The sequence below is a fragment of the Coenobita brevimanus genome, chromosome 46 (genome assembly GCF_032717465.1).
Source record: "Coenobita brevimanus isolate Jiangsu-jjx chromosome 46, ASM3271746v2, whole genome shotgun sequence".
Classification (NCBI taxonomy): Eukaryota; Metazoa; Arthropoda; class Malacostraca; order Decapoda; family Coenobitidae; genus Coenobita; species Coenobita brevimanus.
The window spans coordinates 471,749-543,837 of NC_136999.1; the positions used below are offsets into that span (position 1 = coordinate 471,749).

At 41.3% G+C, this 72,089-nt stretch overlaps 1 protein-coding gene across 1 annotated transcript; it reads left to right on the forward strand.

Annotated features, from left to right (window-relative positions):
• Positions 1-344: 344 nt before the first annotated feature.
• Hipk (Homeodomain interacting protein kinase) lies at positions 345-36,082 on the forward strand. Its single transcript, XM_080271395.1, has 20 exons — positions 345-560; positions 5,550-5,781; positions 6,078-6,196; positions 9,920-10,114; positions 10,583-10,756; positions 11,241-11,459; positions 12,111-12,389; positions 13,208-13,327; positions 15,409-15,696; positions 16,380-16,532; positions 17,700-17,921; positions 18,196-18,438; positions 20,016-20,338; positions 22,310-22,476; positions 23,619-23,792; positions 24,961-25,072; positions 26,674-26,826; positions 27,952-28,151; positions 33,129-33,570; positions 35,837-36,082. Exons 1-20 carry the CDS (start codon positions 345-347, stop codon positions 36,030-36,032), a joined length of 4,227 nt encoding a protein of 1,408 aa, XP_080127521.1. The 3' UTR covers positions 36,033-36,082.
• The last annotated feature ends 36,007 nt before the right edge of the window (positions 36,083-72,089 follow it).

Here is a 72,089-nt window from a genome sequence, read left to right on the forward strand (position 1 = left end):
CCAGTACCGTAATATTAACTGTGTGTTGGTGTTTTAAAAATTCAAGTGTTGGTGTATGTGAGTTATAATGGTAATTTGTACTTTGGAATATCTTTTCTTGTATGTGGCATTGCGCTCTAACCAGTATGGAACTAATGGTAAAATTAGTGTAGAGTATCATTGTATGTGGCATTGTGATCTAATCTGTAACCTTGATGTGTGTTGTTAAATTACAGGTATATTGGAGTTACAAGATTGACCTTGATGTTAAAATAATGTGGTTTAGAGTCTTTAGACTGTCATTGCTTGTGTGTGGCATTGTGATCTAACCAGTAACCATGGTGGGTGTTGGTGTGTTGCAGGGAATGCATGACATGTTCATCTCTCCGGCGGGAGGTGAGCCCAGTGCAGTCTTGCATGCCCCTGCCACTTCTGGACAGTGTCTGCAGAGGAAGCGAAAGTTGGATCAGACTGGCAGTGGTTACAGCAACAGCAACAACACTGCCTCCAATTACACTGTGACTGCCTCAGCTTTGCCAGCCCAGTCCCACACTCTACCTGCCAAACCTCTCTCTCATCAGGTAATGCATGGATTTACTGTACTGATATATGAGGTGTTTGGTGGCAGAAGGTGACCCAGTCATTGGACACAGTGGTTAGGTTGCCCTTCTGCCAAAGAAGTCCTCATGTAGTAGTATATATGTATTTTTTAATGTTAAGGGAGAGAATCCAATATCCACTCACTTGACATAGCTAGGGCTGCCTTCAGGTGAGACATGACTTGAGTGACAAGCCAAATGATTTCCTGTCCTCCAGGACACCATTTAATATCTTGGATGGTAGCCTTATAACCAGATGACTCAAGGTGGTCTTAAAGGGGTTAAGATGCTTCAGCTGAAATGGGTTCGTTAGAGTTTACAGCCAAGAGGTGCTGTTTATCAGTCACATAATGCCACACGGGGTGAGAAAGGCAGGTTACCCTTGCCTTAACCCTTTAACCGCAGGCTTGATTTGCTTTTTCTTGCAGCACCCGCGGGCATATTCGTGCTCCGACAGACTCTCTAAAAATATTTTCCAAAAATCAGTTATTAGTCCTAGAATATTAAAATCACATATGCTTATGGCACATACCTTCAGCTTTCTCCTGGGGTGTTTGTTGAGCCTTTGTTGAGTACCGTAGGACTTGTGGAGACCTCTGAAGCTGGGTAACGAAGTCTCCACTTTACACTTCCCGGCAACCCGTAATATGATTACTACAGCCTGATATTATCACTAGAAACACTATTCTATGATTCTCAAATAGTTTAGAATCCATATTCAAAAAAAAAAAAAAAAACTGTGAAAGCAATGAAAATTACGAGGGCGTATGACCTTCCCACTTGCGCTAATTTGCCGCTGGTGTTGTCATTTATTATTCATAAAGACACTCACAGTTTATATTTCTATTACTATATAACACTTATATATATCTACAGTCGTTATCCATAAGTTTCCTTCAGTAATAGTAGTTTATTGTCACTGTAGGCATTCAATTTCTTTCAGTAAAATACGTAGCATTCACTTTCTCGTCCTGTATACTAACATTGAGAGTGAATGTCACTTTCACCTTCACTCTCATAACTCATAGTATTCATACATGCTAGAGTGAAACTTTCACTTTCATTACTCCTAGTATATATATACTGGTATTCTTATAATACTACTCATTTACATTTCTATTTACATTCTCTATTTTATTTACTTTATTTACATTTCTATTTTATTTACACTGTGTTATGCACTGTCACTTGAAGTAACTTATAAAACTATTTTCCACTGTTTACTTATATTTACTGTACATTCATTGCATTCACTTGCTGTTTATACATTATTTACAATTCCACTTGCATTGTTTTACTCAACAGAAAGATCGTAGTCACTCTCTTTCAATTGTCAGCCCTTTACCTCTTTCCACACGTGGTTTAGTAGGGGGTAAAGGTCACAGGGCCCTTTGCATGGGGGTAAAAAGCGGCGGAAGTTAGCAGGAGCAAACAGATGTACCTTCACCTTGGAAGATGACAGTGAACTGATAGGGGTGGGCTGGGGTGGCCTACCTAGGGAAATGCATTACTGCCAATGTCAGCCTCTTGACAGCTGCTAATATATAGCAGTGAAATGATTGGCAGGAAATCTAGACATTACATTATAAATTAGGTGGTTCCAGGTGAATGTAAATATCACTCAGCCCGTCCTGTTGTCAGTTACATTCAATACTTTCGAGGCTAATTATCAATATTCCTTCCTGTTCGAGTCACATTCTCACCCTCTCTCTCTCCTTCCCGTTCCTTTTTTTCCAGCTGTCATTCTTTTCTCTACCCTTTGTCACTACCAGCAGCCGCAAGATACAGAAATGTTTGAGGTCTCGTTCTTGTAATGTATTCCTTATTGTGTGTGTGTGTGTGTGTGTGTGTGTGTGTGTGTTTTGAGTGAGCCTGGCAGCCGGTGGCTATTATTTCAGTATGCGAAATTAAACAAACATTTGTGTTTGTGTGTGTGTGTGTGAAAGAGAGAGAGAGTACACATACTGGTAGTGTTTTCTTTATTCTGTGGGGTGACCATCTGTCTACGTATTGTAGTTTAACTGTAACTTTGAAGGGGGGGGGGATGGCCAAGGATAGAGGCCATGCATACCCCCCCCCCTCGCCTATACTGAGGGATGTCAGGGATCGTCTTTCAACACAAAATGTGTATAGTGCATACAATCTTGCCTTGCTGTGCGATGGGGTTACGTCATGAAACACCATTGCATAACAAAGTATTGTATAAAGAGGTCTTTATAACATGGGTTCATCGGGGCTAGGGTGGGGGGGCCTGTGATTGCCTTATCATAAAAAAAAAATAAATAAATAAAAGACACTATTTAGTCTCAAGTTTCAATATTTCACACATACAAATATTACACATCGCACTTCGCTAAGTGCTTGCACTGTTATTTGGCACTAGGAATGGTGTTTCAGTGGCCTTACACGCACAAAATGGAACAAAATGCAAATGATCACAGTGAATATAAACACATGGTGACCATCTTGGCACAGTCAGGTGACTGGGATGAATTGTTCTAGTGAATTCGCTATAATTTTGGCATTTTTATTCCGAAAATTAGCCATACTTTTTGTTCTTTGTTGTAGTGATTTATTGCGTAGCCTAATGAACTGTCGTATAACGAGACCTGACTATTTGGGACATGCAGATTGAGGGTTTATTGTATATCTAAGCTGTCCAGTTAAAAAGTCTACCCTAAGCTGAGTAAAAGTGTCAGGAGATGGCAAAAACTAGTGAAAAAAAGCTCCCAGTCTCAGAGGTTATCCTAGCCCAAAATTGCCATCCCCCTGCCTTGGATGCTGAGCTTTAACATTAGCCTAGATTAACATTTTAATTTAATGCTAAAGACTAAAAGGTTTTAATGGAATGGATGTGGAACTGTAGTTTTGTGTTGTCCTGCCCTTATCTTTAGGAAGTAAGCTGCAAAGCGATGAAAATCTCCAAGTGAAGGTGAGCAAACTAGAGTTCTGTAATGGATTTCTGGGTAGTGGTGGATTGGCTGTATGATTCCTGTAATCAAATAAATTGTATATTGGCAGCTCAGTTGCATAGATAGTCTTGATGTATTGCTTGGTAGGGGTGGCTGATCTTTATACCTGTATATCGGTCGATTGCTTTCTTGTGGCTCGGCTGTACAAACAGACCTTTACTTAGATAAATTGTTTTGTAGGAATGGCTCAGCTGTATAAAGACTGTAGTCAGTCTTTCAGTAAATCAAGAAATGGCTTGTGCAGTTTATAGCGGGTAGTGTTCACTGTACAACAAATAGACAAATCATTGTGTGTTAAATGGGTGTTATATTCAGAGTGGTATGGTGGATAATGATGGTGAGACTTAGGGTGTTAGTTATTGATTGTGTATTACTGGGTATGTGCTGTAGACTGTAGTCGTGGCGCACAACTCTGAGGTTGTCATTATCGTACCCTGGCAACTTACCATTCATAAGTGCGTCCGATTTCATATCATTATACACGAATCATTGTTGTGCACGAATATATTATATGCATATGTTATTATATACGAATCATGCATCTCATATACACAAAATCAGACACACTTTTGATTGGTAAATTGCCAGGGCGTGATAACAACAAACACAGAGTCACGCTCCGTGACTGTAGTACAGGGTATGGTGGTGGCATGACTCTGTTGGTACAGGTAGCTTCATCTATTATGAACCTGTGTCTGGAGGTTGTGCTAGTGAAGTGGAGCCAGGATTCCAGCTGTGGTGAGGCACTGTCATCTGCAAGGGAAAATCAGTTCACTGCATGGAACGGCCCTGCAGGGACTGTTGGTTTCCAGCGGTTGATGTGTCTGCTTGGCTGGACAGGCTGGGATTGATGAACAGCAACAACAGAGTACATTACAGTAAACTCCCAATTATCCATTGTAAACCACCCAAGCCCTGCACCGAGTAACTTGAACGCTGGATATTGTACATCGGGTTCAATATTCAGCTTTGAGCTGGATATTGGGATCCTGTCTGTCTCGACCCTCTATCCTGAAAACTTTACCACGGGTAAAAGATGGAAACTAAGCATATAAAAATGGTAATGATACAGTAGCTACAGTAATACAGTATTGTACATGATGTACTATTGTATGTACTCACTAAGTGTTGGCATTGATGGGGAGAAACAGCAGTGGGAGGTTTGCACTCATAAATAGTACAGCATACAATACAGCACAGGGCTGGTTTAACAAACACAGTAGAGCACTTGGACATGAGCACTGACAGCTATTAGCTTTGCAATACAATACAGTACAGTAGCTCAGACATAGGATGCTACAGAGGTAGTCAGAGCACCAGGGTTTTGTGACCACACGGTCAGAAGAGCGGAGAGCACACAGGCACGTCTTGACTAAATGATATCCACGTGCAAGAATGAGAATGTGGTGGTATTCGTGGCACGTCAGAAAAGCCATGCCTACAGTGGATTCTGGTTGGCTGGTGTGCACGAGCCGATTGAGCTGCTTAAACACTGGATATTGCGCTGGACTCCTCGTTATGCCCCCATTTTGATGCCGGATGTTGCATAATTCAGTTGGATTTTGCATTAAGAGAGCCAAGATAACTGCACTGGATATTGCGTTAGACCAGATATTGCGCCGGTGGGTATTTGAGAGTTTACTGTATAATGATGATAGAATGTTGATTGTTATGTATTTATGCTGGTACTGTACATTGTATAGTGATGGCATGACACTGTTATGTGAGTTTTATGAAATGAGTGTGATCTGTTACAGGTTACAATGAATGAGTGCTATGTGTTGCTGGCTGGTGCAGCAGACAGCCTTTGCATGACTGGGTTATATATGAAATAGTGTTATGTGTTGCAGTGTATGTGTAATGAATTCGGCTGTACATTTTTCAGGCTAGTACGGTTTACAGCGATGACTTGACTGAGTGTTGTGTATCAGATGGATGTTGTGTGTTGTGTTGTGAGTGTTACTGGTATGTGTTACTAACTGTATGCTACCTGTTACAGGGTGGTACAGTGTACAGCGATGGCGTGACTCTGAGCCAGACCAAGCAAGCTCCACCACCACAACCACCACCACCACAGCACTCCCAGGATCAGCTAGCACAGCCACAGCAGCAGCATGGGCAGCATCAACAGACTCACAAGATTAGCAGTAATAGCACAGCATCATCATCATCATCTTCATCAGCCCACCACCATCACCACCACCATCACCATCATCACCACTCAGCCAGAGGTAAGTGCAAGAGAGAGAGAGAGAGGGAGGGAGAGGGAAGAAAGAGTGTGTGTGTGTGTGTGTGTGTGTGGTTACAGTAGTAATGAGATTTCACATGTATTGAACTCTAGGTTTATGTAAGAGTGAAAGAAGAGGTCAGGATTTTGATAGTGGTATTAAAACAAGCCTCACAGATCTTTGCTTATTGAATTTGTATAAAGGTTGAGATTGTTCCAAAACAGTGTTATTATGATGATGATGATGATGAGGAGTGGGAGCAAGAGGAGGAAGATGCTGATGATGATATACTCTGATAGCCGGTGGGTCTGGCCTCAGCTACCAACACCAACAGCATCAACATCACCAGCCCATGCAACAGCAGCAGCGTGCATCTACTATCAAACTCCTAGATCCATATCAAAAGTGCTCCACAAAGGTATGCAGTCAAATTATTTACAGTACACCAGTAGTAACATTTGTGTGCTTGTAGATCCATATAAAAAATGGTGCCTGGTGGTTTAGTGGGTAAGTACAATGCTCCAATCGGATTGAGCCAGTGAAGGTTTTTATCCAAGGAGTGATAGGAGTTTATTGCTCACGTAATACCACTCTGGGATGAGTGAGGCTGGTCACTCTCATCTTAAATGTCAGGACCAACTTGCCTAGCCCCAGGCTCCTATGCTTCTCATGGGGGAAGGTAGGATTGGATGATCATTGATGAAATGATGATATAAAAATTGATTCGCAAAGGTACGCAGTCAAGTTATTTACAACGCATCAGTAGTAACTCTCGTGTTAGTAATCTGTATTTATTGGTACATAACTGTTACATCTGTATCAAAAGTGCTCCACAAAAGGTACCTCACCAAGTTATTTACAGTACATTAGTAGTAACACTCAGGAACACTGCTAGATCCACATTTTTAGATAAGGTATCAACAGCAGTTCTCTACAGTTTACCAGTGGTACCAGGAGTAACCATGACAGAGTTTAGCTAATGAAAGTCTAAGTTAACCCTCTCGCTACTGGATGAAGCAGGCTGCGTCCAACCGCGGGCAAGTACCCGGGATGTGGGCCGGCTCGACCTTGGCCGAGTGCTGGGAGAACCCCCCGTTTCCGCACTCACGGTCCTTCTTAAACATTTTATCCTCATACCCTTAGTTTTGCTTCTATCTCCGTGATTTTTTTTTTCCTCGTAATCTCGAATAGCTGTACTGTACTTGCTTATGGTGTTGATAAAAATGTTTGGTGAATGTAAATTATGTTCTAATTTATGATGTTTTTTCTTTCTTTCATGTTTTCTCATAGAAATATATGTTTTATTGAAGTTGTTACTGAGAAAGAGTTTTAGGAAATTTCATTAGCTACATTATGGTACAGTAAACCCTCATTATACGATGGGGTTCCGTTCCTGAAAACCCCATCGTAAAGCAATCCATCGTATAGCAATCCCATTATAACATGGAGTCAATGGGGATACGTTCCCAGACGTGCCTGAACTCTCACATACACACACCTTAGCACTCACATACGTGAAATATCCTTATGTTTAAACATTTAAAGTAACACATTAATAGTGAATAAAGAGAAAAAAGCATGAAAACTACAGTATACAGTAGATCTTACCTTTACTGAAGCAAGCAACGGTTGTTTATGTGGTTCCTAGACAATTCGCCATGAAGTCGACAATTCGCCGTCATAATATGGACGTTCCCCGTCAGGACAATTCCCCGTCATTCTATAAATATACTTATTACTGATTAACTGATACTTTAATAACTAATTCTCAGGGGGATCTATCAAAGTCTATTTTCATTCAATAGCATTGGCTTTGGATATCATTTGTAAGTTGCACTTTTAGACAATATTTAACTTGTTTCTACCTTACGGTAGTTGACTTTGAATTATGTTCTAGCATCACCCACAGCTGTTTTCATTAATTTCCATTGGTACTACAACATCCTGGGTATATTTTAAAACGACTTTGAAGAGGTACAAGTACAGTACTAAAAAACTAGTGTACTTTCTAAATAAACTGATATGAAAATAAACGATGGGGAATCATCCTGACGACGAAAAGTCCCGATGGCGAATTGTCTTGTTATTGTTGTGATGGCGAATTGACTTGATGACGAAATATCCCAAAACATTTATATCGACGTAACATGAAGACTATTTGTATAATTCCAAAGTATGTCGATCATTCACTTAAAGTAATTAGGCATTTATATAAATGCCAATGTCTTGTATGTAGCCTTATGCTAAGATGAAGGATCGATCATAAATCAGCTTATTCACGTTTCAATATATTATTATTTTTCATTTAATGCCCTTGATTTGATGCCATATTTTACATTTACTATATAAACAATAAACCACCATCACTTTTATAACTTACATAATTAAAAAACTAGTGTACTTGCTAAATAAACTGGTACGTAAATAAATGATGGGGAATCGTCCTGACGGCGAATTGTCCCGACTCGGCCTCACAGTCACAGGGACTCACAGCCCTCACTCATCAATGTCAGAACTGCCTGGCTGGGCAGGGCTAGCTAATGAGGCTGAACCTGTGGACAAGTGTGTGTGGTCTAATGCCGACAGTGTGAGGACGTTTTTGTTGCGTTTGCACATTCGCTGTTCACTGAGCCGCGGATGATCCATCGTTGTTGCAAATCGTTCCCATTGTATAGTGGGCATAGAGTACTACAATTTTGACATTGTATAAGCGAAATATCGTACAAAGAGGCATCGTATAATGAATGTTTACTGTATATAAACATTTGCTGTAGGACAGTTCGGGTCGTTTTTACGTTCCGCAAAAAGAAATTATCTTACAGTCGTGGTGCAGTGCGGGAGTGATGTTTCGCACAGCGAAACTTGTTGCTAAATTATTTTTTCCCCATTTATTTATGCCTCTATATGCCTGATTTTTTATTCATGTAATCTTGAATAGTTGTACTTGCTTATGGTGTTGATAAAAACGTTTGGTGAATATAAATTATGTGCAAATTTGTTATGCTTTTTCTTTTCATCAAGGGGCGATTTTGTTTGTCGCAGCTTGCGTTGTCCAGTAACGAGCAGGTGAGATTAGGTTTGACGCAGCCTGCGTCGTCCAGTAACGAGCAGGTGACTTTTGCACCGCTACGATAATTATTAAAAAGGTTAAGCTCATTCACATTTAATGTTATAGTATTGATGTCTTTTCAGACTGTTAACACTGTTTTAGTGCTTGTCCTTGAACAATAACAGCCATAGCCAAGTAGATTACTGTATTAAAATCAGTGCTAGCCAGCTTAGCTGTAGAGCCACATCTTCTCAAGCCACCATCAGGTCAGTGTGAAATTTATATATAAATATGAAACTCATAATTTCATTAGTATGTTCCCTCCATTCCTTCCTTCCTCTTCTGTCTTTCTCTACTTCATTCTTTCCATATCCTTCTTCCTGCGGGTGACTTTAGACTCCCTCTTTTGTCTTTCTGTCCTTCATTCTTTCCTCTTCCTTCTGCCTGTAGGTGACTCAACACTCAGTGACAAGCTGAATGGTTTCCTGTACACCAGGAAACCATTTACTATGCTGGTTGGTAACCTTATAACCAAATTATGGCATCTGGTGGTTTAGTGGGTAATTACGGCGCTCCAATTGGATTGAGCCAGTGAAGGTTTATATCCCAAGGGCGATTGGAGTTATTGCTCATGTAATACCACTGAGGGATGTGTGAGGCTGGTTACTCTCATCTTAAATGACAGGACGAACTTGCCTAGCCCCGGGCTTCTACGCTCCTCATGGGGCAACGTAGGATTGGATGATGGATGGATGGATGGATCATTACTGTAGCCATTTAGAGGTTACTGGTGGGAGAACATGTGAATCAACAGATAAATTGGCTGGCATGGAGTACAGTATAGTTATCTTGTTAACCACTCGAGGTGATGTCCATTTTTTTATTCTTCCTGCTGCCCAAAAATTTCACTAAACTTAGTTAAAACATCTTGTATTAATGGCATTTATTGAGGCTGTATTTAATCCCTCCAGTTCAATGAGTATAATTTATGTATAAACTCATTAGGAGATTGCAAGAAAATAATGAGAAAGACATTCCTGGGCTCTGTAACATTTTCTTGACCTGTGTAAAAATCGAGTTGCTGTGTTTCAGCGTAAGTGCTTTGACCACAATGGTCACAGTGGAGGCAGCTCAGGTGTAGAAAACGGAAAGGTGGGGGCCCCAGGTGGAGCCCCAGCCCCAGCAGCCAAGACGGTGGCCCACGGCAAGGTGGCCCTGGGTGGCGGCCAAAACAATGCCACCAAGGGCAATGGGGGGAACTCATCTGCTGCAGACGGCGATTATCAGGTGGGTGTAGAACATAACACAACAGTATGACATGACGTAACACAAACTGAGTGTACCTAGGTGGTGTTCAGATGACTTTGCTGCAGATGGTAATTAACAAGCGGGTTATGACGTAGTATGTAAGGACCTGACACTACACAGGCAAGGTGGCTCTGGGTGGCAGCCAAATCAGTGCCAGCAAGGGCAGTGGTAGGAAGCCTTCTACTGTAGATGGGGATTATTGACTATGTCCTTTTTGGCATTATTGCAGTTTAGGAGGCATTTTATTATACTTGATCTTTATTCTTGTTGGGTATTATTGCTGTTTAGAAGGCTGGGCATTATACACATTGGTCTTGTCTTTCATGGTTTTTTGTTACAGTTTAGGAGGTATGCCATGAACTTTATTCTTTTTCTTCCTGCATCTCAGGATGAGGAAGGTGGGTAGGATGATGGTGATGATGATCTTTTCTTATTTTTCCCCTACAGCTTGTGCAGCATGAAGTCCTGTACTCACTCACGGCCCAGTATGAGGTGCTGGAGTTCCTGGGCCGTGGCACATTTGGCCAGGTGGTCAAGTGCTGGAAGAAGGGCACCAACGACATTGTGGCCATCAAGATCCTTAAAAACCACCCATCCTATGCCAGGCAGGGGCAGATTGAGGTAATGCATGTGTCCCGTTTTTGTCTCATGTCTACAGTCCACTCCAAATTACAGCTACAGTTAGCCACAGTTCTTGTGCACATCAACGCATTCTTTGTCACCCTTAACATCAAGATCCCTAAAAACCTACCATCCCATGCCAGGGAGAGACAGTGGTAACTTAATCGCATTTCTCTTCCTTCCAGTCCATTCCAAATTACATACTCCCATACTTTACTCTGTGCCCTTAATATCTTTAATAAACACACCATCTACACCAAACAGGGACAGATTGAGGTAACACATATGGTTATTGCACTATACTGTCATACACAGTCCAAGTAATGTTTTTCTTGGTGTAGGTTGGCATCTTTACATGACTGAACCAAAAGAGTGTCGACAGTTGTAACTTTGTCTGAGCATTTGAGTGTTACATAGATAAATAGACTGACAGATATGTAATGGATAGACTGGTAATAATATAATGATGTTTTTCTTCGTTTAGGTTGGCATCCTCACGCGGCTCAGTCAGGAGAGTGCTGATGACTATAACTTTGTTCGAGCATTTGAATGTTTCCAACACAAGAACCACACCTGCCTGGTCTTTGAGATGCTTGAACAGAATCTCTACGACTTCCTCAAGCAGAACAAATTCTCTCCACTGCCCCTCAAATTTATTAGACCTATCCTTCAGCAGGTCCTGACAGCCCTTCTTAAACTAAAAGTAAGTTCATTTGAGGAGAATAAAGGAGACATTGACTGCAGTCTTCATTTTATTCTGACAGAAATCCTTTGGTGGTGGAGAGGGACACCTTCATGTGGTACCACTGCTATAACCATGCAGCTCGACTGTCTAGTTATACGAAAGTCCCTCAACAGAAAGACATTTTAACCCTGCAGTCCACTAGGTTCACACTTCATTTGATAGTGGAGCTGCAACAACATGAACAACGAAGATCCCTAATTGCTTTCAGTGAAGTTGATGGCGGGTAGTAATCACATTTGAGGGTTGGTTTGACTAACCAAGGAGGATCATTCATACTGCAAAGGAAGTAGAAAGAAGGGTAGTGAGGGAAACTGGCTGGTACTAGACCTTGATATGAAACAGAAATTTGAGTTTGGCAGCTGGGGGGAGGCTTTGGAAGAAGGAGTTTTAGTGTTAACATTATCATAAAGGTGTGAGACTTTGGTGTGGCATGAAAATGGAAAGTCAGGAGTAAGAACAGTGGAAGTGGAGTTATTGAGGAATGCATGTGGAGAGTGGACAGGTTAAGAAACAAAGTTATTTTCATGTCATTGTATCTTCGTTCATTGTATCTCTGCCTTTTGCCTTGTTCTGTACCATTTAATTTACATGTCTGTCTTCCTGTGACAGCAACTTGGTCTCATCCATGCTGACCTGAAGCCTGAGAACATAATGTTGGTGGACCCCGTAAGACAACCATATCGTGTGAAGGTGATAGACTTTGGCAGTGCCTCTCATGTCTCCAAGGCTGTTTGCAATACCTACCTACAGTCACGCTACTACCGAGCCCCTGAGATTGTCCTAGGGCTTCCGTTTTCTGAAGCTATCGACATGTGGTCCCTGGGGTGCGTCATTGCTGAGCTCTTCCTGGGCTGGCCTTTGTATCCAGGGTCTTCAGAGTATGACCAGGTGAATATTTATAATATCTGGTTGTCTAATGAGTTAAGTTCCTCCAGTTTGGTTTATATCTGAGCAGTGTTTGGGGTTTACTGCTTTTCCTGGGATAGCCAGTGTATTTTTTGTCTTAAAGAGTATAATCAGGTGTATGTTTTAGAAAGGATCTGAACCATTTTATGGAATAATCGTCATTGTACTTTCCTTTGGTGGCTAATATTCCTAAGCTGAGAGGAACTTGATTTGTTTCTCTGGCTGACTTTCTTTGATGATGCATCAAGGTGGAAAGTGATGTATGCCCTAAGTATGAAGTAAATATGGACTACAGTAGGTAAGCTTTTATCCATTACTGTACTAACAAGGGATCCTAGAAGAATGTATGCTTAGCAGTGCTGCCAGCACTATCAGAATGGTTTACAACATCCAAGGGAGTTTTTTTTTTTTTTTTTTTTTTTTTTTTTTTTTTTTTTTTCCCACATAAAGCAACATGGAGAGTGTCTGGTCACTTGCCTTAAATGTTGGAACTGAATATCTTAGACATGGATTCCTTTGCTTTTGATGAGGCATAAAGAGAATTGGATGATGACATCAAGGGATTGATGATGATGGTGAAGGATTAGTTGATGATGATGAGAGATTGAATGATGATGATCACCATAGATTTTATGATGATAGTGAGGGATTGAATATAATGGTGATAATGATGAAGGACTGAATAGTGTTGACAGTGATGAAAAATTGAATAATGATGACAGTGATGAAAGATTGGATGGTGACGACGATGATGGCAATGATGAAGGAATGGAATGTAATGCAAGTATTTTCTTGGCCAGATCCGGTACATCAGCCAGACGCAGGGGATCCCAGCAGAACACATGCTCAACAATGCCACCAAGACCACCAAATTTTTCTACAGAGATAATGAGTCCACCTACCCTTTCTGGAGGCTCAAGGTGAGAATCTGTATCCAAGACCACCAAATTTATGTACAGAGATATTGAGTCCACCTACCCTTTGTGGAGGCTAAACCCTTTCACATCGGGTGGCATATGTACGTGCTACTAAAAAACGTCTGTAGCCATCGGGTGGCATGTATACATGTTATGGACTTGTTGTGGTTATGGACTTGTTGACAGAGTCCCTATAGAGGTGGTGGGCAATGAGAAAGCTTGGCTTGGAAGAGTGGCTGGTTAGGGTGGTTATGGCTATGTATGTGGGTGCTCGCACCCAGGTAAGAGTAAATGGAGATTTGAGTGATGAGTTTTCCATGAACGTTGGTGTGCATCAGGGGTCAGTTTTGAGTCCCATGTTGTTTATGATGGTACTTGAAGCCCTCTCACGTGACTTTAGAAACGGACTCCCGTGGGAGATGTTGTATGCTGATGATTTGGTGTTGATTGCAGAGAACGAAAGGGTGGCGGAGGAAAAGTTTAGGAAGTGGAGAGATGGTATGGGGCACAAGGGCTTAAGGGTAAATGCAGATAAAACAAAAGTGATGATATCTAGGGTTGGTGGCGGTACTGTCAAAGACGAGGGAGAGTGGCCATGTGCAGTTTGCCACAAGGGCGTGGGAAGTAATTCTATCTTGTGCAGTGTTTGTGATGAATGGGTGCACAAGAGATGTAGTGATATCAGAGGTAGACTGCGAGATAATGCTGATTTTATGTGTACGGTGTGTTGGGGAGAGCAGGTGGAGATTGTCAGGTGTGAAAGGATTGACCTTACTGGTGAATCTCTTGAGTGTGTGGAAGAGTTTTGTTATTTGGGAGGCATGTTGTGTGCTGGAGGTGGGGCTGGAGCTAGCTCTGTGGCTAGGGTGAGAAGTGGTTGGAAGAAGTTCAGAAGGCTCTTGCCTCTTCTGACATTGAGAGGGCTCTCCCTACGTGCTAAGGGGTCTTTGTATGCAGCATGTGTTAGGAGTGTAATGCTGTATGGTAGTGAGGCCTGGGCAGCAAAGGAGGAGGATATTCGCCGGCTCAGATGTACAGAAATGACAATGATGAGGTGGATGTGTAGTGCGTCCCTGCGTTCAAGGTCCGGGGGGGCTGGGTTTACAATGGAAGAGTTGAGAGGTAGGATGGGACTGGAGTGTATTGGTGTTGTGATGAGGAGAGGTAGATTGAGATGGTTTGGACATGGGGAGAGGATGGGGGATGATAATTGGGTGAGGAAGATGAGAAGTGTTAATGTTGGGGGTGGGGTTATGAGGGGTAGACCTAGAAAGACATGGGATGAGGTCATTAAGTGTGACCTCAGGGTTAAGGGACCGAACAAGGAGGTTGCAGTGGATCGTGCAGCGTGGAAAGCCGCCATTAGGTGACCAAGGCCGATGCATGCAAGCATGTTGGAGCCTTTAAAAATGAAACGATGAAACGTGTTACCTGTATTATGTGATTTTATGTTTAAAGATCATAGATCACATTAGCATCTGTGGCACTTTTCACCTGATGGCAAGTCAACATGTTATGATCCTGAGCCATTCCTCGTCTGAGTCCAATATCATGGATGTTTCCATGCAGGACCTCATCCCATCTTCTCAGTCTGCCTCAAGCATTGTTCACTTAACATTTGCAGGTGAACCCTTTCCCATCTTATCATACCCAGACCATCTTAACTAAGTTGGGCACGCAGCTTCGCTAACTTTGGGGACCCTTCATGTGTTGCTGTCCTTTCTATCTCTGGCATTCTTCACTCAACATCCATAGTTAACCGTTCTCAGCGTCACCCTCCCCCATTTCAACGTGTCTGCACCAGCATAACTTAGCGGGATACGCAACTTCAGCAACTTTGTGTTGCTGTCCTTATGTTCAGCCAGTAGAATTAGATATCATAGTCTTTTCTAACAAGCAGCCTTGAAAGAACTATTAGGTGTATTGCTGTTTGCTATGTACTATGTTATGTGATATGATATTATTTCAAACCTCAAGGAACATGAGGGAGAAACCAGGATCAAGAACAGAAAAGTTGCACCAGTATACTGTTTTTCAATTACCTGGATGGTCTGTTGTGCTGATGCTATTTGATGTTATTTCAGACTCCTGAGGAACATGAGGGAGAGACTGGGATCAAGAGCAAGGAGGCCCGCAAGTACATTTTCAACTGCCTGGATGACATGGGCCAGGTTAACGTGCCTGAGCTTGAGGGGGGTGAACTGCTGGCGGAGAAAGCCGACCGCCGGGAGTTCATTGACCTGCTGAAGCGAATGTTGACCATGGACCAGGAGAGGCGCATCAGCCCGGGAGAGGCCCTTCAACATTCTTTTGTCACCCTAACGCACCTCCTAGACTATCCTCACTGCTCTAATGTCAAGGCTTCCATGCAGGTGTGTGTGTGTGTGTGTGTGTGTGTGTGTGTGTGTGTGTGTGTGTGTGTATAGGGGGGGTGCAGGCATGTGTGTGTGTGTGTGTAGGGGGATGCAGGCATATGTGTGTGTGTGTGTGTGTGTATGTTTGTGTGTGTAGGGGGGGTTGCAGGCACGTGTGTGTGTGTGTGTTTGTGTATTTACCTAATTGTGATATACAGGAATTGAGCTACACTTGTGAGGTCCCATCTCCGTTTTTTAATAATTCAAATTTAGTGTGTGTGTGTGTGTAGGGGGGGATGCAGGCATGCATGCATGTGTGTGTGTGTGTTTGTAGGGGGGTACAGGCATGCATGTGTGTTGGGGGGAGGTGCATTTGTGTGTGTGTGTGTGTGTGTGTGTGTGTGTGTGTGTGTGTGTGTGTGTGTGTGTGTGTGTGTGTGCTTGCATTCGTGCACGCAGGCATGCATGATGCATGTATGGGGGAAGGTGTGCATATGTTTGTGTGTATGTGTGTGTGTGTGTGTGAGGGGGCTTGCATGCATGTGTTTGCGTGTGTGGGCAGGCATGTATGTGTGTGTGTGTTGGGGGGGAGGTGTGTGTGAATGTGTTCGTGTGTGGGGGGAGGTGTTTGCGTGTGTGTGTGTGTGTGTGGTAGCTAGTAATTTTGAATGTATTAATGTTTATCATTGTTCTTGTGACAGATGATGGAAGTGTGCAGACGACCTGCTCCGCCCTACGCCACAGCAGCTGCCGTGTCACAAACCCAGGCGCTGCCGCCGTCACTCATGCCAAATTATGTCCACTCAACCAATGGATCAGTCACCCTCACCTTCAATAACCAGATCACTAACCAGGTACAGTCACCAACAAAAGTTCACAGTTGGGGACAAAAGTTCACCAATGGAGACAGTAGCTGACAAGTAGGAGCCAGAGTTAATCGTAGACAGAGGTTCACATTTGGGGCAGAAGTTTACCATCATGAACAGTGGTTTGCTGTTGGAGACAAAAATTCATAGTTGATCCAGAGTTCACCCTGTGTCCCACTGCATTTATTTCACACTTCGGGTTTGTCTGTTACTATCCTCCCTGATGCATCCTATCAAAGAAAATTATGTAATCCGCTGCATCAGCTTCACACTTGGGTATGTCCATCACTTCCTCCTATCACCCTTACCTTCAGCAGCCAGGTACATTTGGGAGCAAAAACCTTTGTTCACCTGCATGTACCTCACACTTTAGGCTTGTCTGTCTTTTTGAGTCCAGGCATATCATATCAAAGAGAATCATGTGTAGGCAGAGCAGCATACTAAACCTCTGACAGCTTTGGAAGTCAGAAGTGGAAGAGGTGAATATTGAGCAAACATTTATCCTCAAATGGACACTCATTTACTGTCCGTATTCATCTTTCTTTAACATTGCTTGCTTGTTCATAGTTCACACTATCAAATTTTTTTTTTTGGCCCCAGGCTTAAATGGATATGAGCCTGTTCAGTGGCAGGATAAATTTGTCCTCCTACAGTCCACCATCTTCCTCTTGGGGGATAGGGAAGGAGTTTAGGAACATTTGTAGAACTGGACAGCTAAGCCCACCCAGTTATACTGGTGCCATCCCATCAAGGCATCCCTCTCTTGCGCTGCACCATTATTACCATTTAATTTTATTTTCTGCCAGGGCATTTAAGTGTATGGAAAGCCTAATTTATATTTCATTTCGAATAGAATTACAACCTTACACACTTGCCCATTGTGTGACTGTTTCATATTAGGTATATAATTATAGGTATTGGAATTAGAGAGAGGGTTTGTGGGCTTGTGTGGCAGTGTGAGTAGCGGCTTAATCCTATTGTGATTAGAAATGGACAGTAGGCATGTTACGGGTATATAATAGCGGTCTAGCAGAGTGGTATGTTAAGGTGTGTATTGATAGTCATTGCATTACAGCACGGTCTGTACCAGGGCCGTTACAGTGAGTGTGGATGTAATTGATGTAGTGGTGTGTGCTGACTATAGTTGCATTTCAGTATGGCCTGTACCAGGGCAGTCGCAGCGGGCGTGGGTACAGTGGCAGCAGTAGGGGTGAGGCAGCAGCAGCAGCAGCAGCAGCAGCTAGCTTCCAGCCCCAGCTGGTGTCATCCATCCTATGCCCACCGCCATACCAGGGCCTGGCATCACCTGGCAAACATGTTACCGTAGTTACTCAGCAGCCTCAGTTACAGCTTCAGCCATCACTGCTGCCTCAGCAGGTAAGGTTATTACTTGTGTGTGTGTGCATGCATGGATGCCTGTGTGTATGTTTCAGTGTATGCATACAAATATGCATTTCTTTGTGCATGCAGGTTTGTTTGTGTACATGTGCATATTGGGTTAATAATAATGTTGTGTTGTGAGAGTATTGTGTTGTGTGGTGGTAACCTGGAAGAGGAAACTCTTTTAGGTGCCCAGAGAGAGAGAGAGTAAGAGGGATGGAATTTTGTGTTGTGTTACTGAAGATAGATGATTAATGTTGTGCTATATCAGGTAGGCGGTGGTGGTCAGTATGTGCCGGTATCCATGGTGGAGCAGCCTGGCCGAGGGATGCTGTTAACCACGGGTGCTGCTGTGGGAGGGGGCTGGGGGAGGGGCGGCCAGATGGCGCTTGTCCCCAGTGGATGGCAGCAGCTGCCACAGCCACCAACCTCTTTGCAGCAGCCAGCCAGCCTCTTACCTGATGCTACTGATGCATGGCGACGCACCTTCCTTGTCGACTCAACAGTGGTACAAGTACGCTGTTGTTTCTTAATTCTAACAACCAATACTCCTACCAGTACTTCTTCTTCCTCTTCTTCTATATCTTCCTGCTTTTTTTTTTGGGGGGGGAGGTTGTAATGGAGTACCAGAAGAAAATGATAATGGGAAGCGACTGAAGGATATGCATCAGGAAAGGAGGTTGTGCATTTGTAACTTGTATATCAAATACAAATATGCACATAAACATACATGGTAAAGAGGGAATGGGGATTGTATTGAAAGGAGCCCGAGTGATTACGTGCTCGTACAGAGGTCGATGCTGGGAATGGTTGCTGATACGAGCACCGTGAGAGGATGATGTGGAGGTCTGTCAGACCATATGATTGTTTTATGCAAGATCAAGTTGAGAGGAGTGAGATGGAACTGGAGAGAGAGGAGCAGTCAGGGAGAAAGACTGAAAGTCGAGAAGCTGAGGATCAAAGAAGTGGCTGATGAATACAGGACCAAAGTAGGGGAGGAGTTAGGATAAGTGAAGTGGAATGAAATGGATCTGGACAGCCTGTGGAATGCATTTAGGGATTGCAGAGTTAGGAATGCTAAGTGGTTTGTGGTGTGGCAAGAGTAACAACACAAAAAAAGGTACGGCATGGTGGGATGAAGAGGCTAAGAGAGCAGTTGAGGAAAAGAGGAAGTGGCTAGAGTGGTTACAGGACAGGGGTTCAGTTGAAACAAGAACTGAATATTTTGAGAGCAAGAAGCACGTAAAGAGACTAGTGAAGGGGAAAAAGGAGGTAAATCATAATCTAGGAAGAAAAGTGAATACAAATTACTCTGAAAATTGAAAGTTATTCTGGTAAGAGGTGTGGAAATGTAGAAGTGGAAGCAGAAAGAAATGTGAAACTGTGAAGGATGTAAGTGGTAGATTATTAATCTATGGGGATGAAGTAAGGCCCAACTGGAAAGAATATTTCGAAAGCCTGATGAATGGGAATAGAGAGAGCAGAGCCACTGTAAACATGATATATTTATATATACATATACCTTCTTTCTTTCCTCTTCCTTCTGCCTGTGGGTGACTCTACAGTGTGTGACAAGCTAATTGTTTTCTTGTACACCAGGAAACCATTTACTATGCTGGGTGGTAACCATATAGGGTAACCAAATTTTGGCGCCTGGTGGTTTAGTGGGTAATTTTTTTGCTCAAATCGGATTGAGCCAGTGTATTTTATATCCAAGGGGTGGTTGGGGTTGATTGCTCATGTAATGCTACTCATGGATGAGTGAGGCTGGTCACTCTCATCTTAAATGTCAGGACCAACTGCCTAGCCCCGAGCTCCTACGCTCCTCATGAGGCAATGTAGGATTGGATGATGGATGGATGGATATATATATATATATATATATATATATATACACAGTATATATAGATATAGATATTTAGGTATATATAGATATAGATATTTAGGTATATATAGATAGATAGATATATATAGATATATACCATACTTACATATTGACCTTGCCTCATTCCATTCTTAGGTAGAAAGTAAGACATTTAGAGTACATTATCTGTACAATGAATGTTCTTTAAAACACTACTTTGTGTACAGAGTGATGCACCTCCCACCATGTTCCCTGTGGACCTTCACCCGGATCTGTATGAGGCATACCCGTCTGGCACGTGGGCAGGCAGCAAGCGGTCCAGTAAGGCATCCCTGATGGGCCACTCCTCTGCCCACCCCGGCCACACCCTCCACGTCAGTGCCCGGCCCACCCAGCCACCAGCTCATGACAAGAAGGACCTCAGTCAGCAGTTGTCACCAGTCAAGAAGAGGGTGAAGGAAGGAACCCCACCTGGTGCCTCGTCATCTCACTGGGCTAATACCAGTGCTGCACCACAGATAACACATAACACCTACCATACCAGTCACAAGTAAGTTATTATAGATACCATGCTGCTTATAAGTTATCACACTTTGTACCGTTCATTATAAACTATGTCATTTACCATAACAGTCACAAGTATGTTAACACGTACTGTATCAGTCACAGCGAGTTAACACGTACCTTACCAGTCATAAATAAGTTAACACACACAGGCACTACCTGAGGTATCATCTCACTGGGCCAGTATCAGCACTGTGCCACAGATAACCCATGACATTTACCATACTTGTCTTAAGTAAGATATCACACACAAGCATACATCATGGCAGGCACTCACCTGACACATATATCATGTATACTGGAAAGCGATAATCATTGTTCATCTCAGCAGAGAAAGCCACAGGCAGCTAATAAGGCCAAACAGAAAAGGGGTGGATTGAGTCTGAGTGCATCGTGAGGTATTGCCCACATCCATCTATCTAGCTGTCCTTTGATAGCCACGTCCTAATCCCAAAAGGGATGGCCACAAATGAATTACATCCGTGTCACCCTGTCCCTCACCATCAGGCTGCCCACCCTTCAACCTACACTTTCCCCTCTCATATGTAAAGTACTGTATTTTAATATCAGTATAGTAAACCAAGCATGTTGCCCAGGCCCCCTTGGCTGCCAAGCACTCCCTGGCCAGGCCATGTTTTGTCTGCTGGGAGGATGCCAGTTATTGCATTCATCTGCACATTATTTTACAGGAAAGGGTTGTCCATACATAATGCTTCTCTTTCACTCCACTGGATGATTTCTCATGTGTTGTGGGGATGACTCAGTCAGCATAATTAGTATCTACCCTGCATCATTTATTCATCTCCTACTGCTATTGCTGCACCCATATCCACCTCAGCAGACTGAGCCATCCCTGCAGTAGTTTAGGTACACCCAGGTAAGTTTAATGGAGCAGTATTTATGGACCACCTTGTATATAATGATACAGTATAAGCAAAAACGTCAGTAGGTAGCATTGTGTACATTACAGATTAACAAGCTGAAAATCCCTGATATTCATACCATAATTGTGCTCCATACTAATAATGAATCCCAGGTGATTAGTGCCCCAGTGATTATACTCTTTGTACTTTAACTTGGCCTAAAAATTGCCATATCATCTTGAATGCAGAGTTGTATCAGCAGGTTAACAGAAGGACGCAATGTTAGTTGCAGATAATTGGTATGGGATGGATGTACTGTACAGTAGAGCTGTTATATTGTCCTCTACCATTAAGCGATGAGAAATAAGCTGTAACGTACAAGAACGGTGGCATAGTTAAGGTGAAAAGAGAATAGTAAAGCCTGAACAAGAAACTACAAATTATGACTGTGTCACCTTTCAGAAATATGGAGAGTTGATTTTGTACAGGTATGATGCCTGTGATGCTGTGGGCAAGGCACTCAAGCCATATGTGACTCATGAGGATTTACATCTGAGGGATGGCTGGAATTTATTGTTCACAAAATTGCACCCTATAGAACAGTTTATCAGTCCCACCATAAATGTTGGGACTAAGTAACGTAGCTTCAGGTGCTTACACTGTATATGGGGCAATAAAGGTTTTTATGATAAAAGTAATGGTGGTAGTAATAGTTGTAGCCACAGGTTCATATGAATGTGAACCCAGCAGACTGAAGGCTGAAGGTGCCTTTCTCTCTCAGCCCACCATCTTCAGTTCGGAGATGGAGAGGGGGCTGGGGAATATTTTTTTACTGTGAAGCTCTGCCACTCATGTATATCAATGTCACCACTTTAAGGTGTCCATCTTGAACACCAGATGGTGGATAAAAATTATTGAGGCATTCCTTATTTGTTTGTGTGTGTGTGTTTTAATGCTTTGTTATCTGTTAATTAGGGTATCATTGTAGGTGTTACAGGATGCTTCATTGCACCTGTTCCCTAGCAACTGATGCTGTGTAGGTTAGTGTGTAGTAGTGGTTTCAATAATTGTAATGGGTCTGCTATACACAACAGCGGGAGTCACCACCATTCTGGTCACCACTCGGGCCACGGCCACCACCCAACCCATCACTCGGCCCACCACTCAGCCACCCACTCCTCGGCCCACCACAGTGTCTCTCACCCCGGCCACTCCTCCGCCCATCCTGCCCACCCCAGCGCCGCTCACCCAACCCATACAGGTCAATACCTTAACAGCCTGTTACATTTTTACACTGAACTGGACTACCTTACATGGTCAGACAGGCATTTTTTATTTAATGCAGGGTGTCCTGTGAGATTTAAAAAAACTAAGTTATTCTAGGACTATTTTCTGTAAAGAGTGCTCTCATTATGGGTCCAGTTCTGAACCATTATAGAGGGAGACCTTTCTTTCCTGTAGGGTTATCATTTATTGAAGCTGTGTAATGGCTGATTAATTAGATCCATGTTGAAGTCTTTATATATACAGTAGACCCTTTTCATCCGTGGATTTAAGTTTCCGCGGATCAAACTTATTTTAATATGTACTATACACTGTAACTTAATTTGAAATTGGCGCGCAACTCGCACTTCTTTTGTAGCTACAGTTAGCTTACCCACTCCCACAAGCATTCCCACCATTCCGCCAGTCTTATTGTAAACACCAGTCAGTTCGTTACTTATGTCGTCGTCGCCCTTCTCGTGTTTACAACTCTGCCGTACTTCAGTGTGTAAGTGAAAAATGGCTCCCAAGAAACAAGTGAAGGATAAAAGCAATCCTTTTAAGCCCAAGAGAGAGCGTAAGGTGTTATCTTGCGTCCTGTCAGACGGGTCAGACTAGACTCACAGCTCGCCTATATTGCCGCCACACATCTCATCACCTCACCACATTGGCACTGTAGGAACTGCACTACAGTCATTGTCGTCGTCATACAACAATCATCGTCACCTATACAGCAGTCGTCATTGTACGAAGGTTATGAAGAGAACACACTGTATTTTGGTGAGAGTTAATAAGTATTTGTAATATTTTAAAGAATGTTTTCATTTTTTCAAGGATGTGCTTAGCTCATGTGGAAATAATATGCCATTTTGTGATGATGACATGAGTATCTGTGGAATTTGCCATCCGTGGGGGTCTCTGGAACTTAATCCTCGCGGATAACTAGGGTCTACTATATATACAGTATAAAGGTAGCCACAGAATCACCCTGAAGTTTCTCAGAAATCTCATGGGACACCCAGTATAGCCCTGTTTATAACTGATAGTTTTGATGCTAGGAGCTGTATGTTGATTGAGGCTTTGTTAAATGATATTGACAATTATGGTGTGTTACTGAGAGTCTGTTGTCTGTGTATACAGTGGGTCACGGTGGGCAGGCAGTGCAGCAGAGCCACAGCAGCAGTCAGCAACACTCAAGCAGCAGTTACAGCAGCAGCAGCATGGCTGGCAAGCAGCAGACTATCACTATCCGCGACACTCCATCACCAGCCGTGTCAGTTATTACCATCAGCGACAGTGATGATGAGGCTGGAGGTAGGTGACATATATTGAGGATATTAATGTTGGTGCAATGGTTAGAATGATTCAGTTGGCATCTTATGTAGGCAGCAAATCATCACCAGCCATACTCTCATCGACAGCGATGATGATGAAGATGATGGCTGGAGGTAGGTGGTAGTTATAATAATGGTGGTGTAACAGTACAATCAAGCCGTATAGCCAATAGACCATCATCATTCAAGACGCTCCATCGGCAGCCGTGTGAGTTATTACTATCGGCAACAGTGACGATGAGTCTGGAGGTAGGTGGTGCAGAGCTGCCTCATGAAGGTGTTTCTATCTAGCACCTGATGTTTAAACCTGGTGTCATAGAGATTAAAACTTTTATGTGATACATACTAAACAGTATTGCTGTTGATTTACAATATGGCAGTTATTTTTTTATGTTGCAGTTGGTTTACAATATTGCCGTCTCAATGTCAGGAGAGACAGCAGAAGTTCAGAGAGCTGTTGCCTTTCCTAACATTGAGAGGGTTCTTCCTCCATGGTAAGGCATCATTGTATGTGGCATGTGTTAGGAGTGTAATGCTGTTTAGAAGCAAGACCTGGGCAGTAAAGGAAGAGGTTGTTTGTAGGCTTAAACATACACAAATGACAATGATCAAATGGATGTGTAGTGCATCCTTGAATGCTAGGCCTGGAGAGGGCTAGGATTGTGATTGAAGAGTTGAGAGGAAGAATGGGGCAGGACTATATTGGTGTTATGAAGAGGAGGGATAGATTGAGATGGTATGGGCATGTTGAGAAGATGGGAGACGACATTTGGGTGCCGAAGATAAGAAACTGAATGCTGAGGGTGGGGTTGCAAGAGACAGACCAAAAAAAGATCTGGGATGTTGTCATAGGTTGTGACTTCAGGGTTAAGGGACTGAATAGGGAGGCTGTTGGAGATTGAGCAGCTTGGAAAGCCACCATTAGGTGACCAAGGCCAATGCATGCAAGCACTTTGGAGCCTTTTTAAACGATACTATACGATGTGAACTGATACTGTAGTAAGTTTACAGTATGGCTGATAGTTTACAGTATTGCAGTTACTTATAGTTTACAATACTGCAGTTAGTTTACAGTAGCAGTTAATTTAAGGTATTGTAGTTAGTTTACAGTGTTGCAATTAATTTATGATGTTGCAATTACTTTCCAGGCAAATGCTGCAAAGACCGCCACTGCTCAACTTGTGTAAACAACAACCAGAACAAAATTGTGGCCAGCTCTCACCAGCAACCTCAAACATCAAATGATGACAAATACGCCAGGTGGGTCACTCCCCTCTGTCATCATCATCATTTTCATCATATTTAGCATGTATTACACTAGTATTTTAACTGTTGGGGTTAATGTTTCGTCTGTGTTGATTTTTTTTTTTTTTTTTTTTTTTTAAACCCGCCCCATCCCAACCGGTTTTCCATTATTGACCCCCCCCCAATCTTGACCAATTTTGGAAAAAAAATTTTTTGGCTCAAACTTCTTTTGGTGAGAAACCGAAAATTCGTAGAGAAATCGCTCACCTGAGGTTTAAAATACACTCAAACCTCGATGTAACCCCTATGGTACACAATTCTCCAGCCTTGACTGCCCGCCAGGATGCAAAAACAGGCCTATTTTTTTTTACCCTCTCAAAGGGTAAAAAAAAAGAAAAAAATAGTTACCCTTGAAAACAATCTAAAACATGAAAATTTTGATAACTACATATTTTTCTTATTGGAACAGGTCATTTCAAAGTGTTCTGTCACACCAGCCATGAAAACAGGTGTACGTAGGTGTGTGGAGATTACTAGGCTGTGGGGAGTAGGTACAGGGGTTGGAATAATAACCAACTTTTCACCTGAAAAGAAAGCACTTCATTGTGTTTTGTAACATCTTGGCGGCCTGATACCTCTCGGGGGTCTGTAGGGGTGGGAGGGTAGTGAGGGACAAGATGGGAGGGATGGGTTGGGGTTCAGGGGGAGCACAAGGCTAGCACGGTGGGAGGAGGGGTGAGAGTGGGTGGGAAGGGACACAGGTGGTGGTGGGAGGAGAGATGCAGGTGCGTGGAGGAGTGGGAGGGTGATGGGGGACAAGGAGGGAGTGGGGTAGAGGGTTTCATGGAGGTGGCCCAGAGGGGGGGTGTCCCCCCACTGCCCGGGTTGGTCCGATCCTCCCTCTTGCCACCTCGGGTGAGTTCTCATTGGCCTGATGCCATGTACATCATAATCGGGGTGGAGGAAGTGCTCCGCGGTTTTTTACAGGCCCTGCTCAATTTATATGATTAGGCATTTTGGCATAAAACTCAAATCGCATCAATTCATGTGATTAGGACTTTAGGGGTTAATCCCAAAGGGAGTGCCCTCAAACAACATCCCCATGCCACCTGTCTTTCACCATTAGGCCGCTCTCTCTTCAGCTCACACCCCCTCTCATACCCATCCCCACCCCATCCTTCCATGTCATCCTCGGTTGCTCCCTCTTCACCCCCTCCATTTCACTCACTCTCATTCTCAGTATTTACAGTGTCATTTTGTGCTTCAGTCTGTCTCATACTCACTCACTGGTGGGTGAATGAAGTGCAGTAATACTAATTTGAGGTTATGTTGATGGATTGTCACTGTTATGGAAGTGGTGTATGAAGTGTGTTATGAATAATGTGAAGTAATGTCCTCTTACCTTAACTTGGCCCAAGTTTTTGTTCTGTTGCAGCTTATTTCATGTGGTCAGTGGAAGATTACATCTCTACACCCTTTCCACTGCTCATCTTCAAGAGTAGCATCATGTTTTAGTGTTGTTCTTGTTGGATCTCAGTAATCATGTTGGAGCGATGGCAGTTTTATACCAGGTTAGAATAAAAATACTCATATACTGATGCAACTTTGTGCTTCAGTCTGTCCCACAGTTACTCGTCGGTGGGTGCTTCTCAGAGTCAGAAGAAGCGTCTGCTGGCCAAGGCTCAGAGTGAGTGTGTGTTGCACATTGCTAAACCCGAAGCGCGAGACTACTCCACACAGCAGTCTAGGGATCAGAACTACAACAACAGGTTAGTAACCATCTTTGTCTGTCTATCTTGCCTGTTTATCTGTCTATTGCCAGACACCTTAATCCCATAAGGGCTGGTCACAAAACAAATCTTCTTCATATTGTCCTCTCCTTTGTTGTCTGACTGTCCTCATTCCAGCTCACACCCCACTCTCTGTCTCTGTCTACCTAGCCATCTATTGGCAGACACCATAATCCCATAAGGGGTGGCCACATAGTGAACCACCACTATGTCACCTTGTCCTCTGCTATCAGGCTACCTTCTCTCCAACTTGCAGCCCACTCATATACTCGTTCAGTACCTGTAGTAATACTTCTGTGCCAGGTGTAGTAGTAGCTCTAGATCTAAGGTCAGCACACACCACCAGCTCTTACATCTTCCATGGGCAGCCTCTAAACCAGGTCACTAGTAGTATCTCTTGAAGTACCTCAGACCTTGGTGAAACTATTTTTACAGCCTGTAACACTGAAATTTTGTCTCACTGCCATTTAGGGTTTCCTAAACCGTGACAGCATTTGGATTGACTCTTGGATATGTTTATGCGAAGCTGCAGAATGTGGTAAATGTCTTTGGCGTAATAGATAGAGCAAGGATTCCGGGGGCTTGAATGATAAGTGAATGGAATCATGGCCCATTGACTTGGGCAGACTTGGGCTGTCTGGACGTTGCTACTCCTTACCCTGCCGTAGGACGGGAAAGGAGGTCCTGATGCTGCTGCTGCTGATGATGATGATAATTGAACCAGAAGGGTTAGGTAGAGCCATAGTTCACTCATCGCACAGTAAACTGTCCTGACAGTTGGGTGGTGTTCCTCTCTTTTTACATCACAACTTTACAGTTACTGTTGTTATCTCATGATTATATTCAGTTTAGAATACATTTGTTAAAACTAGAGGAGTATGATGTATCCTTGATTCACTCATTGCAAAGTAAACTAGTCAGACATATTGGGTGGTGTCCCATTACTTTAAAACTACTACTACTGCTACCATTGTTGAGGATTGTATACAGCTTAGAATACATTTTAAAACTAGAATATGCAATTTTGATTCACCCATTGCACAGTAAACTAGTCTGATGTATTGGATGGTGTTCCCTTCCTTTCCGTGTCGCCCCACCCCACAGAGAGCACCTGGCCCCCCCTGCTGCCCACGTGCGGGACTCTCTGCTGCAGCCGCCTCCCGCCCACCACGACAACCTCCCGCCACCTGCCGCCCACACCAGAGACCCTGCCCGCACACACTCTCACACGCACACTCACTCCTTCACCCAGCCACCCCAGGCCCACAAAGAGTACACCGGCCAGTCAGCAGTGCACCCACCTGGTAAGAGCAATGTGCACATCATTATTATTATTATTATTATTATTATTATTATTATTATTGGTGGTAGTGGTGTTCGTATTACCTTACTTTAACCTCTCCTCATCTCACGTTCCCTTCCCCTCCCTTCCCCTCCCTTCCCTTCCCTTCCCTTCCCTTCTCCTCCCCTCCCCTCCCATCCCTTCCCTTCCCCTCCCATCCCTTACCTTACCTTACCTTACCTTACTGTAAGGTTAGCTGAAACGTACAGAAAGACAGCGATTGGATGGATGTCGTTCCTCCTCGAGTGTGAGGCCTGGTGGTGGGGGCTAGGATTGCGATTGAAAATTTGAGAGGAAGGATGGGACTTGAATGTATTGGTGTTGTGATGGGGAGGAGTAGATCAAGATGGTTTGGGCATGTTGAGAGGATGGAGGATGACAGTTAGGTGTGGAAGGTGAGAGGTTTGCTCATCAATGGTAGGGTTGTAAGAAGCGGACCAAAAAAGACCTGGGACGAGGTCGTAGAGTGTGACCTCGGGGACTGAATGGGAAGGCTGTGAGAGATTGAGCAGTGTGGAGAGCCTCCATTAGGTAATAGCAGCCAGTGCATGCAAGCATGTTGGAGCATTTATAACTGATATCTTACTTTACCATACGTTTACTTTTACTGTTACCTTTCCTACTTACTTAGCCTAACTTAACCCAGCCTAATCTAATCAAACCTGGCATCACATGCATAATCACTCATTCACCCAGCCTGATGAGGAAATGCATCTCAGACATTATTTAGTATACCTTTTTATGGAAAACTGTACATCATATAATCTGTAATACTGTATTAGATTTAACTCCTCCGTGGCCAAGCCTCCAGAATTTGTTAGGACCCACTGGCCAACCACGGGGCCAATTTTTCTGGTTTCATCCCCCCCCCCAATTGAAGAGGAATGTTTAGCGTACCTAGCAATGCAATTTTTGGCTTTGTAGACCCATCCTGTGCTGTGCAGTGAAGTGTGGAAAAGTGCACATATTTACACATGATGTCAGTGCCAAAGATTTTTTTTTTTTTTTTTTCTTCACCCCTCCAAAATTTCAGTGGTGTTGAAATGGTTTGAAATGACTAGATATGTGTATTACAAACAAAATCAGTACATAATATGGTAGGTTTCATATAAAAAAAGATTATTATTATTGTTTTCACATATTTTGATGTTTCTTGTGTTTATGCAAGTATTGAGTTATTTCTGTAGTCTGGATGGTTTTGTTTGTGTCCAGATAGAGGCAAGAGATGATATTTTTAGCTCTAACCAGATAAGTGTCCTCCTTTGTGTGAACAGGCCTAACCGCAACATCTAAAGCTCGATACGACTCATGATTAGCACCACGCATGAGGGAATTAGTGTAAAGGGATGGGATGGTTTTACATGCATATATTCACCACAAGAACACTTCATACGTTGCTGAAATGCTTTTGCAGAGCAAGAAATATGTACAATGAAAACATTTAGCAAATGATATGTCCATCCATCTATCCAGTCCTACATTGTCCCATGAGGAGCATAGGAGCCTGGGGCTGGGCAAGTTGGTCATGACATTCAAGATGAGAGTGACCAGCCTCATTCATTCCTGAGTGGCATTACGTGAGCATTTAACCCCAGCCACCCTTTGGATATAAACCTACAGTGTCTCAATCTGATTGGAATGCCTTAATTACCCAGTAAACCACCAAGTTAAGAGGTCATTGCATGATAGTATTGTGATCCCTACCCTGACTTATGGAAGCGAGGCGTGGACCTTGCATGAGGGGAACAAGTCAAGAGTGAGAGCAGTGGAAATGAGTTACTTGAGAGGAGCATGTGGAATGACATGGAGGGACAGGTTGACGAATGAAGAAGTGAAGGAACGTTGTGGGGTGGATGTGGATGTGGTTGAGAAGATTAGGAGAAATACACTGAGGTGGTTTGGACATGTGGAGAGAATGGAGAATGACTAAGAGGGTGTATGTAGGTGAGGTGGAAGGAGGGAGAGGGAGGGGTAGACCGAGGATGAGGTGGAGGGAGGGAGTTGAGAAGTATACGGGGGGAGGGTAGTCAAATGGTGGGTGACAGAGCGACTTGGAGGCGTTTTGTCTGCAGCCACCCTTTGCGGGATTAGGGCGTCAGGCGATAGATAGATAGACCACCAGGCACCATAATTTGGGTGTATGGTTACCACCCAGCGTAGTAAATGGTTTCCTGATGTACAGGAAATCATTTGGTTTGTCACTCAGTGTAGAGTCATGCACAGTCAGAAGGAACATTAAAGAATGAGGGGAAGAAAGACGAGGGAGTATAAAGTCATTCGTAGGCAGAAGAAAGAGGAAAGAATGTAGTAAGAAAGACAGAAGAGGAAGGAAGGAAAGGAAGGAGGAGAGGAAAGGGCAGACACCCGAGAATAGCACTACATCGAGTGAGTGGATGTACTTATAAATAAAAATATCATGGTTATGAATGTCCCCCCCCACCCCCTCCTTTTTTTTTTTTTTTTTATGGGTGGTCTAATTCATGTGGAAAGAAATAATAAGGATGCTATTTTTAGTCCATTTCAAGATATGTGTGAGTATAGACACAAACCATCTCATCTGATATTCGAAATACCCAAGACTTTCATCTCGAGCGAAGGAATCAGTGTGAGGGGAAGGGAAGGTTTACATCCATTTATTCACCACGAGAACACCTCATATGTTGCTGAACTGTTTGTGCAAAATATGAAATACAGTATGTAAAATGAACAAATTCCATACACAGTATATTATGTACTTATAAATGAAAATACAGTAATCTCCCCAGTATCTGATGTAATACAGCCAAAGGCACGTCCAGGAAGTGGGATCATCCGGATGCTGGGATCCTGCCTCCTGGACTGGTACTTATGGACCCTAACCAAGCCTAACTCAGAAAACCACCTACATTACTGTACATAACTCCTTACTGGACATGCATAGCACCTATTTAAGACCCTATTCACACAAATAAGGGACAGAAACCTTGAAATAAATGAAAAGGAACCAGAGAATGAGGAATTAGAAGTGAGTATGGAAAATATTTAGCAGTGTACAGGGTACTTACAATACGTCTGTGTCCGTTACGAAGATTAACTCGCCTCCTCTAAGGCTCTGGCAGTGGTGAAAATGCTCTTGAAGCACATACAGTAATCCAGTGTTGTGCTGCACTTAATCCTTTGCACTGTGAATTATAATTGTTTAACACTGCACATTCTGTCTTACTTGCGCCATGCCAGTTGCAACTACCAGTTTGCACTCTGCACTTAATCCTTTGCACTCTGAATTCTGCTTTCTTAACACTGCACAATCCTGTAAATTCCCATGTGGTCTAGTTGCGAGGTATTGTAATTTATTCACAAAAACGAGCATGTGCGGCATCCATGCAATAAGCGTCGTCAGGATGGTAGTTAGGCGGTAACTGGAAAAGGGAGAAAGCAAGGGGCTGTGCGTAAACACAGCTGGTTGGCACCGCGCGTCAAGTTCAAATTACGGTGGGGGGGGGGGATTCTTTTTTCCGTTTTTTGGCAATTTTGGGTTTCCAAAGGCCCGTGCCCAAAATGTCCAGACATTGGGGTGTCTGGTTACTGGGCATCTGGATATTAAAGAGATTACTGTATAATTATGAATGTCTTCCCTCTGTTTTATCTATAATTTGTATTCCTGGATCGAGGTGCTTTCTTTACGTTGGGTGGTTTAGGAAGAGGAAGAGGATGGTAATGGGTACAGTTTTTTTTTTTTTTTTTTTTTTTTTTTTTTTTTTTATACACTAACATTTGAGGGGAGCTAAAGACTGAAATCCACCCATGACTGATTTACGAGATGTACTGAATGTTTGAGTGGTTTAGAGGCTGGAGTAGGTCTATGTCAGAATCTCCCATACCTCCGTTCCTCTCCCCAAAATATTTGCAGTTTTCTACAAGTTGCACTGCATCAATGCCAGTGGCCACACTACAGAAAAACATTCGATGCCAGCGGCCACAGAAGGGTTAAGAATAACTTCATTTTGTGTTGGACTTTTTTTTTTACTTTTCATGTATGTTTTCTCTTGAATTTTTTTAAAAGTTTATGTTATAGCCATCAGATTGACTCTAGCTGATAGATGTTCTTTTTGTTCAACCCCAGTCGTAATATCTGTGACCAGCATATAATGTTTGGATTAGTGTTGGTTAGGTACAGTGTTAATGTGTTAATTTAGGTGTTAACTATCACAGGGCACAAGGACTACTCTCAGCCTCCAGTAGCATCATGATGAACCTTGGTGTTTTTTGGTTATGTCAGGATGGCTTGGCAATGGAGTGGTGTTGGTAGTGATGTTAATAGTGGTCTTGGTATTGATGGTAGAACTAGTTTTATGCATTAGACACCACAGATTCAGAGACAATACCCAGCCTTCAGTAACCTGTAGCCATGACAAGTTTATGGTGGTATGGTTAGGTTAGGATGGGTTAGTAATGGAATGGCATTTAAAATAGGTTATAATTATTATGGTGTTAGTAATGGTGTTAATACCAGTGTTACTTGTCACAAGACAAAAGGACTGTTCACAGCCTCCAGTAGCCCATAGCTGTGACCAGTGTGTGATGTTTGGAAATGTGAAAGGGTAGGTTAGTAGTGTACTAGTGTTAGTAGTTGTGTTAGTTTTGGTGTTATCACTGGGCACAAGACTGGATGCAGCCCCCAGTAGCCCATAACCATGACCAGCACATGGTGATTGGGAATAAGAAGGGGGTGGGTCAGTAATAGTTTGCTCATAGTAAAGTCATGATTATTGCTTTTGTTAGCTTTGGTGCTGATACTGGTGTTATTCATCACAGGACACAAAGACTGCTGGCAGCCTCCAGTAACCCATAGCCATGACCAGTGCATGGTGGTTGAGAATATGAATGGGTGGGTTAGTAATGGAGTGGTGTTAGCAATGTACTGGTTTCAGTAATGGTGTTAATTCTGGTGTTATCACAGGACACAAGGACTACTCCCAGCCTCCAGTAGCCCATAGCCGTGACCAGCGCGTGGTGGTTGGGAATGTCAAGGGGTGGGGTGGAAGCAATGGTAGGGGTAGCAGTGTGGTTGTGGGAGGCCAGGGCAGCAGCGGCAGCAGCAGCAGCAGTAGTCTTAGCTATGCGCACACATTGGGACGCACACATGTGTCTGCCACCCACCACTCCCCGTCCTCCCAGACGCATGGCCTATCCCCTGTATCTCAATTGGCTGTGAGCGGGTCCCTGGCCGGCATAGTTCCCACCCAGCCTGATGTCTACCGTGAGTACCGGCGAGGCGGCCCCCCACCCCAGGCTGCTGCTGCCGCTGCCGCTGCTGCACAGGTGTATGTGGCCACCACCCAGCCCACCTACCTGCCCTCATCCTTGCCTCAGACCCACACTGTCAACCCGTTCACACCAGGGTGAGTTATTGTGTTAATATATTCCTTTATCCTTTAATATATTAGTACATGGCCACCACCCAGCCCACACCTGTCCACATCCTGCCTCAGACCCACACCATCATTCCTTTCACACCAGGGTGTTATAATATATTGCCCCAATCCTTATGTCATTGAACATGGTGACCATCTTGTGCAGTATTCATGATAAGTGTGTGCATGAGAGATGTGGTATTGGAGGTAAACCGCAAAATAATGTTGAGTTTGTGTGTGCGGTGTGGTGGGGAGAGCATGTAGATTGTCAGGCATAAAAGGGTTTGTTTTGCTGCAGAATCTGTCGAGTGTGTGGAGGAGTTTTGTTATTTTGTGGACATGTTAATTGTTGGGGGTGATACTGGAGCTAGCTCTGTGGCAAGATTAAGGAGTGGATGGCAGAAGTTCAGGGAGCTCTTACCTCACCCAACACTGAGAGGGCTCTTCCTCCATGCTTAGGAATCTTTGTATGCAACTTGTGTTAGGAGTGTAATGCTGTATGGTAGTGAGATATGGTCAGTAAAGGAAGAGGATATTCGAAAGCCCAAACGTCCAGCAACGATAGTGATCAGATGAATGTGGATTGTGTCCTTGAATTCGCGGTTTGGGGGCTAGGATTGGGAATGAAGAGTTGAGTGAAAGGATGGGACAGGAATGTATTGGTGTTGTGATGAGAAGGGGTAGGTTGAGATGGTTTGTGCATGTTTAGAGGATGGAGGTTGACAGTTGGGCATGGAAAATGAAAAATGTAAACATTGGGGAGTAGGGTTGTGTGAGGCAGACCAAGAAAAACCTGGGATTAGGTCATAGAGTATGACCTCAACTGAATAAGGAGACTGCCAGAGATGAGTAGCATAAAGAGCTGCCATTAGGTGCCCAAGGCCGATGCATGCAAGAATTCTGGGGCCTTTATAAACACTACGATACAAAACCACCCACCTCGCCTGCTAGCCCTCATCCCTACCCAGACCCACACCATCAACTCTTTCACACCAGGGTGAGTTATATCACTTCTGTCCGTTTGTCTTTATACGTGGCCACTACCCAGCCCACCTACCTGCCAGCATCTCTCTCTCTCTCTCTCAACACACACACACACACACACACACACACACACACACACACACAGATTAGTTGGTATATCCGCATATGTTATAATTCATTTGACCTCATCTTGGCCTAGATATTCATCATTTTGCAGCATGCTTCATGTAACACGGCAGCAGAACAAAATTATGCTGTGGCATTACATTCCTTCCTTAGCTCTTCTCCATGGCTAGCTTATTCCATTTTAATCTTGTTACAACTGTAATCTCTGGTTACACTGAGTATTCAGGGTGGAGAGTTGTCAGTTTTAGGCCAGGTTAAAGTGAAAAGTGTAGATTAAGTTCAGCCATTAGTTATAGATACTGTGCCATCAGGCCTGTATGCTCCAGAGAAGGTATAATGGGATGGGCAGTTTGTTTTCGCTATATGAATGTCTGCCAGCAAACCACAGAATGGATAGACAGTAATTTTTGTCTTCCTGTATTTTTCTGTCCATGTAGCTTGTATGTCTCTGGGTGTCTTTCAGTTTACCTGTCAGTCATTTTCTGTCTCTGTTTATGAATCTTTCTCTCTTCCTTTCTTCTCCTTTAGGGGTGGCCAGAGACACATGATATCCGTGTTACCCTGTCGTCTGACATAAGCTTGCAATCCCTCCAACTCATGCAACCCTCATTTATCATCATCATCAGTTTCCATTTTATTAAATTATTATTATTATTATCCATCAATCCATCCATCATGTTGCCCCATGAGGAACATAGGAGCCCAGGGCTAGACAAGTTTTTCCTTACATTTAAGATGAGAGTGACCAGCCTCACTCATCCCAGAGTGGCATTACATGAGCAGTAAACCCCAACCACCCCTTGGATATAAACCTACAGAGGCTTAATCCAATTGGAGCACCTTAATTACCCACTAAACCATCAGGCGCCATAATATGGTTATATGGTTACCACCCAGCTTTGTTAATTGTTTCCTGGTGTACAAGAAACCATTTGGCATTTCACTCAGTGCAGAGTCATCCATAGGCAGAAGGAAGAGGATAGAGTGAAGGAAAGGAAGACAGAAGAGGAAGTGTAAAGTCACCCATAGGCAAAAGGATGAGGAAAGAATGAAGGAAAAAAAGACAGAAAAGGAAGGTAGGAAGAGAGGAAAGGGCAGACACCCAAAGCATCACCTTATTATTATTATTGTTTTGTTGTTTCAGAGGAGCATTACCACCACCAGCTCACCACAGCAGTGGGCGGACAGTGTTGGCGGCACCCCCAGCCCACCCTCTCCCTGCCCATATGCAGCCCACTGCTGTATTCCCCACCCATCCTCAGGTTGCCCCGCCATACAATGCCTACACTGCACTCTCACCTGCCAAGAGCCAGTACCAGAGCATTTGGTTTTCGGAGTAAAGGATGATTGTGCCCTGCCAGAGGATGACTACACCTGCCAAGAGTGATTACACCTTGTCAAGAATTATTACACCTTGCCATGAATGATTACACCCCCATCAAAGGATGATTGCACCCCATCAGAGGATGATTGCACCCCACCAAGGATAATTACACATCACCAGGAATGATTATACCCCAGCAAGAGCCAGTACCAGATTATACAGTTACCATAGTAAAGGATTACAGTGATATAATGCAGTTTATGTAGTAGTTACCGTATTATTTTGGGTTAACGTTATCTGGGATGAAAAGTAAATGCGTGAATTATAAGAAATGCATGCATTATTTAGCATTATTAAAGAAGAAATGTGCAGATTGTACAGCAATATTGAAGAGGAAATGCATGAATTATATAGCATTATTAAAGAAGAAATGCTTGAATTATATAGCATCATTTATAAAGAAATGCGGGAATTACACAAGCATTAGTAAGAAAGAAATCTGTGAATTATGTATCATTATCAGAGAAGAAACACGTGTAATTATACAGCATAGTTTAAGATGTACGTGAATTATGTAGCAATGTCAGAGAAGAAATGCATCAGTTATATACCGTAGCAATGTTAAAACAAGAAAAGTGTGAAATATCTTACAGGATTATCAGAGAGCAGAAGTAATTTATATGCATCATAGCAATGGCAAAATCTGTCAAGTGTGGCCTGTACTTGAGAAGCACACAAAGATTGATCAAAGCAAGTAATCAGTCATCGCAGTACTGTGTAACATCAGCTGTCATTTGCTGGGGAACAGTGCAACGATATTGGTAGATCCATCAAAGTGATTAAATAAACATTGCAAAGTAAGATTAAAAGTACAACAAGATTGATTGATCTGCTAAAACTCCCAAATAATCATTGCAACATAAGATCAAAGGTGCAACAAAATTAATGGATCCATTAAAGCATATAAGTAATAATTGTAATGTAACATTAATGGTGCAGTAAGATGAAACCATTCAAAAATGAGTAAGTAATCGCTGCAGTGTAACAACAACAATGCAGCAAGTAAGCCGAGTGCAGGCATGTGGTGGCTGCAACAAGGGTAGGGTGGGGTAGGGTAGGGTGGGGGTGGGGTGCTGTGCTTGCTCCTTTAACTCTTGCATAAATAATTTAAAAAACACCTATAATTATCCTCACCAGCACCCCATATAAAATAACCAAACCAACGCCTTGCCCATCTACGAGACTTCCGACCGACTCTCGAAGGAAAATTTTGGGGGAATTTGTTAGTTAATAATTTCTGTACAAGTATACGGAACTGAATATCATAATTGGTGCCAAGTGTTTGGAGGAACCGAGAAAAATGTTTATGAGAGTTGATAAGTAAGCATCTCTAGTGTCAAATATATCAGTAGGTGTGCAGTTAATAAATGTTCCCCTGTGATTTTACAATTGGGGGCCAACAGTTTTGGTTTTAAGCTTGTTTTATCATTATTATTTATCATTACTCATTATTTTCATTGTAATTATTATTATAATTATTCTCATTATTAGTATGGTAATAAGATGTTTGAGGCTGGAGGTGCGTGTGTACGGTATGTGTAGAACTAGTGCATGTGTGCGTGCGCGTGTGCACCACCTCACGGCGGTAACCACAGTCCTCCCACCATATTGTTCACCTCTGGACAACACTGTAGTTTCTTCATAATCCATTATATTATCATCAATATATTTTTTTTTAGTGAGACATGAGGTGCAAGGAATGGAAAATAATGAGGAGGGAGTGATGCTTCTTTGGATAATAATAACCTCCTTTGTTGCCTTCAAGGAAACCAATAATTTGCCTTTAAGGAAATAAGTTTGCCTTGCTACTACATTTTAGACTTTTTTAAGTTAGCCAAAGAAGTTATTGTTTGATTTTTGAGTTGGACTTGATATACCCATTATCAAGTGTGAGTTATTTTATGTTTCATGGTTGAACATACAGATGGCCCAATTATCTGTGAAGCTAGCCATTTATATAGGCTAAATAAGAGACTGTCAGTTTTGAAAGATTTTTACAGATGTATATTTATTTTGTGTTTTACCCAAGCATAAGCAAAGTATGTTTGATATGTTTTTAAGTAAGGGGAAAAATGGGCTTGACAAACGGTCTGTAGTAGACTTAATGTGTAGCACGAGTAGCATTGTGTTTATAGCTGAAATGGCCGCGGGAGCAGGCAGCCTTCACGTCAGGCCCCCCGTCTGGCTCCCCCCGACCCTAGTGCACGCAGGGGACAATGGGGTGGCCACTCGGGTGCAGAGACTCGCTTGGCCGCCAACCGCGTTTGGTGTTTGTCCACAAAGGTTTGTTTGATCTCTATTAACATATACGCTTTCTTGAACTTCTTCCCTATGTGTAAAGATGTTATTTATGTCTGGAGTGTGATATTACCTTCTCTTTATATCTTTGATGATGAATTCCTCTGCATTTTTTTTTCTCCCCCCCCCCCCTCCCCCTGACCAAGGTTGTCAGGAGCCAAAGAGGAGCGAATTAGCACTCAGTAAGGGCTGACTTGCCACCCCCCTTCCCCCATGCGCATGCCATCCTGTCAACCCCTTCACTCCCATAATGTATTTTTCATCTTTATCTTGCTTTTATGTGCTTGTTTTCACCTGATGGAACTTTGCTGCTCCCACAACTTGATTACCAAGTCATAGTTGGCATGAAATTCTGTGAGTCCTAGTTATGAAGTAGGAGTCGCATTGGTACCAGCCAAAGTGACTCTCCAGTCTGACTACGCTTGGGTATCAGTTACGTGTAAAGGGGTTAGAGATCTTTGCCAGGTTAAAACAAACACACTGTACCACAAGATGATTTTATTTGATGATTTTCTTCAACAGTAATGGTGAAGGATTTTACTAAGGATTATGTAATCAGTCTATCTAGTTCAGAAGGTCACTCCCCTGATGATTAGAGTGGTGAGGGCGAGAATGAAATAAAAAATATGTCACCGGATTGGAGGGGTTCAGGTGTCACTCTCCACTGCTCTTAGTCTTGGAAAATTGTCTTCACTGTGCTCACAATATGAACTGTCTTAAATGTGCTCACTATTGTTTTAGCTGCTCATGGTACAGTATTAGTCCCCCCCTCCCCCCAGAAGTTTTTTACGACATTTAGCAGTGACTCATGCTGATAGTGATTTTAGTCATTTTGTAGGGAATAGTGTTTAAGTTTTTAAGGTGAAATTTTGTTGAGCAATTGCAGAGAAAAAATATGTACAGTATATATGATTACTATGTGCATAATGCACTAGGTCTTGTTTTGTAAGTCACATGTTTCATGTCCTTTTCCTCCCCCCCCCCCCTCACCCTTCACAAGACCTTGGTAAATTAAGGAAGATTTGCTTATTAAAGTTTCACTGTTATTTGTGAACAGATTTACTAATTTGTCCACAATTTACATTGGAGGAGTGGTAACACAATTTACTGCAGTACTGTACATAGAAACTGTTAAAATGTTTTATTTTACAACCTGGTGACTTATAACAAGGATGGCTTTTATGGAATTAGAAGGCACAGCAATCTTGATGAGCAGTGAAAGTGGCAAGCAGTGTACTGGGTTTGTTTTCACCTGACAGAACTGGGCCAGTCCCACAACTTAATTCAAGGTCACCTGAAATTTGTTATGCCTTAGTTATGAGTTAGGAATGAGTCTCTTTGGTTATTAAACTCTGTCCACTTCAACTTAGCCTAAAATGACATCTTACAAACTTCAGTGCTGAGCTGTAACAAGAGATTAACAAGAATATAGTAGTAACAAAGAAGTGTTGTGGAAAAGATACAGAGTTGTGGTACTGTCACACTCTGCCATTGAACTGTAAATGGACTTAGCAGTCGAACATAGTGCTAGTCACAGAGAAGTGTTGTTGAAAGAATGCAGAGCCATACCATTATTTAATTCTCCCATTATGCTGTAGGAATTAAGCTGCCAAAGGACATAAATCTCTGCCATAGCATTGTCTAATTCAGCCATTGAAGTATGGGAAACAAGCTGCAAAAGGATGGAAATAGCCAGCAAGTTAAGGTGGAGGAAATGTGGTCAAATGAAGCCTCAGTCTGACTACACATGGCCATCAGCTGAGTAGACAGGGGGTTAGGGATCTTAGTCAGGTTAGAACAATGCACTGCATCACAGGAGGGGAGGGGGTGCGGCTGTGCCCTGCTTAAACTTGGACCATCCTGGGTGTAGGTGGAGCACTCTGGTTGCCCCACCCAGCTACTGGAAGCCCCTGCCCAGCACCCAGTGTGGTAGCATCAATTCCCAAGGTCGTCTTAAGGTTATAATGAGCCAAGTAGGATGGGGACCTCAACACTACTTCTTTCATAAGTAATGGCCCAAAACTTGCTTTGCTGATATTTTTATTTTATTATTATTATTATAGTGAATATTATCTATAGAAGGATGTACAGTAATTAAACAATTAGAATGGGACCTCACACTGTCCTTTCTTAAGTAAGGGCCCAAAACTTGCTTCACGGCAGTTATTATTATTATTATTTTATTTTATTTTTTATTATTATTATTATTATAATACGTATGGTTTCTTCGTTAAATGCAGTGTGGAAGGGGAGCTTTAGTCAGTTTGAGTCAAATTTAAGTGGTTCGTAGTTTTGTTAGGACTTTGATTTCAGGCTTAATATTTGTATTACTAGTTAGTAGCTATTTCTTGCATCTGGAATTAAAGTCCATCATGGAAGAGCACAGATTGCTCTTTGGGATATTAGGTTTAATTGTTATAATCAGAGCTTTGGTGGCTGGGTGTTTAGCGTACTCACTTCGTGATGCATGCACCCCAAGTCCAAGGTTTGCATTACTTGTGTGTTGTCATAGTGTGCAAGGTTATGGTACTGTGTATGTGTTGATTGATGGGTATTTAATTGTTAAGTTATGAATGCAAATAATATTGGACATAGGACTTAAAGTTGCCAGACATATTTTAATCCAGTGTTCTGGTTTGGTTTTGGTTTAGCTTAGTTGTAATAATTTTTAAAGTGGTATAGAGTACTGTATTATATGGTTAGGAAGAGTACAATTTTAGCTAATGCTCGAATTTTCACCCGGTAGGATATTTGTTTACTCCCAATGCCTGCGCCTTAGTAAGTCTGAAACTTGGCCAATTAAAACTCCAACAGACACTTTATTTTCTACTGTTGCCCTTTTATCCCTGAATACAAGCCATTCTCTCTCTCTCTCTCTCTAACATATTTTTCCTACCTCCAGATGATTTTATTAACTCTGGAGAGACCATTTGTATTGATAGCATTGCAAAAGGCTGCATTAGTTTCTTTGAAACCTGTTATCTCTCCCTAGGTGGAATAAAATAATCGGGAAGTAGCAAGAATGTGATTACAAATACCTGGATATCATTGGATGGAAGAAAGTAGTGGTCCAAAAGTTGGCCCATTGCAAAGAGGGGTATTGTGTTTCCACCTGCTGTATGTGTGTGAGTCTATATATTTATACACACACACACACAGTACAGTATATGAAATAGTCCGATAGTTGGCCCATTACTAATCCGAGAGACAGATCTTTGGGAAGTTGTTCACAATCTCGTCAATTTGGTCCAGTAGTGATTATTATTAGTATTTCTGGTGCCCCCCTTTAATTGGCACCTCCATAACAGCCCTACACATGTGATGTTTGTATTTAGAGTGCCTAAGCTCTAGTATTTTAGAATATGTGACTCTTGGACATCATTGCCACCAGGCTGCTCCTATAGTCACTTTGTTTTCACCTGACAAACTGGCTCCATTCCCATGACCTGAATGCTGAGTCATAGTTGGTTACTTGAAATTCATTGAGCCCTAGTTATGAGGTAGGAATGAGTCTCCTTGATTGCTGTAGTTAGTTAGTTTTTGTCAAACAGAACTTGGTCACTAACACAACTGGAATGCCAAGTTGTGGTTGCATAAAATTTGATAATCCTTAATTATAATTTAATGTGTCTCCTTGGTTATCAGTTAAATTCACCCATACAAAATCCTTAGTTAAAATGTAGGAATGTGTCTCCTTTGTCAGCAGTTAAGTCCACCATTCAATCTGACAATGGTTGGCCGTCAGCTAAGGTGAAAGGAGTTAGGGATCATTTGTAAGGTCTAATACTAAATTGCCAACATATTAACTCTTCAATCTGACAACAGTTGGCTGTGAGTCAAGGAGAAAGAGGTTCGGCATTTTGGATAAGTTAGAGTAAATGCATTATTCTTGGCCATCAATGGAACTGAAAGGGGATGGGATTCCTTGTCAGGTCAGAGTAAATGCGCTATAGCAGTACTAACAGCAGCTGGGGTGCAAGTATGTCGGAGAGTGACAGTGTAAGAAGTAACGTGACATTGTTGCCCAACATTAGTTTAACCCTCACAACAAAACACTTATATAAGAGTTCACGGTGGTATTACACTTGTGTGGTAGTACCGGGATGTACACTTGCGTAGTACAGTACACAAAGAATATAAGTGTACGTATCTATATTTTTCTTGAGACTGTACATATAATTATGAGTGTAATATTTTGGGTCAGTTAGGGTATTGTAAAGACTTTGTAAGATATAAATTGTCATGTGTTTAATTATAATAATAGGTGACACAAGTATCCTATATAACTAAATGTTTCTCAACATTCTTTGTTAGTATTTGGTAGGAAAGAAAAATTAACATGTTTAATTGTCAGTGCTTAACAATTAAATTTCTGCCCCTGTCTTGATACTAGAGTTTCCTGAATTATTATTATGGTAGTTTAGGAAGCAGTTATGACTTTTTACAACTTAAGAATGTCTTTTTCAAATGACTTTGCTAAGTGTTTAAGGGTGTCAGGCACATGGAGTCGTATTTATTAAGAATCCTAACCCGTTTTTATGGTAAGTGAGTGTCCCTAGCTTTTAATTATCATCGGGAAGACAGTCGTATTCTTTATCATTCACCTCGATATTCTAGTTTGGTTGTCTGGTGTTTGGTAGGTGACTGAGTGACATTGTGTGTGTATGTATACTGTATATATATATATATATATATATATATATATATATATATATATATATATATATATATATATATATATATATATATATATATATATATATATATATATACTGATATATATATATATATATATATATATATATATATATATATATATATATATAATATATATATACATATATATATATATATATATATATATATATATATATATATATATATATATATATATATATATATATATGTAAACACATATATATATATATTCACTCTAATTTGGTTGTTCAGTGTTTGGTAGATGTATGGCTAAAGGCAGACATACCGTATATACAATCTTAAACACGACTTAAGCATAGGAGAGTTGGTAAATACGACCCGTGTTCACTGTATTGCCTGGTAAATGCAACTGGATGTTAACTTTTGACTGCTCCTCTTGGCACCATCACCACTACTACGACTATGGAAAGTTTCACTACTACTATGGAAAGTTTCACGGTCATGTTTCATAGCAGCATTCTTGTGCATTTTTAGAGATCCAAGTTGTATTTTCCACATGCAAGCAGCTGGTTTGTTTTCACCTGACGACAAAACTGGGCCACTCCCACAACTTTAATACGAGTTGAGGTTGTATGAAATTTGACAGGCCTTAGTTATGAGGTAGGAATGAGTGTCCTTGGTTACCAGTTAAATTGACCCTCCAGTTTGACTACACTTAGCTGTCTTCTTAGCTAAAAACGGAGTTAGGTATCTTCGTCAGGTCAGAAGAAATGCACTATGCTCTTTTCTCTTTAACTTGGCCTACAATTGCCATATCTCCATCTTGAATGCTCAGTTATATAATAAATTTGCACTGGAGTAAGGCATTGGTCACAAAGAAGTGCTATGTGTAGGATGTTTAGCCGTAGCATCATTTTGATCTGCCACTGAGCTGAATAATGTAAACTGAAAAGGAAGAAAATCCAGGCCAAGTTAAGGTGAAAGGATTATAGCTACAGTGAACAAGATGCCAAGATGCCCCACCTTGCTGATAAAGATGGGCTGCCACCTTCTCAATTTTCCATGTGCTCTCCACTATGTGATTTTGAAGGCCTCTCGTGTCCAATTTTTTGCTGAGCTGTAGTTTTAAAAGTGAAACACTGGTTTGTGTATTTTCTCCTGTTTTTCTGTTTGTTGTATTTGTGGTGGTATGGTTGTTAGCATAACCCGACACACCACTTGTTTAACCCCATCACTCCCATGGTGTATTTTTGTGTGTTTATTTTTGCATTTTCCAGGCAGTTATAATCAGCTTTGTGGAGACTTTGAACTGGAGAGGTTAGATATTGCCTTCATTTATCCCTGCACAACAAGCAGTCTCCCAGAAGCTCATTGAATGTGTGTCTGTTGGACCAAAGACTGAATTTAACCTTTTCCTGCAGGCCATCCTACGCCTTTTGGGAGGTCAGGAGAGAAAGTTGAGGGATGTTGTGAAGCTGGGTAGTACAGCCATTTGGTTATATCAGTGCAGTCACTTGAAGGGGTTTGAATCGAGGTAACATCCTTTTTTCTCTGTTCTTGGTGGTTGTGGAGGATTTAGATTGTAAAAAGCCACATTGTTTCATTGTTTTGATCCCAGGCTTATCTGCATGTGGACCCAGTGACTGCAGGCTAAAGCTGCCCTTTTCCTTCAGTTCACCATCCCCCTTGTGAGGCATAAGGAAGAGAGGTCAGGGACATTCGTATACGTAGGCAGCTCCACTGCCTGAAGGTATCACTTTCCAGCACCTCTTGTATTGAAGGGGTTTATGAAGTCTGGATCTATCCTCTCCATGTCTAAAACTCTCATAAGCTGAATAGAATTGCCTGGAGAGTGAAAAATAAAATAAAAAAAATTGGTCATGGGCCAGAACAGGTTACTCATTTCTCACATCTTGAGCTAGGATTTGTACAGTGAAGTCCTCTTTATAAGATTTAGTTTTTAACAGTTTTTTGCTATTATGTTCTCAGTATGTTAGAAAAAAATACCCTTTGAAGTATCATTGTTATTTGTGAAACTGATTAGCTAGTCTCATTGTTATCAGTGAGATTGATTTGCCAGTTTCATTGTTCCCTGTGAAACTGAGATGCCAATTTCATTTTTACCCATGAACCCAATTCACAGTACCAGCTGAATATGGAAAAAGAAATTCATTGACATTTTTTTAATCTATCACCCTTTGCTTATAATGAGGATGGCTGTGATGCCACTTTGAATAGTATTTTTGGGTAAGACAAGTGCACTCATCCCTTCAGTCCCATGATGTATCTGTTGTTTGACATGTTACCTTCAGATGGTTTTAGTCAAGTTTGGGAAAGTCAATTGCACTCATTATGATACTAAAGGCTAGGTACTGGAGAGGTTTGCCTTCATGTGGTGGTACTGATATAGCCCGGTGACCCTACTGCCTGGCTACCTCTCCCTGTCACCTGAAAATGGAGGATGGCAGAAGAATGATGACTATAGAAGAATGGTGACTTCAGCCTGCAGTCCACAAGATTCACATTTCACGAGCTTTGGGCCATAGCAACAACAACAACAAAACAGTAATAACAGCAAAACAACAAGAACAAGACAATAACTGCAAAACAACAACTAAAGGCTCCATCTAACGCCTCCAGTATGAAAATTCTCTCCTGTGCTGAATAGAGTATGTGAGTGTGGTGGCGGCAATAATGAAACGCACAGTACATGATGGGTTTGAAGGTGTGGACAAAACCACTGGCAAAGGTTCGCCTACAGAATCCAGGTATTAGTTCCTTAGTTTGCTAGAATGTTGTCATACCATATGCAGTATACTAGGATAGTTTGTGGAGGGACTTCCTTTTTTTTTTTTTTTTTTTTTTTTTTTTTTTTTAAAGGGCTGTGTTCTGGTCTAGGAGGCTGCCTAGTGCTTCTTCCATACTAGTGTATTGGAGGCTCCACAGTGTCCTTCAAAGGAACACAATGTCTTGTCATGATGAAGAAGCACGTACATCCCGGTGATCAGTAACTTGCCATCTTCCTTGATGTGGCCCCATATTCATTTAGACATGAACCCAGTGGATTGTAAGCAGATGTTGCCCTTCTCCTATAGTCCATCATCTTCATTTCAGGGGATAGGGAGGTAGGTGAAGGAAGTCTTTATAACTAGGCAGCTCCACAACCGGTTAAGTAGTGCCATGATGAGAAGGCATCCCTCCCCAGCACCACTTCTTCCAGACCAGTTAATCTCTGTATCTGGTACTGTTATGTATTCTTTTATAATCATGCATTCTGTGTTAGTTTAAAAAAGGATACAATTAACTTGTGACTGAATAATATACTCTCAGTAAGTTAGAAGTACTAGAAAGGCTCCTAACCTGACCAGAGTATGGACCTTAGTACTGTATTATTTTTATCATCATTATTCCTATTGTATAATGACCACTCTGGACTTCAGCCCTTGGTTATTTGATGGTCTACTTCATCTGATTGTATAAGGTATTGTATATTAGTAATTGTATTTACTATTGGGGATATATGGTACAATACAAGAGTCCATTCGTGCCTGATGCCTCTCTCGTCATTGGAGTCACAGATGCTTGGATGTGATGTAATGGACAGACGTGTACACTTCCCCCCCCCCCCTTTTTTTTTTTTTTTTTTTTTTTTTTTTTTCAGGTGTCATGTAATTTACTCACTCACAAATAACATATCTACACATAATGAAGACCCATCTGTCTGATTGACTGAAATACCTTTGTAGTGTCCCAAAGCATCACCAGACATTAGAATCTTCTTGGTTAGTGTGTATATTCAGGTGATGTAGTATCCAGTTTTATGTCATCCCAGAATAGGACTTAAAAATGTTGTATTATGTGTTGGTTTACTTACCCATGAATAAATGAAACCACCAAAATCATAACCACAAAATAGGACTGTTACCACCCATGGAGGGATGACGATATGCACCTTTGTCCACTATATCACCTTTGAATGTCTGTGAATCCGGTGGTGAAAGAGATGCAGGAGAAGCAAACAGACTTTTGTAGCTGACTGTACAATTAGCCACAACTGTGAAGTTCTGTAGAGAAATACGTTTGTTAGAAGTGTACAATTTATTCCTGTGTAATACATTAATTTTGTTGGGATATATTTCCCTTGTAACCTCAAGCCTTACCACATTTATTTTATATAATCCTTAAAAGCATTATAGCAGTGCTTGTGTATATGACCTGTGCTATGTGTATCCCGTCTTTTGAGTTTTGGGTGTGTTGGTTTTATCATTATTATTTTAATACACAAATTTGTTGCACTTGTAGCTCAATTAATATGACATGTTTGCTATATGTTGTAGTCTCTTATACTGTACTTTGACCCTATCAGTCTGGTGATATATAAAGTTTATTCTTGCTACAAATGGACAATTTTTATTCAAGTTTGGAAGGATCTCTGATAGTGAAGGTGTTAAATTCAGGCTGTATCTAAGCCCCTTCAGTTTAAAGTCTCTCCTAAGGTAAAGCCTTTGAGAGTAGCAAGAATGTAATAATAAACCCATCATCAGAGTGAAGTGATCCAAGGTAGTTTTAAGCTACCTGGCAATTGCTTTTCCTTTAAGTTCATAATGTGATGTACAGTATTCTTGCAGTGTAAAGGTGAACTGTGTTATCTCGTGGGTCTTGAAGGAGATATACCAAGTTGGAGTTATGTCATCTTTATTATGTTCCTTTTTAGCTGTTATTTCCTCTTTGAATATCAGATGCTGGAGAAGGACACCTTCATGCGGTGGTACTGGTGTCACTGGGCATAGAGACATTCCTCAGCTCCTTCTTTGAAAGGAGGATGGTGGGCTGTGAAAGAGAGTCAGCTTCAGCGTGCAGTCCACTTATTCACATTCATCTCTGTCTACCAAAAGAAGGCTGATGGTAGATTGTGGAAGAAAAGCAGCTGCAGCCTGCAATCAACCAAGTTGCTTTTGGATGAGCCTGGGGTCACAGCAGCAGCAACCACAGTTTACAGAAAAACTACCATATAAAGTTTCCCTGATAACAAAACAGCTGATGGGCCAGCTCATCCAACCTGCTGCACCAAGTGGATGTATTTAAAAAAAAAAAAAAAAAATGTAATGCATCCTAATTTAACAAGGTGTGTGCATGCACACACACATACACACACACACACTGGATGTAGGTATCATAACACCTCTTCATTTCCGGTTTAATATGGATGTTGCGCATCAGCATTATCTTGTTTGTTACTGATGCAAGCCACACTGATATTAAATCCAAACCCAGTGGACTGCTGGCTGAAATTGCCTGTCTCCAGCAGTCTACCATCCCCCTTCAAGGGAGTAGGGAGTAGGGAGTGAGTCCAGGAATGTTTGAATATCCTGACTTACACAATACATGAAGGCATCGATTCATCAGTTGTATGTTATTGATACTGTAAGTAAAAGGGAACTTCAGTCAACTTTTTAGGTAGCAATGAAGCTTTAACAGTGTTTCTTCAATTTAATGAGGACTTAATATAAAATAAAAAGATGTCAAAAAATGCTACTTATAAGAAGATGCACCTGAACATCGTATCAATAGTGGGTGGTGCTTGTGTTGAGATGCAAATGTGGTTTTTTGTGCACTCCAGTTTGGGTTGGTGCTGTGTTGTGTGCTGCCTTGTTTCATCCTTTTAACTCCTTTAGACCAGTGATTTGCTCAGGTTTGTTCTCACTACAGTCAGCTCTCCATATTTTCAAAGTGTATTGCAGACCTGCCCATGAATGATGAAAACGCTTGAATTGGGGGGGCCGCCCCCCCCCCCCCAAAAAAAAAAAAAAAAAAAAAAAAAAAACTCTGGAGTTTTAACTGTGTGATTGCATAAAGTCACTTTGCGGCACACAAGTCATCATCAAACGTTAGAATCTACAGTACTTGCTTGAAGTTTATTTTGAGATGGTTTAAAGGTTGATTTCAAAATGCACTTTAACCATTGATTTTGAGGTAACATTAAACATGTGAATAAAGTAACTAAATTTGCAAATAAAAGAATGCGGTAATATGGAGGAGTGACTGCATCTAAAGAAAATTTTATTCAGCTTTGGAAAGACCTCTCCTTTTCAAGGGGTTAATGAACACTAAATCCTTTCTCTTTAGTTTGAAAAATCTCAGAATAAATCTTCCAGTGATACAAATAATACCACACAGAAAGTCTTCATTGTATGCTACCTTTTTTTATGTTCCTTTTTGCTATGAGCCCACAGTAAGGTGAATGAAAACTGTTAATCCCTAGAATCCATTAACATCTTTTATCAATTTATGGTTGCTGTTGCCAGAAGTCTTTATTCAGCTTTGGAGAGACCTCTTGTAGTGAAGGGGAAAATGAAGGCTGTAGCTAACCTCTCCAGTTCAGGAAGTCTCTCCTAAGCTGAATAATTATGTCTAAAGGTGGCAAGAACAATATGAAAAATGCATAATTGGAGTGAAGGACTGGAAGTTCCATTGCAACCTGTAAAGTTGATTTGCTGTTTTTTTTTTTCTTCAGTTTACCAGACCAGGTGTATGAAAAGTTTTGGTGTTATTTTTAATGTCATTTTGACCCAGCTTCATCTGGACGTGAAGCCAGTGGACTGCAGACTGATTTTGACTTTTTCTTGAAGTCTGCCATTTTCTTTTGTGGGAATTGGGAAGGAGTTGAGGGGTGCTTGTATAGGTGGACAGAGAAAGTTCCTAATTATGCCAGTGCCACTGAGTGAGATATCCTTCTTCACTACCTTTAGCACATCATTAGCATATAATGAAGACTTACTGTGTAAGGTGTGTCATTAGAATGAAGGGCTGAATGAAACCCCACTTCATCAAGATGTGTAGTTACAGACTGCTAGAAAGAGGGAGGGAGGGGGTGGGAAAGGACAGCTTATGTTCTTGTAACATCTATCACACTGACCCAATTGAAAACATGGCTTCCTAGAATTGTTTGTGTTAATAGCAAAGTCTGTTGGTGTAGTAGGTTAAGACACACCATCTGGATGTGTCCTGTAGAGATGTACATCTAAGGGATTGTTGGGCTTTACTGTTTGCATAATGTCACTTGGCGGCCGGTGACTGGCCACTTGCCTTAAATGTCTGGATTAGTAACTTAGCCCTGGGTCCCTATGCTCTTGATGGAGTGGATGGTAGATAGAATAGTGCTTTTGATGTGATGTGAGACACCACAGTACAGCACAGTTTTTTCCTCTCTGCCTATGAACTTTCGAGTAACAGACTTATCTTGATACAGCAGCAACAGAATGTGAGTTTCAACTGGGTTCATAATGTTCTAATGATTTTAACACATTTGTCCTTAGGTAATCATGAACTTTAACTTATAAACTTTTCGAGTCATAAACCAACCCTTGGTTCTAATTAATCCCTTCATTCTGGTGATGTATATTTAATTTTTGCCATCACTAAATGCTACTATATAAGTTCAGGATAGACTTATGGACCTGATGAGGGGTTAGAAATAGCTTTTATTAATCTCCTGAAACACAAGAGGTCACGCATAACATGAATAAAATATTTTGAAGATATCGAGACTAAAAATAGACATCACTGGTCCAAATAGGAGTTCATAAGTAAGGAAATGACTAAGAGAAGTTGATCATCTGATACTGTACCCTATTCATTTATGGGAGATATCTTGGCAGACTGAACAACACTAATGATTGGTGAATATGTGCTGGGAGTGTGTCGTGGAGCTTTTCATCCTAGTTTCTAATTTACAGCAATACTACTTTCAGAGTTGGTCTTCCTTGCCTTTAAAAAAATAATTGATTTAAACTGGCTTTTCAGAACTTCACTGCTGAATAACAGTTTTTTACTTTTCTTTGGCAGCAGTATTATTTCCAAGTGCTAATTTTTACTTCCTTTGCCTTAATATTATAAATTTAAAGTGGCTCTGCATGTTAGCAATAATTTTCATTTGTAATGAGAAAAGTGTAATGTGGTGGTTGTTGTTGTGGCCCTAGGCTTGTCCAAAGATGAACCTGGTGAACTGCAGGCCAGAGATGCCCTTCTCTTGCAGTTCATCATCCTTTTTGGGGGGGATAGTTGAGGGACATTTGTATAACCAGATAATGAAGCCAGTTGGTCATATCAGTGCCAGCATGTGAAGGTGTCCCTTTCAGTGCTAGTGGAAATGTTTTATGGTAAATATACAGACTGGCTTGATATCCAGGTAGAACACCAACCTCTTAGCATCAGTTGGCTCTGGAGTAAGTATTTATAAAGGACCTTAACCAGTTTACAGGATTTACAAGGCTCAGAATTATTTTGCTTTTCATAATTTTTCACACTATTATTACTTGTATTGTAAAATGATTGTGATGTGTTTAGTAGCTGTGTTTGAAGTCGTGTATTTACAAGCAATCTTAAACACAAGTTAACTTATTACAGATTGCTGTATTTTTCACAGTTTGTCACTTTAATATTCTAACAAAGAAGGCTGTAACTGCATTAAACTTAGAAGTGTATAAATATGGACCCAGATATCTAAGCTCAGTGAATAAGGTATAGTACAGTATTGGGTCTTAGGTCCAGACTGGCATGGGTCTTAAGTTCAGGACCAGTATTCTCTTCAGTTCAGAATACATTCTTACACCTTAGCAATCTGCTTTGTATATTACACTTTGATATTCTCTTCTACTTATTTCATACCCATAGAATACTGAAATAGTTTGCAGAAATAGCACCAAATAGAATTTTAACATGACAGATGTGGAGATAAACTGGTTAGTAAGAATGCTGGGAAGTCCCCTAAGCTGTTGAGAATACTTGAGTCAGAATCTCGTACATATTTACAAATGATTGCTTGTCATAACTATGATCCTGTTATTCAGGAAGGACAAAGCTAGGAGAGTATAGAATCTTCCAATACCTGTAGTTCCTCCCAAAAAAACAAACAAAAATAAAGGTTATGACAAGTTGATCATAAATATGTCCGAGAATCCCACCCATGGATTAGGAGTGTTATGGATACAGGCCCAGATATCTCAAGTCATTGGACACAGTAAGCAGTAGTGTTGGGATTCTGGGTCTCATCAACCTTGGTTCACCTACCACTTGGGGTTGAATTTCATGCCACTTATGGTGTGTGGGGAAAATAATTTAACCATATCAATCCAATGATGTGTTTTTTATTTGTCTTGCTTTTTCCTGGTGTTTTTTTCAGCATAGGAGAGACTTCTATAACTGGAGGAGTTACATGTAGAATTCAAATTATTAACCCTCTTCACTACTAGAGGTTGTCCAAAGTTGAATAAAGTAATCTTGTGGTAGCTTAATTAAAATAAGAGTCACATCATTGGAGTGAATGGATTAGAATATGGTAAAGCAAGAGGTACATATTCCCTTTACAAGCTACATAGATTATAATTACCAAAGACTTTCTTTTTCATTTTAGTTTTTCATTATATCATCTTTCAAAATGTATGACTTACTTTTCATTGTATTTTTTAAAATTATATATCAATTTTTCAAAATATTAATATTATAACTGGGTATTTTTCACACTAGAATGGTAGTACATATCACTTAAAAACAAATCAATGTATTGGGATTTATGCAGTTTGGTGAATGCTATAGGCTGAAGCATTCTTCCCTTCAGAAGTTGTGCCATTCATTGCCTGTAACAAAGGGAAAAAAAATAAAAGTCACCAGCCTCACCTACAGATTGCCAGTCCCTTTTTAAACACACAGTTGGTCCTCCATATATGCAGGGGAAATGTTAAAAGCTTCCCCACACATAATAAATATCTGCAAGTACAGTAATTGGTCCTCTCCAAAACAGCTTCTGTGGTCATGATTTAATTGTGATTGTCTGGAAGTCCTTTGCAGAGTCATCAGATGAGAAAACTGACATGCTTAAAGTTTATTTTGAGTTGGTTTATTAGACTGCAGGTGGCAAGGCTGCAAATATGTAGGGCTGACTGTATTGAGAGGGAGAGAGTCTGATTACCTGAGCACATGTTTGATTTGTGTTGATATATATATATATATATATATTGGGGGTGGGGGTTGGGGTTGGGGATCTTTTTGGTAAAACTGAACGTTATGTAGTGATTTTTTGTGTGGTATGATATGTCCCTTTTTCTATGATGATAGTGCAGTAATGAGATTATAAACTTGGATATGGTTGATGGAGTCATAGATGCTGTCAAAGGTTTGCTGTCAGTTCCCAGCTGGCTATGGCAATGAAAAGTAATATGAACCAGACAACAAAAGAATATGTGAAGGAAGGATACTCTCTGATGTTGGTTTTGATATACAAGCAATATGAATCATACAGCAAATAAATAAAAGGAAAGATGCTGTACTCATTGCTGTTAATTCAGATATAATAGCATTATGAATCACACAATAAGAGTATGAGAAGGAGGGATACTCTGATGTTTGAGGAGGAATGAGAACTATGCAGTGCCAGTAGGGTAATATCACTAAACTTTTGCTGATGACAACACAAAAGGGACTGTGTGAAGTACTGTACTGAAGCTCTCCTTATAGGCTTTCTTGTTTTTTACGTTTTTGTGCAGGTCTGCATTGATATACAGTAGAGTTGTAGTTGCCTATTAAAGCGTTATAGCTAACTTGTAGCTGTAGCCCCAGGTTCCTATAAAATATAAACCCAGTGGATTGCAGACTGAAGTTGTCCTTCTCTGGCAGTGCACCATCCCTCTTTCAGGTGGATAAACGGGGATTTGTGAAGTTTGTATGACTGGGTAGCAGAGCTGCCTAGCTGTATTAATGCCATTGCATGAACATGTCCTCCAACACCCATTGTTAACAACAAAACTAATATGCTAGTTTTTCTTAACTTGCAGTACCAGTTGTGTGAAACAAATATGTAATATTTAAAAATGCCTTCCATACTTATAAGGAGGTCTACCTGTACACAGATTGGATGGTGTGAAGTTCAGTACTGTATTATTATCAAGACCAGTTGAGGTACATTCCCAGCTGCAATATTGCTTTACTTTCTCACTCATGCAAGAAAGGTCCAGCACTCTACATGTGGAGCAATCTGGAAATTTATACTGTTCATTCATTATACATTCAGAACCATTAATTGTTGTGTAATTTATGAAACACATACTTTAATTATGTAGACTGGTATAGTATTGTACATGCAAGATTTGTCCAGTTGTGAGAGCTTGGGCGCACTGACTGAGAGGGATTTTGGTACATTCTCAGTGGGTTTGATATTTTCCGTTACTTGGGGCTGTCTTATTTAAAACTACAGAGTTGGTAAAGGTTAACATATTTTTTTGTCACCTTTTCTGTAATGATTTATTATTCATTTTGCACTGAACATTTTGTTGCAGATTGCGTGTATATATTTACTGTGGATAAGGCCTGCATAAATAGCATACAAGATACTACTGTCATGCTGCCTGTAGAAATAAACTGGTAAGGAAGAGATGCCAGAAAATCCAGTAAGCCTACAAGTTTATAGGCCAAACTATCATGCTTTTAGAAGTATCAGTGTCTATATTTCCACCTTTTACCCCCTTGTTTGTGGTGTTAAGAAGTTTGATTTACACAGGTATACCCAACAGGATTTATATATATCAACATGCAGATGTCAGGTGGTCTAGTAATACTCCATCCAGAGTGGCTACTTTGCAATAGGATTGATCGAGAGGTGTTTTTTTTTTTTTTTTTTTTTTTTTTTTTTTAATGCTATCATGGAAAGGAGACTGGTCATCTACCCTTAAATGTACCGGACTTTGGTAGCTTAGCCTTAGGCTAGGCTCCTGTTTTTATGGGATTGATTGTTAGCGTGCTGTAGTGTTAACAGGAGTGCTGGAGGAACCAATTGTTACTGAATAAGCGTATGGTAACCGTAAGTGGTACCTGTATTTATATACTGGTACTGTAGAAGGATTTGTGTTAACCCATTGGGCCCGCTGATGTCTTCCATTATATTCTTGACATCTTCAGACTTTTTGATTCAGCTTAGGATAGCCATTTTGACCTGGAGGGGTTAGGTATAGGTTAATACAGTATTGTTGCTACTGTTGTTGTGGCCCCATGTGCAGCTGAACAAGAACCCAGTGGACTGGAGGCTGAAATTGCTCTCTTCCTGCAGTCCGCAATCCTCCTTTGAGGGGATAGGGAGGGAGTCTGACGTGTAGTGGGTCCGTCTAGTTACAATGATGCCACCACATGAAGGCATCGCTCGAACACCATAAAGGTGTAATAAACCCTTCCTGAGATGAATGAAATTATCAGGTAGCAGCAACATTATGTACTGGAAGGATGTCTCCTGAATTCAAGGGGTTAGTAATAGGAGTAAAAGCTTAATGATATAGTGTAGTTACCCGAGTGTGATCTAGTTGTTAGAACGCTTCTGTTGGAGTAATAGCCTTGCATGGTGGTGACGGGATTTTTTTTTTTTTTTTTTTTTTTTTTAATCCCATCATGGGAAATAAGCAAGATTATCTATCATTAAAAGCACGGGAGTGCGGAAGACTGGCTGTGGGCTCCACCTCAAAGGGGACGATACTAGATTGATTATTATTATTATTTTTTTTTTTTAATAGAATGAAAGTATGGATCCAATAAAGGTAAAAGACGTATAGATAGGTTTGTGATACTCCACAGTTGTGTGTGTGGTTTTACTAAAATCAAACGTGGTAAGAAGTGAATGGTGGCTGTGTGTGTGTGTGTGTGTAACGAAAGGTGTTTTAATGCCTAGTAATGGTGAGTTCTACAGATGGGGTGTGCAATCAGCTCCTTGTAACTGCCATTGTTTTTACAGGAGGAATCATAGTGCAGGAAATTCAGCATCCCTTTCCTTGTCCTTCCTGCCAAAAGAATAATTTTCATCCGTAATCAGTATTATTTTGCAGGAAGACCTAGAGATACTGGAAATTCAACGTTCCCCTTTCCCGTGTCCTTCCTGCTAAAAGAGCTATTTTCTTCTGGTAATCAGTTTTGTTTTTACAGGAAAATTAAAGACAGGAAATGAAGCACTCTCCTTTCTTTATCCTCCCTGCAAAAGGAATCATAACTTCTAACAACTTTTGCTTTGACAGAAACTAGATACTGGAAATTCAGCACTCCCAAGTCCTTGTCCTTCATGCGAAAGGGTCCATAATTTTCTACTTAAGATGCTTGGAAGAACTGGCACGGGAAATTCAGCACTCCCCTTTCCTTGTTCTCGCTAAAAAAAAAAAAAAAATTTATTCGCAGTCAGTATATAAACAGTTCAGCACACCCTTTTCCTTGTCCTGCTAAAAAGAAAAAAAAAAATGTAGAAATAAGAGAGGGGAAAATATTGCCCTCTCCTTTTCTTGTCCTTCATGCTGAAAATTATATAAACCTATGATAATTTTACTCGTAATCGACTTTTTTATAACGTCAGACCGGAATAAACGAAGTTTGAATCTCTACCCTTGGTATCAAATGGATGTACTTGGATCCTCAAACCATGATGAGACAAGCTACCTTCGAAGATGAAGGGAGGGTAATGAGGCGAGACATTGAGGAGTACCTAAACCTTCATCGTATGTGGATGCAAAATTCATACGTTTACAGTAAGCTCGTTATGTGGGTCAGTATTATAGGGTCACAATACTAACACTTAGCTAGTGAGGTACTCGGTTGGCATTAACTGGAATGAAATACTATTGCCGTTTAGATCATGAAAGGGCAAATCAAGTCTACCATGGCCTCTTCCATAGCGTGTCATGGAGCCTCGGTGGCACCTAGGTTCTTTTTACCTTCATTCGGCCGATGATTTTCGTCCTTTTGCGGCCTGTTTCATCCAGCTTAGTTGCAGAAATACAATACTGCGGCTTTACGGTACAGTCTTTCCGCAGCATCTTCATGACTGGCATCATTCTAGAGTTAGTCCGTTGCAATAACTCGGTATTAAAAATAGATACATGACAAGTTTAGGCCAAGTTAAATTTGTATAATGATTGTTAAGTTTTTCTGCCAGGAAGAAAGGTGTTCCTGCTTTCAGGAGGGCCAACGACCGCAAGTCCTTGAGAGGAAGACGATGGTATGAGTTTAGGAAATTTTCGTATCTATTTTGTATGCGACACATTATTGTCCTGTACGTAATTCATATATTATTAGCACTGAAGTGTATTACTTAAATACCACACAGCATATTGATGATGTTTCGTATGCAGAAATAACTGTAACGGATGTCGTAAATTCATTTGAGTTTTCCCGCCATTCGCCAAACGCAGCTAGCCGCCAAAGATGGTGACCAGTTCAGTGGTTATGTGAGGGTGTCTGAAGTTTTAGGCTGTTTAGTTGCAGTTATTGCCATTGTTGTGTTCCTCGATTTTGCAAGGTAAGTAAGATCTGCAGGAAGCCATGTGATATTTGTAGAGTATGTGTGATGTATGTTTTTCCATAATTCGGGGTGCAGGTGATGCATTCGCCGCCACCAACCATGGCGCAAGGCTACCCGTAAGATTTTACTGTATTCCGGCTTTGTATAGCGTTAATCTCGATAAACGACGGTTTGCTAGGTATTTACAAACTTTTGGGAAGGTGTGTAATGGAGATGGATGTCTTTTCAGAGCGGAGAGGTAAAGCTTAGAAATGCTTCATGCTGGCGCCATGACAACGCACCCACCACCTGTGCCTTGTTGGCTACCCGAAAATTTTGTAAAATTTTCTGGTCATATATGACGTTTTTAACTTTCCATGCGGCGGATTGACCATCTTGCAAGTGTACGAGTATGTGAAGCGTATTTATAAAGAAATATAATTGAATTAAAATATTTTTTGTTGTAAAAGGTACAGTGCTAATATAACAAACGATGGTGGTGGGTCTTGCCACACCTTCAGCCAGTACATTATCATGATCACCATCACCAGCCATTACAGGTCCACTGCTTAACAAAGGCCTCCCCGAACCTTGTCCGCGAAATCCTTGACTGAGCCAATCTTTGCCACGTTTTCCCAGCAAATTTCTCTATCTCATCTACCCTCCTCCTGTCTGGCCATTTTCTGCTACGCCTACAATCTCTCGGTGTCCAGTCAGTCCTCTTGCTTCCTGCCCACCTCCATTTCTGTTCTTTTATAACTTCTATAATATCTTTGAATTTAGTCTGCTCTCTCCCCCAAGTTGATCTTTTCCTGTCTGTTATATTCCCAGCATTGAATTTAGTCTGCTATCTCACCCAAGTTGATCTTTTCATGTCTCTGAAAGATATTCCCAGCATTAACCTTTCCGTTGCTCTCTAAGAACGGATTAATTTATTTTCGATCGATTTTGTGTTTCCATGTCTCACAACCATGCGTCATATATAGCTGGAATAACATTCGTTATATACTTTTCTTTTCATACAAACTGACAAGCTACATTTCATAATGTCTCTGTGTATAGGCTACCGAAAGCTTTCCATCCAATTGAAATGTGTCTTTTTATGTCGCTATTATTATCTTTCGTTAATTTTAGTATTTGTCCCAAGTAATTGTATTCCTCGACTATATACAAGAATTTCTCTGTTTATTCTGATGACGCTTTTTGTGGATTAAACAGTTTTACACCGGTTCATCTTTAGTCCTGCTTTGAGACTTTCTCTGTTCAGGTCATTTAACATTTTTTGCGGTGTCTCTGCTGTTTTTGAGATTAGGACACTGTCACCTGCAGATCTTAATTGGTTTAGCTTTTCTTCATATATGTTCACTCCTATGTTTTCACAGTCTAGCTTTCTGAAAATACTTTCTAGGCATGTAAATAAATTTGGTGAAATTGTATCTCCCTGACGCACGCCCCTCTCAATCTTAATTTTTTCTGAATCCTTATGTAATTTAACTATCAGTTCCCTCTTTATGTTTTCGAGCAGTGTTACGGTGTTCTCATTCACTCCTTTTTCTTGCAGTGAATTTATAATTTGCTATGTGCTCCACTGAGTCGAAAGCCATTTCGTAACCAACAAAACCTAAGCACAGTGGTTTATTTCTTTAGTTTTCTCAGTTAGCCGGTTCATTGTGTGTAGATGATCAGTAGTCGAATACCCGCTTCGGAATCCAGCCCATTCACGAGGTAGGTTTTCCTCCAAATTTGTAGTTATTCTGTTCTTAAGGACTTTAGTGAAGTGTTTGTAAATGACTGATAAGCTAATGGGTCGATAGTTATATACTAAGATCTTTTGAGTCACCTTATTCGTCAAGTAAAATAACTTGCATTACACCATGTTTTGGGAATTTTCTTTTTTACACATTGAGTAAATAAGTGAGCAAGCCTATTTTGTACTTCTACTCCTGCATCCAACAGTACATCTGCTACTATTCCATCGTCCCCCGGAGCTTTCCCTCTTGTCATATTTTTAAGAGGAACATTTAATTCGTCTGGTATTTCACTTGTGTCAACTGAAAGTTAGCTATTGGTACTACGGTCTTTGATGCATACACTTCTTTGTAAAATTCAACTCTCTTCAACATCGTATCTCCGCATTTAATGACCACCGTTTTTGTCTTTCAGTTATGTAATACAGGTATGTTGCTACCTAGTGCCATTTTAGCCTACTTCGGACCTGTTTCATACTTTTTCCCATTTTTGGTGGTTTCTTTGATCTGATCCATGTTTCTCTTTTTTTCTTCTCTTTGTCTTTTGTTGATAAGCGTATATAAGCTTATATAACTCCGCTTGTTCTGTTTCATCTTTGTTTTTACTTTCATTTCCTTTTTTTTTTTTTTTTCCCCATAAGCTCGAGTGTCTTTTCTCAATACTTCTTGGCTGTGGTTGTATTAGGTTTTCCTGCTACCTCCGCTGATTCTCATAGCACTGTTATTAGTCTGTCATTCAGTTGGTCAGTGTCACATTCAGCATTACTTAGAGCCAGAAATCTGTTCCTTATTTCCAACTGAAAGGCTGCTTTGTTTTCGTTTACTTTCATTGGGCATTTCATTTTATCTTTAATCATCTTTCACTTTTAAAATTGAATCTGGCCGTGCAACCCACCAGTCTATGGTCACTTCCGATATTTACTTTGTTGATAACTGTGACATTTGTAATCATGTTATTCTTATCTGCTATCAGTGGTATGACGGGGGTAAGGAGGATTACAACCTTGAGTGAATTTCATTGAGGTGGAATATAAATATATGTAGGCAAGGTAATTTGAAATTTAAACTATGGTGAATTTAGTTGAACTGGAATCAATAAATTTTCTCTTGCAAATTAATTAGAATTAGATAACTTAATTTCCTTCTGGAATTGGATTTGACTGGGATTAAAGAAATTGAATTGACCCCATATTTAGTACTCTGTTGACAAAAAAGCTTACTTGCTTGCATTTTATCTTGTAGGTTCCCAAGAGATGGAATTTTTGGTTCCTAAGATGTGGAATTTTTCGTAGGAAGTGGACATAGGCAAGACGTAGGAAGGACTTAATCCTTCTAAATCAGCAGTTCCTTATTCTCAACATTTTAAGAAAGGATTTTGACAGGACCACACCAAACTATGTTAAGGGAAGATGTGATACCAAGTGTGTTTGCTGGTTTTCCATCGTATTTAAAGAAGAAAATTAAATTGCCCAGGAAAAGCCCAGACAAACGGGAGGTACCAGCAGCACAGTCTGTTAAACTGGATTCTGTTAACAGCAGTAGAATTGTTGGTGTTGATACCACTACTGGTATTTCAGAAGGCACTAGTGATTGTTCCTTTCCTATGGGCAGGCCTATAGATGAAGCCTTAAGGCTTAAGCTCTCCTATGATGTCCTGTGGGTCCTGAAAAGGCTAACTATGAGGGAAAGTTAGCTGAAAATAAAGAAAAAACTTGTAGCTTCCAAGAAATAAAATTTAAAACTTTACTTCAGTCAAAATGAAGGCTCGTAAGGAAAAATGCACAATTACAGAATGTTATACATGACTTGAGAAAAAATAATCTACTGAGTACGAACAGCTTAGGTGTATTGGAAGACTATGCTGAGGGAGTAGCTGATCTTTTGAAAAGACAATTGGCAAAAAACTGCATTGTTTCGAGTCAGTCCCTCTCCATCGCTGATGAAAACCTAAATTGTTAAATTATACTCTCATTTGTTATTGTTGGCCGACATGACTGATTCATATTTATCTATAGTCACTACAGTATAATATGATGTCAAAACAACACGTTAGCGTTTCTTATAAGGAATATTAATTATTATCTGTGGAGCGAACAAATCAAGAACTACATTTTCTAAGTATAGTGTGGTGCCTGGTGGGTTTTTCAGGGTTCTATATCATTGACAAGGAATGTCTTTATATATACCTTGCATATCAAATAATATTTCTCCAAATTTGTGTGTGTGGTGAAAAACAGAAAGCAATTAAAATAAATGTAATCAAGTCGCCTTGCTAAACCGCAATGTTTTGAGTCAATCCCCCCCCCGGGGCCACAAAGCCCCGCCCACCGGCTTCACTGGCGAGGAGAGAGGAAGACCGACTTGCCGCCTCCTTCCTATTATACCTCCATGCTTACAAGGCCTTCCCCTATCCGCCACCTGGGGACGCGCCAGGCAGCAGTGGGATCCTGCTCCAAATGTGTATATATATATATATATATATATATATATAGAGAGAGAGAGAGAGAGAGAGAGAGAGAGAGAGAGGCTATATCTCTGGACCCTACCTCACACCATCCTTAGGTAGGAAAAGTTTATGATGACGCCTATGATCCTGTTCACTCTTTCTTGCCAGTTTCTGTTAGGGAGTTCTTTGGGCAGTGGAGAGAGAGAGAGAGAGAGAGAGAGATATTTGACCGGTTTTAATCAGAAGAGTACGACAGTATAGGCAAATGCAAATGCAAGAAGATTCTTGCATACCTTGGCAATTAATAATGTTCTGTTATTATAAGTAATCATTGGTTTGCTGAAACAATGGGGGGGGGGCGTACACCTCCCCTGTCTCCCTCCCAAAATCCGCGCCCAAGTTTGACCACACTTGTCCAGGTTTGGGATATTCAACAATAAAGTTACGAGTTTTTCTCTGAGGACAGAAATGAAACAAAAAAAAATGGTGACTATCACGGTTCACGTGAGTCCAGCCAAAGCTAGCTTAGACGACTGGATCATTACAGCAAATATTTATCAGTGTAGCAACACCCCTGGCAACTGAACTAGGTGTCTTTATGATGAATAATATATATACTGTATATACGTTAAAAAGAATTCGGTTAGCGAACTTGCAAATTTGTGGGAAATTGTTATTTTGGAAAATTATTCAAATCGTGGGATTCGCACTACCTAGCAGTATTTTAACTCCACAACTTCCACAATATGATACAACTCCCCCTCCCCCACCCTTCCACGGTATCAAATTTTTCATCGCCCACAACACAACTAGACTCAGTATTGTAAACCTTGTACGGTACGCCAACGCGACAGTAAGTCAACCCTTCATTATCTCAGCCCCTCTCCACCGTACAATCCATCACCATCCCCCTCACAACCACTACATTATGTGTCAACTGTCATTTTACGGCAGCATACTTGCTGTCATTCCATCCACGTGACCAATTTGCAGTACATGATTAGTGGCATAGTGTCAGTTTCCCACAGTACGGTATGTCAACCCCTCACAGTAAGTTGTAACTTCCTACATCGCAACTCATTATCTCAAACCCTCCATAATCCCCACAGTATCAGTTCCACAACCCACCCTCCACCCTTCCTCAAGTTATCCTCTCATTCCATCCAGCTACTTTAACAACCTCGATACTACTACATTCTGTTCACAATCTTGCGTTTATTAGTTCCACATTAAGTGCATTCTAAATAACGCCAAATTTTACTCAGCTGAGGTAAAACATAGTATATTTAAAAGGTCAGAGATAAACATTTATTCATTACTAAGGTACAGCGTTGTACTGGGACACCAACAACGAATTTTGGTGGCTTTGCGTAAGTTGACTGTTGATATAGATGAGAAACAGTTGATGTAACGGAAGGATCATTGCTAAGAGTAGAGGGAAAGAAGTTTTTCCTTACGTGAAACGTTCATTTACCACCTCAAAAATACGCAGAAAAATATAAAGGACTATGTATCAGGAATAACTGATTCGGTAAGATGCTTCTGCATTAAGCAGAAACATTTTTACCGTGTTGTGCAATAAAGTTTATTGTAGAAGACTTGATATAAAGGGTACAAGTCAGCCCGTAGCCAGACTTTTTTTTTTTTACTGGTGGGGGGGGGGACGTTTTCTGCTGAATCGACTTGAATAGCAGTTGGATGGTCAGAGGTCTGCTGCCTATTTATTTATTTATTTGTATTTTAATTGAGGGGACGTTTTTTGCTGAATCGACTTGAATAGCAAGTCGGCTGGTCAAAAGTCTAGCTGCTGCATGCTTGCTGTGAGGGTCTGGATGTATGCAGAAACGACGTTTAGAAGCAGCACAAAACTTCTCAACAACGGAGAGTGACTTTTTGTACTGATACTAAAAACGCAGACCGTGAGAAAGTGAACCTTTCTGCAGGTGGGGGGGGGTCGTCCGACCCCCTCGACCCCTACCCCCTTGGCTACGGGCCAGCAAGTAGAGTATTTTAGTTATGAGGCAAAGAAGCGTACTGTAGCAGCATTATTTAAAAACAAAACCGCATTTTACTATTAAAAAAAAACGAGCAACAGAAATGTTTGACAGGATAATACAGCAGGATGGGGTTAAGAGATGAGATGGGGGTGTGATGGGGCAACCTGATGGCGGAGGACTTACAATGGAGGTGATTCGCTTGTGGCACAGCACTGCAGTCTACAAAGTGTTACACCATCCGGCAGCTTCATACGTTCTGAAAAGCAGGATAAAAACTAAAATCTTTATTTCATTTTTATCGTTACTTCAATGGTCACTGCTCCCCTGAACTGTCTGCTTGTATTCCTCCACCATTACGGTGGGCGCGTGGCACCCGTCTAGCAACAAACTCTCATCACTTTTCTGTTCAGCTTTCAAATGCAAGAGTAAACCTTTACTCCCAGTCCTTCAGTATACAACAGGTGAACCCAGGAACTGTCTCCCTATGTCTGTATTTCCTACTGCCTATGATCTCCAGTCTTTCAAACACTGTGTGTCTACGCATCCCGAAGTGAAAGGATCTTGAATTTGGCGCTCAGTTATCTTGTTTTTGTTTTTTCTCAGGGAACAATCTTGCGGGCTCCTGGCCTATGGTTCTTTCTCCTGCTTTAAACAAGAACAACAACAACCTCACCTACGCACCTTATTCACACCTACACTACATATCCACACACACACACAACATATCCACACATACACCACATACCTACACCTGCAAATCACATGCCCACACCCATACACAGCATAACCACATCTTCACGCAACATAACGCACTCCAAAACACCACACACACACACACACACACACACACACACACACACACACACACACACACACACACACACACACACACACACACACACACACACACACACACACACACACACACACACACACACACACACACACACACACACCGCTCTCTGGTGCAGTGGTAACGCTCTCGCCTAGCATCTGCTAAGACGGGGGTTCGCGCCTTGCTCGGGATGCGAAAAAGTTTCACTGACAAAGCGGGTGGTCACTGTCCTCCTTGAGCAAGAGGATGGGTGTGTGCGTGTGTGAAGGTCAAGGCTTTGCCCTTAGATCGGACTATATGAGCTCTCAGCTCTCTTCCGGGAGGGTAAAATGCCGATGATCACAAAACCATCACGTGATCCTGACTGACCCGGTGAATTACACACACACACACACGTACATACCATATATCCACACTGACGTGCCACATTCCCAAACTTACACAACACACCGACTCAGACACACCACATGCCTATATCTGCATACCGCACATCCACACTTGCAAGTCACATACCCGCACCTACATACCACATATCCACACACTTATCACAAACATACATTTATACATTACATACAATCACAGCACATACACTTACGCACTACATATCCACACATACCAAGTGTCCCCACTAATACGCCACATATCCACACGCACACACCACATACCCATACTTATACAACACAGCCACACCTACACATCGCTTACCTACACTTACACATTATATAACCACACTTACACACCAAATTTCCCTCACTTACACACCACATATCCACACGTACACACCACATGCCCATACTACACATCACATACCCATACTTACATACCACATACCCACACCTACACATCCTACCTTTCACTTAAATTAAGCATTCCGTATTGAACCCACACCAAGGTACCACACACCTACACACCACACCTACACCTACTCACCACACACCTACATTTACACCTCACCACACACCTACACCTACACCCTACACCTACACCTACACACCACACCTACACCTACTCACCACACACCTACATTTACACCTCCTCACCACACACCTACACCTACACACCACACCTACACACCACACCTACACCTACATTTACACCTCACCACACACCTACACCTACACACCACACCTACACACCACACACCTAAATTTACACCTCACCACACACCTACCCCTACACACCACACCTACACCTACTCACCACACACCTACATTTACACCTCACCACACACCACACCTACACACCACACCTACTCAACACACACCTACATTTACACCTTACCACACACCTACACCTACACACCACACCTACACCTACTCGCCACACACCTACATTTACACCTCCTCACCACACACCTACACCTACACACCACACCTACACACCACACCTACACCTACTCACCACACACCTACACCTACACACCACACACAGCCTACTCACCACACACCTACACCTACACACCACACACCTACACCTACACACCACACACAAACTACATACCACACACCTACACCTACACACCACACAAACTACATACCACACACCTACACACCACACACCTACACCTACACACCACACACAAACTACATACCACACACCTACACCTACACACCTACACACCACACACCTACACCTCAATCGGTAGAGAGGTGGCCTACAGTCCTAACGGACCCAGGTTCGAATCCCGGCTGAGACAGGGAACAGTTTAAGGATTTGAATTTCATTAAAATCAGGCTTTACTGATCTACCAGAAGACCCGCCGACATGTCTTAAAAATACCCCCGCTAATACCAATACACCAATCCTGTATGAGACAGCCCTAGCATGTATTCAATATGGACGGTGGGTGTTAGCGCCGCAGTGGTGACATGTAGAGGTGTATGGTATGTAGGAGGACTGCTGGGCCTTGATAGCAGGCTGTGAAGCCTATGCCCGGAGTCGGACACACACACACACACACAAAAAAAAAAATCTACACCTACACACCACACACCTACACCTACTCGCCACACACCTACACTACACCTACACACCACACACCTACACCTACTCGCCACACACCTACACCTACACTTCCCTTCCCTTTTCTTCCCACCTCTCCCTCCCTTCTTTCCTCTCCATGGCCTTTCCTTTCCTCCCTTCCTTCTCCCTTCCTCCCTTCCCTTCCCCTTCCCGAGTCTTCTCTTCTTTCCTCCTCCCTTTCCTCCTTCTCCCTCCTCTCTTACTCTCTTCCTCTCTCTCTTTTTCCTTCTCCTCCTACCCTCCTCTTTTAGCCTTTCCTCACCCCTCCTCTTCCTCCTGTTTTTTTCTCTCTCTCTGTTCTGCGTTTTCCCGACCCCATGACAGGAGAGAGAGAGAGAGAGAGAGAGAGAGAGAGATAGGAAGGGGAATGGTTATGGATATGCGTGTGGGTGGATGGTTGGCTGAGAGATAGAGATAGATAGATAGAGAGAGAGAGAGAGAGAGAGAGAGAGAGAGAGAGAATGTAAGCTAGTAAAAGAGGATAGGGAAACGAGAGCTAGTTTACTGCAAGGGAGAGAGAGAGAGAGAGAGAGCATTCCTAATACTAGCCACCATTATTTTTAGTACAGTTCTGGTATTTCCATAAAATTTTCCTCAAGTATTTCGGTCTTGGAAGGATGTGCTTTTCCATATTTTCCTGTACGTCTTATTGCGTCTGTGCTTAGAGAATAAATTTTATATTAATATTAAGGCCGGATCACCTGGTATGGACCGCTGTGTCTGTGTGCTCTGTGTATCTGTTTATTTGCCCAAGTCATCCCTCCTCTGTCTGGCTGTCTCTTTCTCTGTCTCTGTCTGTCTGTCTTTCTGTCCCCCCCTCCCTCTCTCCTAATCCTTCCCTCTAGGAGAATTGTTAGAAAAAGCCGAGGGTGTTATGGTTTGTGATGGAGGGAGGGAGACAGGGGGATTTAAGGAGAAGTAAGAAGGGAGGGAAGGAGGGAAGGGAGGAGAGAGGAGAGAGATAGAGAGGGAGGGAAGGAAGAGATGGGAGAAACAGAGATGAGAAGGGAAATAGAGAGATTGAGGGGGGGAAAGGAGGGAGAATAGGAATGGAAGGAAGGAGGGAGATACAAAGATGGCGTAAGGGAGGAAAAGCGGTGGAAATGAGGAAGTGGGAGGAGAGAGAAATAAATGTGTGTGTGTGTGTGTGTGTGTGTGTGTGTGTGTGTGTGTGTGTGTGTGTGTGTGTGTGCCTTGGAAGCAAAGTCCTGGTTACATGGACTTTAATGAGCCTTAGTTTCAAGGTAGAAACGAGTCTCCTTGGTTTCTAGTCAAATCAACCCCCAGTCTGAGTACACTAGGCCACAATCAGTCGAAACGGGTTAGGGTTTTTATTTGCAGAAGTAACCAAGGAGACTCGTTCCTTGTAAGTAAATTTAAAAGAATCACGATTTTCCTTTGTAATATATCTGAGGCTCATTCAGTTTCATGCAACTGCGACTTGAAATTTAAAAAATGGGAGTGGGCCAGTCCCGTCAGGTGAAAGCAATCTTCGTATAGTGATAGATGAGGCTGTGATAACGAGATATCGACTGTTGGCAACGCTGTCTTCCGCCTTAGTATTGGCAACGCTGTCTGATTTCAATTTTTCGGCGAACTTGATTTTGTCGTGGTTTTGGCTGTCATTTGTTTGCTTGGGGCGTTTCAGTTGTTTATTTGTATTGCTTCCTGTTATTTTTTGATGTATTTGTTGTCTTTGTGTTCGGTAAACTGGGAAAAATACAGAGTTTTGGCAGATGGAATATTGTCTGGTTTGAATTTTCGGGATTCATTGTTTTTACATAGGTTTGTTGTTATTTGTTTTGCGGCATCGTAGTGGTTCATCTGGATTTGGTTTTTGTTGATATTGGTTTATTTGTTGTGCTTGTTTTCCGTGAAGGGGCAAGAAATGGTGAAGGTTAGAAGGAGGTAACGTTTCCTTATCAGTTTCCGAGATCATGTGTTTTAGCTATATACTGTGGCTGTTTTGTTATTTCACGGCGTTGCGGCCGTTCATTTGTGCATACCTATGTCGGTAATGGTATATTAAGTTCTTTTATTTACCGTAAAATGGCAAAATAAGAGGTGCGCGACATTTTAAAAATTTCCCGCCTTCCCACCTTACGCAATGGTCATGACGTCATAGCCTCTCGGCCAATCAGAATTCATCTTTTCCTCGCAGCACCTAGAGCAACCAATCAAATTCGAGATCGCAAATTCAAAGGGGGAGAGGCAGGAGGAACGAGCGACTGCGCATGTGCAGAACTTTGGCAGACAAGTGACGAGATCGCGTGGATGTATTTAGCTCTTGTGTCCGTGTTTTTGTGTTTTCTGTTTGATTTTATGGTTCTGCAGGGGTGCACAAGACTCGCAAATACTCAGGTAGGTGTGTTGTAGTTTATTTAGGTGGTCAGTTGCGGAGTGAGTGAGTAAAAAGACGCGAAAATGTCCAAGAGGTGATTTGAGAGTTGAAACCTCGTGTCATGTTGAAGGCGTGATGCTGAACTTTCTCCCAGTTTTAACAGTTCTCGTGAATTGTTTGATGCTGTTGGAGACTCGTTTATGTGTAACACAATCCACTGAATAGTGAGTGAGGATGTGAGTGAGTAAAGAGGATGGAGATGAGAGGAAATGAAGAGGAAGGGCGATGGGAATTGAGTTTGGTGTCATGTTGAACCCTTCCGTAATTTTCACTGTCTGAGTTTTTTAATTATTTATAGGTACTCATATGTATAATGCAGTGTGCAATGTATTTAATTATGAGTTAGGATAGAGATGAATTTGGAGAGCAGGAAAGATGGAAAATAGGGAAAAACAATATTAGGAAGTTTAGTAAGGTGTCATGTCTTTCTCCATATTTTCAGCATTATCTAAGATTTTTATCGACTTACAGGTATTTATGTTGGTGTGACTCATAATATTCAGGCGGCGAGGAAGGGTAGGAATGTGTAGGGAGGATGAGAAAGGGGGGCAATGGGGAAAAATGGAAGGTAGGAAGGTTAGCCTGCTGCGTTGAATTTTTTCCATATTTTCAACAGTTTTTGAAGGTATTGCTGTTCATAAATACTTGAATACGTTTTGCTTACCATGTTCAGGTAGTTAGGAAGGGTAGGGGTGAGTGGGGAGGGAAAAAAAAAATGGAGAAAAAATGAGAAGGGAGACAGAAAGGTTAGCCTGGTGAATTTTATTTCCTTATTTTCAACTATTTTTGATTTTTTTCTTGTTGGTAGATGCTCAGGTGTGTTTTACTCATCATATTCAGGTGGTGAGTAAGGGCAGGAGTGAGTAGAGAGGGTGGAAAGTGGGAAAAATTAATAGGAAGTAATATAGGAAGCTTAGCCCCATGGCCTCTGTTACTTTACCTCCCTATTTCTTTTTTCTTAAGTACTAAATAGGATATTTTTGACTCATATATATGTGTGACTCATGTTTATTCAGGCGATGAGTAAGGGTAAGAGTGAGTAGGATGTATAGAAAAAGAAATTGGATGGGAGAATGGAATTTTGAAATTCATCTCATTCTAACAGATTTGGGGGGATGGGAGAATGGAGTTTTGAAATTCATCTAATTCTATCATAAATTTTGGGTGAATGTTATATGACCCTCCAAAATACCCAGTTTTGCTTGACTAATGTTATTCAGGAAATGAGTGAGGTTAGGAGTCAGTAAGAAGGTTAAAAAAAGGAGGGGGAAAAAAAAGGAAGATTGTAGTTACCCTCAAACCGTCATAAGAATATGTGGAGGTGTTATATGACTCAGAAATACTCAGTTGTGCTTGAGTCATCTTGTGCTGGTGATGAGTGAGGAATGGAGTGATGAGAAAGGTTAATAATTAGATGAAAAAAGTCTTATTGAAGTTAATCTCCATTCAGTTGTAGACATTTGCTTAGGATGTTATATACTTAAAAACACCCATTTATGCTTGACTAATTTTGTTCAGGCGATGAGTAGAGATTGGAGTGAGTTGGAAGGTTGAAAAAAGAATTAGAAGATAAGGAAAGAGCCTTATTGAAATTAATATTACACCTAAAAAAAAATCTAGGATGTTATATGACCAGAAATACCCATTTATGCTTGATTCATCTTATTTAGACGATGAGTAAGGGAAGGGGTGAGTGGAAGGGGTAGGAAAATGGGAAAATTTTCAGGAAAGTAAGAGGAGGTTTTGCCCTATTTTGTGTTAAATCTTGTTTTCCTTATATTTAAAATTTCTCCTAAGTTGTTTATGATTCGGACTCATGTTTGTGTGACTCATCTTATTCATGTGGTGGGTAAGGGTAGGGGTGAGTAAGAGGGTAGAAAAGAGGAGATAAATAAAAAGATGCGACGTTAATCAATTAATCTCTGTTTTCATAAATTTCTTGATTTATTGTGACTCACGGTTTACCTGTTGGTGGTGAGTAAGGGTATGAGTAAGACGGATAGAAAAAAAATGAGAAAATAATTAAGAAGGAGTATGCGAAGTTTAATCAATGTTTTATTAATATTCTTTATTCAGGTGGTGATTACAGTTATGGGTCAGTAAGGAGGGTAGAAAATATAAGTGATAAATGGGAGACGAGGAAGAATGAAGTCTTGTACAGAAGTTAATCGATACTGTTATATTTCCTGGCGTTTGTGATTCAGAAGTAATTAATTGACAATATCATCATCATCATCATCATGTCTCATAGTGTTATAAAGTTTCTGAGGTGTATGATTATTCAGGTGTATAGTATATCATCATCATCACCGTCTTTTGCCTTACTATCATTTCACCAGCATAATTCTTCATGACTGATATTATTAGTATAGCATGCGGTAATTGTCACCACCGTCACAATCATTGTCATCACCATTCCCGGCATTGGTATTGTCTCTCATCATCAGTATGACCATCAGTATTTTTATCACCATTATCTGTTATTACCATCATCACCATCTTTGTTATTCACCACATTAAGACTAGATTGTATTCCGCACACACACACACACACACACACACACACACACACACACACACACACACACACACACACACACACGACCATCAAGTGATCCTGACCGACCCGGTGAATTACACACACACACACACACACACACACTCTCTCTCTCTCTCTCTCTCTCTCTCTCTCTCTCTCTCTCTCTCCAACACAATCATCCTCTATAAAAGGTCCACTTTTCAGTACTTGCATTATACCGTTTGTATTAAATTGCCTGCAGGTTTGGACCACCTTTTTAAACTTTTTATTTTTATTGTTCTTAACGAGGAATTACAGTAAAATCCATATATTAAATAAAACTTATTGGCCATGATGGTATTTGGGTTATATATTTGATGCATTCATAATTTATTTATTTTTTGGGGGGTGAAAATTGTGTTGTTGCAACACGGAAAACATTATTATTATTATTATTATTATTGCTGCTAACTGAAGAAGAAAGTGATTGGGTGATTTTGTATTATTTAAGGTAATACAAAATTGATTAAATTTCATATTGGTGTGAATTATTACGGTATTTCATTTGTTTATTTTACATTTTTGTGAAATGCAGTTACCGGTATTTTATGTTACAAATATTAATGAATTTGTACAGGATCGATTTTTTTTTTGTTTTTCCAGTACAGGTAGGCAGCAGTACAGAATAAAGTAAATGGGTGATTTTTTTCCCCCTAAGTGTGTGTGTGTGTGTGTGTGTGTGTGTGTGTGTGTGTGTGTGTGTGTGTGTGTGTGTGTGTGTGTGTGTGTG

Excerpts from the sequence above, each read along its gene's own strand:
- Hipk (XM_080271395.1), top strand. The coding sequence starts at position 345 with ATGCATGACATGTTCATCTCTCCGGCGGGAGGTGAGCCCAGTGCAGTC. Across the intron at positions 5,782-6,077 it reads TCATCACCACTCAGCCAGAG|CCGGTGGGTCTGGCCTCAGC; the intron begins GTAAGTGCAAGA and ends ATACTCTGATAG. Across the intron at positions 33,571-35,836 it reads GTCAACCCGTTCACACCAGG|AGGAGCATTACCACCACCAG; the intron begins GTGAGTTATTGT and ends TTGTTGTTTCAG.